The sequence below is a fragment of the Zea mays genome, chromosome 1, assembly GCF_902167145.1.
Source record: "Zea mays cultivar B73 chromosome 1, Zm-B73-REFERENCE-NAM-5.0, whole genome shotgun sequence".
Lineage (NCBI taxonomy): Eukaryota > Viridiplantae > Streptophyta > Magnoliopsida > Poales > Poaceae > Zea > Zea mays.
In genome coordinates this window covers 301,722,590-301,794,466 of record NC_050096.1, presented here as the reverse complement: position 1 = coordinate 301,794,466, position 71,877 = coordinate 301,722,590, and the positions used below count along the sequence as shown (strand labels likewise).

Here is a 71,877-nt window from a genome sequence, read left to right as displayed (position 1 = left end):
TCTCCAAGCATCGTCCTTGCCATGTCTATGAGCGTCCTGTTCTTCCTCTCTACCACCCCGTTTTGCTGTGGTGTGTAGGGAGCGGAGAACTCGTGCTTGATTCCTTCCTGAAAGTCGCCTAGAGGGGGGTGAATAGGGCGAAACTGAAATTTACAAAGTTAATCACAACTACAAGCCGGGTTAGCGTTAGAAATATAATCGAGTCCGTGAGAGAGGGTGGAAAACAGATCGCAAGCAAATAAGAAGTGTGACACACGGATTTGTTTTACCGAGGTTCGGTTCTCGCAAACCTACTCCCCGTTGAGGAGGCCACAAAGGCCGGGTCTCTTTCAACCCTTTCCCTCTCTCAAAACGGTCCCTCGGACCGAGTGAGCTTTTCTTCTCAATCACTTGGAACACAAAGTTCCCACAAGGACCACCACAAGATTGGTGTCTCTTGCCTTAATTACAAGTGAGTTTGATCGCAATGAAGAATCAAAGAAAGCACGATTGCAAAAGCCAAGCGACAAGAGCGATAAATAACACAAGGATCACTTTCTCTCTCAAGTCACCAATCACTAATGATCTCTTTTCTCAATTGTGAAACTTGGAGAGATGGAGGCTTTGAATGTGTCTTGGAATGGATTGCTAGCTCTTGTATTGAATGTTGAAGGTTGGAATGTTTGGGTGAAGTGAATGGAGGTGGTTGGGGTTGTATTTATAGCCATCAACCACTTCCTAGCCGTTACTCCATTCTGCTGAGCGCGGACGGTCCGCCCGCCTGGTCCGGACGGTCCGCCCCTGTAGATCAACGGCTGAAAACGCAACGGTCAGCAGTAACGGCTATATCAACGGCTATATTGCATTTAATGTGTCGTCAGATGTCAGAAAAAGCCAGTCGTGGACGGTCCGGTCGTGCACCCCGGACGGTCCGCGAGGCCGCTATAATTCATTTTTCCGAACCCGTCACCTTCGGGTTTTTTGATTCCTTGCCTACCGGACGGTCCGCGCTTGAGGTCAGACGGTCCGCGCGAGGTTTCAGACGGTCCGCGCTTTTCCTCCGGACGGTCCATAGTGCAGACTCGGATTTTTGCATTGGTTCTGTCCGAGGGTCATCCTGGTGTTGCGGACGATCCGCCGCAAGGGCCTGGACGGTCCGCGCTTGGTCTGTTTTTCCAAAAAGCTTCTCCTGTCCGGAATAATCTACGGTATTCTGGACAGTCAATTTAGTATAGTTGTAGATGAACCTTTGTCACCTATAGAACATATAATCTAGAGCAAACTAGTTAGTCTAATAATTTGTGTTGGGTAATTCAACCACCAAAATTAATTAGGAACTAGGTGTAAGCCTAATTCCCTTTCAATCTCCCCCTTTTTGGTGATTGATGCCAACACAAACCAAAGCAAATATAAAAGTGCATATTTGAACTAGTTTGCATAATTGTAAGTGCAAAGGTTACTTAGAATTGTGCCAATATAAATTCTTGCATGGATTGTTTCTTTATTTTTAACATTTTGGACCACGCATGCACCACTTGTTTTGTTTTTGCAAATTCTTTTGTAAATCCTTTTCAAAGTCCTTTTGCAAATAGTCAAAGGTAAATGAATAAGATTTCGAGAAGCATTTTTCAAGATTTGAAATTCTCCCCCTGTTTCAAATGCTTTTCTTTTGACTAAACAAAACTCCCCCTAAATGAAATCCTCCTCTTAGTGTTCAAGAGGGTTTTGATATATCATTTTTGAAATTTACCAATTGAAAATCCTTAGTTTTAAAATTAGGTGGTGGTGCGGTCCTTTTGCTTTGGGCTCATGCTTTCTCCCCCTTTGGCATGAATCGCCAAAAACGGAGTCATTAGAGCCCTTGAAGTAACTTTCTCCCCTTTGGTAAAGTAAAATATGAGTGAAGATTATACCAAAGTAGGAGAGATGCTCTCTCCCCCAAAGATGGAGAGTTGTGCGGAGCGACGACGAGGGATGAGTTACGGAGTGGAAGCCTTTGTCTTCGCCGAAGACACCAATTTCCTTTCAATACACCTATGACTTGGTTTGAAAATAGACTTGAAAACACATTAGTCATAGCATATGAAAGAGACATGATCAAAGGTATATAAAAGAGTTATGTGTGCAAATCAACAAAAGAAGTTCCTAGAATCAAGAATATTTAGCTCATGCCTAAGTTTGTTAAAGGTTTGTTCATCAAGAGGCTTGGTAAAGATATCAGCTAATTGATCTTTAGTATTAATGTATGAAATCTCGATATCTCCCTTTTGTTGGTGATCCCTAATAAAATGATACTGAATGGCTATGTGTTTAGTGCGGCTATGCTCGATGGGATTATCGGCCATTTTGATTGCACTCTCGTTATCACATAGCAAAGGGACTTTGGTTAATTTGTAACCGTAGTCCCGCAGGGTTTGCCTCATCCAAAGCAATTGCGCGCAACAATGGCCTGCGGCAATATACTCGGCTTCGGCGGTAGAAAGAGCGACCGAATTTTGCTTCTTTGAAGCCCAAGACACCAAGGATCTTCCCAAGAACTGGCAAGTCCCCGATGTGCTCTTTCTATTGATTTTACAACCCGCCCAATCGGCATCCGAATAACCAATCAAATCAAATGTGGATCCCCTAGGATACCAAAGCCCAAACTTAGGAGTATAAACTAAGTATCTCAAGATTCGTTTTACGGCCGTAAGGTGAGCTTCCTTAGGGTCGGCTTGGAATCTTGCACACATGCATACGGAAAGCATAATATCCGGTCAAGATGCACATAAATATAGCAAAGAACCAATCATCGACCGGTATACCTTTTGATCGACAAATTTACCTCCCGTGTCGAGGTCGAGATGCCCATTGGTTCCCATGGGTGTCTTGATGGGTTTGGCGTCCTTCATCCCAAACTTGTTTAGAATGTCTTGAGTATACTTTGTTTGACTGATGAAGGTGCCCTCTTGGAGATGCTTCACTTGAAATCCTAAGAAGTACTTCAACTCCCCCATCATAGACATCTCGAATTTTTGTGTCATGATCCTACTAAACTCTTCACAAGTAGACTCGTTAGTAGACCCAAATATAATATCATCAACATAAATTTGGCATACAAACAAGTCATTTTCAAGAGTTTTAGTGAATAAAGTAGGATCAGCCTTTCCGACTTTAAAGCCATTAGCGATAAGGAAATCTCTAAGGCATTCATACCATGCTCTTGGGGCTTGCTTGAGCCCATAAAGCGCCTTAGAGAGTTTATAAACATGGTTAGGGTACTCACTATCTTCAAAGCCGGGAGGTTCCTCAACATATACCTCTTCCTTGATTGGTCCATTGAGGAAGACACTTTTCACGTCCATTTGATAAAGCTTAAAGCCATGGTAAGTAGCATAGGCTAATAATATACGAATTGACTCAAGCCTAGCTACGGGTGCATAGGTTTCACCGAAATCCAAACCTTCGACTTGGGAGTATCCCTTGGCCACAAGTCGAGCTTTGTTCCTTGTCACCACACCATGCTCATCTTGCTTGTTGCGGAAGACCCATTTGGTTCCTACAACATTTTGATTAGGACGTGGAACTAAATGCCATACCTCATTCCTAGTGAAGTTGTTGAGCTCATCTTGCATTGCCACCACCCAATCCGAATCTTGAAGTGCTTCCTCTATCCTGTGTGGCTCAATAGAGGAAACAAAAGAGTAATGTTCACAAAAATGAGCAACACGAGATCTAGTGGTTACCCCCTTATGAATATCGTCGAGGATGGTGTCGACGGGGTGATCTCGTTGGATTGCTTGGTGGACTCTTGGGTGTGGCTGCCTTGGCTCTTCATCCTCCTTGTCTTGATCATTTGCATCTCCCCCTTGATCATTGTTGTCATATTGAGGTGGCTCATTTGTTTGATCTTCTCCTTCATCAACTTGAGCCTCATCCTCATTTTGAGTTGGTGGAGATGCCTGCGTGGAGGAGGATGGTCGATCTTGTGCATTTGGAGGCTCTTCGGATTCCTTAGGACACACATCCCCAATGGACATGTTCCTTAGCGCGATGCACGGAGCCTCTTCATCCCCTATCTCATCAAGATCAACTTGCTCTACTTGAGAGTCGTTAGTCTCATCAAACACAACGTCACAAGAAACTTCAACAAGTCCTGAGGACTTGTTAAAGACTCTATATGCCCTTGTGTTTGAGTCATATCCTAGTAAAAAGCCTTCTACAGTTTTAGGAGCAAATTTAGATTTTCTACCTCTTTTAACAAGAATAAAGCATTTGCTACCAAAGACTCTAAAATATGAAATATTGGGCTTTTTACCGGTAAGGAGTTCGTATGATGTCTTCTTGAGGATTCGGTGTAGATACAACCGGTTGATGGCGTAGCAGGCGGTGTTGACCGCCTCGGCCCAAAACCGATCCGAAGTCTTGTACTCATCAAGCATGGTTCTTGCCATGTCCAATAGAGTTCTATTCTTCCTCTCCACTACACCATTTTGTTGTGGAGTGTAGGGAGAAGAGAACTCATGCTTGATGCCCTCCTCCTCAAGGAAGCCTTCAATTTGAGAGTTCTTGAACTCCGTCCCGTTGTCGCTTCTAATCTTCTTGATCCTTAAGCCGAACTCATTTTGAGCCCGTCTCAAGAATCCCTTTAAGGTCTCTTGGGTTTGAGATTTTTCCTGTAAAAAGAATACCCAAGTGAAGCGAGAATAATCATCCACAATAACTAGACAGTACTTACTCCCGCCGATGCTTATGTAAGCAATCGGGCCGAATAGGTCCATGTGAAGGAGCTCCAGTGGTCTATCAGTCGTCATGATGTTCTTATGCGGATGATGAACACCAACTTGCTTCCCTGCTTGGCATGCGCTACAAATCCTGTCTTTCTCAAAATGAACATTTGTTAATCCTAAAATGTGCTCTCCCTTTAGAAGCTTATGAAGATTCTTCATCCCAACATGGGCTAGTCGGCGGTGCCAGAGCCAACCTATGTTAGTCTTAGCAATTAAGCAAGTGTCGAGTTCAGCTCTATCAAAATCTACCAAGTATAGCTGACCCTCTAACACTCCCTTAAATGCTATTGAATCATCACTTCTTCTAAAGACAGTGACACCTACATCAGTAAATAGACAGTTGTAGCCCATTTGACATAATTGCGAAACGGAAAGCAAATTGTAATCTAGAGAATCTACAAGAAAAACATTGGAAATGGAATGGTCAGGGGATATAGCAATTTTACCCAAACCTTTGACCAAACCTTGATTTCCATCCCCAAATATGATAGCTCGTTGGGGATCTTGATTTTTCTCATATGAGGAGAACATCTTCTTCTCCCCTGTCATGTGGTTTGTGCACTGTGGGGGACAAATATCCCCTGGGTCCACTAAAAGAGTAAAAGACCTCACGAAAGGCCCAAGGGCCCAATAAATCGTAAGGTCATTCTTTCGTGGGCCTGAGGAGGGACAACCAGCAAAGCAGATCGACATGAGGCCGGATTGGTGCAAACCTGGACGGCCCACAATGTCGAGCGAGCGACCACAACAGAGATCCGACTTTCCCGCGCTGGAGCCCCCATGCAACGGAGCCATGCGAGGATAAGTCGGCAGAACTACAGGGAGATAAACTCAAACAGTTCACTATCTTTTAGCTACACATTGTTATCATATCCACGTGTATTGCCCCACGGTCGAGTATATAAGGCCTAGGGGGCACCCCTTCAGATCGATCGACCCTATTACTTAGCCACCCATTTCAACTCTCTGCATTCTCAATTCAGAGAGCTCTCTTGTAACCTCATTCACTCAGCATACTCACCAGGACGTAGGGTGTTACGCATCTCTAAGCGGCCCGAACCTGTAAACCTTGTCCACTGTCCCTCGTGCAATTGGCACGAACCATTTTGCTACAGTCGTCGACACCGTCCTACTCCTAAAAACACCTTGAGGGGCAACCCCGGGTGTGCGGTCGGACCCAAAACACCGACAGCTGGCGCGCCAGGTAGGGTGTGTGTCGACGATCCAAGCTAGCTCAATGGCCGTCACCTTCCACAGCAAGATCACCCTCCGTCCCGGATCCGTATTCTGCTTCGGAACAATCTCATCCATAGCAGATGAAGAGGGAACTCTACACCGCATTGCGGATTCGCCGGAAAAGAAGTCTCCTCCAACAAACTCCGAAAATGTCGGAGAAGCGCAACCTCCAGCTCTCCGGAAAAAGATCGTCTCCGGAAAGTCAGGGGCCGAGGGTCCGCTGACCCAGAGAACTCCACTGTCTACTTCCCCGACAAAAGAATGGACACAGATCGCGAGGAAGAAGGAAACCAAGGGGAAGCAAGTTGTTCTTTCCGTTCCTCCGCCCTCAAAGGAGAATGGAAAGAAGGTTGCCACGACAGCAGCACCATTCTATCCGGACGTCCTCTTCATCGGGAGAGCGGAGTCGCCCACCGTCTCCGATGACGAGCCGACCGCACCCGGAGAAGAACCACCTCAACGAGAATCCCGCCGACGGAGGAACCGACGCCGGAACGTCCGACGACATCACGCGGCAGGAGAACGGGGTCCGGAGCAACCTGTCTCGCGGGACGAGGTCTCGGAGATAGGAGAAACTCCGGAGGAACGCGTCTTCAGAGAACGAAGGAACTCTCGACGACGTGATCGCCATCGAGCTCAGGAACAAGCCGAGCAAGATGCAAGGCAACGCCGGGAGAATCCATTCTTCGGGCGCAACCTGAACCTCGACTTCGCCCGAGCCATGAACACGCCGAGCGAAGTTGGAGGAGTACTAGCTCGGATAGCTGATGGGCTCCCTCGGACTCCCGACGCCGAGGGCTACCGACGATTGTTCACCCAGGCAGCCAACCATCTTCTACCGCTTGCTCACCCGCCGAACGATCTACGACACGCCATCAACAGTCGCCGAGACGCGCGAAGCTCCATCAATGCTTCGCGTGAACGACGGCATGAGAACGAGATCCGCCGCCGGGAGGAGTACGACAGGGATCATGGCATCCCAGCTCGGAGCCAGGCCACCAGAACTGAGTCGGCAACGGCCTCAACTGGCGGTACCACCCGGGGACGGTCGAGGAACCACAACAACTACTCCCCTCCCCGGTACAGACATCATCCCCGACGACAGGAGGACACATGCAGAGTGTCTGCTCTTACTTCGCGCCTTAGGGCCATCCAATGGCCTCCCAACTTCAAGGTATCCAATGTCGACAAATATGAACCTAAGCAGGATCCAGGGGGTTGGCTAGCCGTCTACACCACCGCTGCTCGGGCTGCCGGGCGTCCGAAGACGTGATGACCGCGTACTTACCCATTGTCCTTGGGCAAGACGCGCTGCAATGGCTGCGACATCTACCCCGACACTGCATCGACAACTGGGGCGACTTCAGTCGACGCTTCACCGCCAATTTCCAGTCCCTCTCCGACAAACCGACGCAACCGTGGGACCTCAAATCCATCAAGCGCCAGGGAGACGAAACTCTCCGGTCGTACCTCAAAAGGTTCCAGACCATGAGAAATCGTATCCCCGAGGTCACGGAGGCGGCCGTGATCGAGGACTTCTACAGAGGATCCAATGACTTGGCTTTCGTCCGAGCCATATTACAGAAGGCGCCGACTACCTCCGAGGAGCTGTTCCGGGAAGCCGACCTCTACATCACCGCCGACGAGCGGGCCCAGGACCTCATCGGAGGAGCAAAGCCCGCACCGGCAGCACCACGACGCGACGCGAACCAGCAACCCGACAAACGTTGGGAGAAGAGGCCTCGCGAAGAAGTGCACGCCACCGGACCACCTGCCTCTCGCGCCCGAGGAGGACCTCGCGGAGGCGAGCGCACGCTGGACGACATCCTCGACGCCCAGTGCCCGTACCACAAGGACATGCGTCACACTCTTCGTAACTGCCGGGACTTCAAGCACTCCGTCGGCCACGACCGACCCTTCCAACCTCTACCTCCTCCTCCGCCGAGGGGAGGACCAGATGAACCACGACAACCCCATCAGCAGGAGGAGGGAGGAGGAGGAGCTTTCCCGCGCGTTGACAGGGAGGTCAACGTCATCTTCGGCGGACATGGGTCGCAGGAGAACAAAAGACAACAAAAGCTCAACGACCGCCAGATACTGGTGGCGACCACCGGTCCTCCCGCCCCATACCGGTGGTCGGAGCACCCGATCACTTTCACTCGGGAGGATCAATGGCTCAACTTCGACCATCCAGGCAAATACCCGCTCCTCGTCGATCCGGTGATCCGAGAGAGCCGGGTGAAGAAGGTGCTAGTGGACGGTGGAGCAGCATCAACATCACCTTCCCCCGTACACTCCAAGGCTTGGGAGTTCACCTCAAAGAGCTCCATGAGTCGGACACTCCTTTCTTCGGCATCGTGCCGACGGAAGGGGAATACCCGCTGGGCCACATCTACATGCCTGTAACCTTCGGAACTCCGGAGAACTACAGAACCGAGTTCCTGAGGTTCGAAGTGGCGAACTTCGACTGCGGGTACAACGCCATCATCGGGAGGCCGGGATTGGCCAAATTCATGGCCATTCCACATTACACGTACATGATACTGAAGATGCCAGGACCGCAAGGAATCATAACTGTGCGCGCCGACCTCCAAGGCGCCGCAGAGTGTTTCCGAGTGGCCATCCAAGCAACCCTCACCACCAAGCCGTCGACGGTTTCTTCAACACAGGCGAACTCTAAGCCTTAGGAGGACCTTGCAGTACCGACAAACGAAGCTCAGGCCGCGACCTCTATGCGGCCGACTGAAGAAACTAAGAGGATCAACCTGGGGTTCGCTGATGAACGCAAGACTGCCATCATCAGCTCCAGCCTGGACGACAAATAGGAAAGCGCGCTCGTCCAGTTTCTGCAAGATAACCGAGATGTATTCGCATGGCAACCTGTGGATATGTCGGGAGTCCCAAGAGAACTGGCCGAGCACAAACTGAAGGTCTATCCCCAGGCAAGGCCGATTCGGCAAAAGCTACGTCGTTTCACGCCCGACAAGAGAGAGACCATTCGCGCCGAGTTAGCTCGCTTGGTCGTGGCTGGATTTATTAGAGAGGTGTTACACCCCGAGTGGTTAGCCAACCCTGTTCTTGTACTCAAAAAGAATAAAGTGGATTGGCGCATGTGCGTCGACTATACTGATCTCAACAAACATTGTCCGAAGGATCCCTTCGGGCTCCCAAGGATAGATCAGGTGGTGGACTCCACCACTGGATGTTCTGTGCTGTCTTTCTTGGATTGCTATTCCGAATACCATCAGATTAGTTTGGCGAAGGAAGATGAGGAAAAACAGCGTTCATCACTTCGTTTGGTGCTTTCTGTTATACCTTCATGTCGTTCGGCCTCAAAAACGCTGGAGCGACTTATCAGAGAGCCATTCAAACGTGCTTAGCCGATCACTGGGGCAAGCGTGTGGAGGCCTACGTAGATGATGTGGTAATCAAAACAGAGAATTCGGAAAACTTCATCGAAGACTTACAGCTGGTTTTCAACAGTCTGAGACGATATAGATGGAAGCTTAATCCCGAAAAATGTGTTTTCGGGGTACCAGCAAGAAAGTTACTCGGGTTTATTGTCAACCACCGGGGAATTGAGGCTAATCCAGATAAGATTGAAGCTATCATGAAGATGGAAGCACCTCGATAGCAAAAGAAGGTTCAGCGACTTACTGGATGTATGGCAGCTCTGAGCAGATTTATATCCAGGCTGGGGGAAAAAGGTTTACCATTTTACAAGCTACTCAAGAAGGTGGATAAGTTTCAGTGGACTTCAGAGGCACAGGAGGCTCTAGATGCACTGAAGAAATTCTTGACAACACCACCAGTACTGAAGCCACCCCGACGAGCTACGTCAACTCAACCAGCTGAAGATCTGCTACTGTATATCTCTTGCACGACTCACGTGGTAAGCACCGCGTTGGTAGTCGAGCGAGCAGAAGAAGGACATGCCTACCCAGTGCAACATCTTGTTTACTTCATTAGTGAAGTTCTAGGCCCCTCAAAGAAAAAGTATCCTCAAGTTCAGAAGCTATTATATGCAGTACTTCTAACTGCCCGCAAGCTACGTCACTACTTTGATGACCACAAAGTCATAGTAGTCACTGGTTATCTGATAGGGGATATTCTTCACAACAAGGAAGCCATTGGCCGAATAGCCAAGTGGGCTTGTGAGCTGGGATCTGATGACATCGAATTCCGACCTCGTACTGCCATCAAAACTCAAGCACTGATTGATTTCGTATCAGAGTGGACTGATTAGCAAGTACCAGATAACCCAGAGACTGCAGAAGTGTGGCGAATGTATTTTGATGGCTCGCTGAAATTGCAGGGAGCAGGAGCAGGAATTCTCTTCACCGCACCTGGAGGCGAGCACCTCAAATATGCCCTCCAGTTGCTATTTCCGGCCTCCAACAATGCAGCCGAGTATGAAGCTCTAATCCATGGATTGACCATCGCCATATCATTGGGCATCAAGAGATTGATGGTGTACAGAGACTCTCTGGTAGTCATTAGCCAGATAAACAAAGAGTGGGATTATTCAAGCGATTCAATGGGAAAATACTGCACTGCCGTCCGAAAGCTGGAAGATAAATTTGAGGGCCTGGAATTTCATCATGTAGAAAGAGATCGGAACACAGTAGTCGATGTGTTGTCCAAGCTAGGATCCAGTCGAACTCAGGTCCCACCTGGAGTCTTTGTGCAAGAAATACTACAACCGAGCATCTCAATGGATCAAACAGAAGAGTGTAATATTATAGATCAACCCGAGTCAGACTCTGATGACTGGAGAAGGCCAATCATCAAGTATATAAAGAATGAAGAGGAACCAGATGACAAGAATTCAGCCGAGTGCATTGCCAGACAGTCGGCTCACTACACGCTCATTGGGGAGACATTGTACAGAAGGGGTGCATCAGGCGTCCTCATGAGGTGCATTCTCCCATCTACTAGGAAGCGACTTCTAAAGGAGGTCCATGCTGGGCAATGCGGAATACATGCAGCGTCCAGAACACTAGTCGGGAAGGTCTTCAGGTCAGGATTCTATTGGCCAACAGCGAAGAGTGATGCAGCCGAGTTAGTTCAGAGGTGCGAAGCTTGCCAATACTTGTCAAAACAACATCTGCCAGCACAGCAACTGCAGACCATACCAGTAACTTGGCCTTTCGCATGCTGGGGACTGGATATGATTGGACCTTTCAAGAAAGCTCAAGGAGGATACACTCATGTATTGGTAGCAATCGACAAATTCACTAAATGGATAGAGTTCAAGTCCATTGCTTCTTTAACCTCAGCTAAGGCCGTGGAATTCATACAAGACATAATATTCAGATTCGGGATACCAAACAGCATCATAACTGACCTAGGATCCAACTTCACAAGTTCAGAGTTCTTCGACTTCTGCGAGCAAAAAAGCATTCAGATCAAGTATGCATCTGTAGCACATCCAAGAGCCAACGGGCAGGTTGAGCGAGCCAACGGGATGATACTGGAGGCACTCAGGAAAAAGGTCTTCGATAAGAATGAAAAATTCGCAGGAAAGTGGATAAGGGAATTGCCCTATGTCGTTTGGAGCCTAAGAACCCAACCTAGCCGAGCTCTGCATGGAAACACTCCTTTCTTCATGGTCTATGGGTCGGAGGCAGTGCTACCCGCCGATCTCAAGTTCGGGGTGCCAAGGTTGATCTTCGAAAACATAGCAGAAGTCGAGGCCACCAGGCTGGAGGACATTGATATACTTGAAGAAGAACGGCTGAATGCGGTAATCCAATCAGCACGGTACCAGCAGACTCTAAGACGCTATCACGACAAGGCTGTGCGACAACGATCCTTCTCAGTAGGAGATCTCGTCCTCCGCCGAATTCTAACGGGGGAGGGACGGCACAAGTTATCACCCTTATGGGAAGGACCCTTCATAGTAGCAGAAGTCACTCGGCCAGGATCATATCGTCTCACTCAGATGGATGGCACAGAAGTCGGGAACTCCTGGAACATAGAACACCTCAGGAAGTTTTATCCCTAGCTGTATTTCAAAAGCTATCGGGACGACGATGTACTCTGTAAAGTGGAAATATGTCATCAATAAAAAAGGGGTTTCAAAGATACTCAGTTTGTTCACGATTGACTTACATTCTTACTTAACTCGGGGTGACCACTATGCCCTGCCAACGGAGCAATCGGCTTAAGTCGGCAACGACTTAAGGCGGTGCAACATGCTCACGCTTACTTAACTCGGGGTGACCACTATGCCCTGCTAACGGAGCAATCGGCTTAAGTCGGCAACGACTTAAGGCGGTGCAACATGCTCGCGCTTACTTAACTTGGGGTGACCACTATGCCCTGCTAACGGAGCAATCGGCTTAAGTCGGCAACGACTTAAGGCGGTGCAACATGCTCACGCTTACTTAACTCGGGGTGACCACTATGCCCTGCTAACGGAGCAATCAGCTTAAGTCGGCAATGACTTAAGGCGGTGCAACACGCTCACGCTTACTTAACTCGGGGTGACCACTATGCCCTGCCAACGGAGCAATCGGCTTAAGTCGGCAACGACTTAAGGCGGTGCAACATGCTCATGCTTACTTAACTCGGGGTGACCACTATGCCCTGCTAACGGAGCAATCGGCTTAAGTCGGCAACGACTTAAGGCGGTGCAACATGCTCGCGCATACTTAACTCGGGGTGACCACTATGCCCTGCTAACGGAGCAATCGGCTTAAGTCGGCAACGACTTAAGGCGGTGCAACATGCTCACGCCTACGCAATTCAGGGTGACCACTACGCCCTATTAACAAAAGCAATCGACTTAAGTCAGCAGCAACTTAAGGAGATCTGACGTGATTACAATTACTCATATAAGGATGACTTCTATATCCCGCAAACAAATTTCAAAACCATCGCACATCATTTTACTACTGCAAATTTACGAACTGATGAATTCGGAAACAATACGAGAATAACAATGTCGTTTAAGTACTGAAATGACGTCCTCTAACAAATGTCTGACCATGCTAACCGCGCGCTCAAAGCACGCAAAATGTTTCTCTATTTTGTGATATTTTTCTCAGGAGCAATCGATGAGGAAGGACGACTCGAAGAATCAGGGGCAGCACTCACATCAGCCCTTATATCTTCGGGAACAACCACGCCGGGTCTCCTCATCAAGATTCGCCCCGCTCGAATAGCCTTGTCCATGGCCCTATCGCGCTGGGCTCTGAGAGTAACAGAAGTTTCTTCGACGACCTTGGCAGCCAGCCGAGCAGTTTCTAACTCTTAGGCGATGGATTTCTTGGAAGCTCGGAGTTCTTTGATAGTAGAGTCCTTCGCTGATATCAACTGTTTGAGCCGGGTCACTTCATCCGTGGATTCCTGCAGCTTACAGCGTTGGTTGTCTAACTCTTCCATGGTGAAGCGATGACTCCTCTCCAGGATGGTCAGCGAGTTGCTAGAATCGCGATACAATCTGTCGAGACTGTCACGAGAAGCAGCAAGGATACATTTTTCTTCCTGCAAACAAAAGTCAACTCCCTCAAACACCAAGCAAGTAATAGGAGCACAACAAGGCAAAACACAGTTCCGTAAATCACCTTTTCAGAATTGAGCTGAGCGTGAAGAGAAGAACTCAGTGCATTGGCGTCATCTAAGGCAGCGGAGACCTGACCCAGTTCAGTCTGGCTCTGAGAGTACTTTTCCTCAAAGTCAGTGCACCGCTGGACCAATTCAGCCTGATCTCGGGAATGTTTTTCCTCAAGAGTGGAAATCTGCCGAGTCATTCCTAGCAGGAGACAATCAAACAAAAAGGGGTCAGAATGTAAAGCAGTTTACAGTGAAGACAAAAAGAAGCAAAAAAACACTAACCAGCGTTGGTCGCCTCCAATTCAGAGACACGACGTTGAAGTGACACTGGATTCCAACATGCAAGAGATGAAGCTACTTCTGGGACAGAAGCACCCTGTAACCTCAGCTGGCTAGCCATCCCATCCACCAAAGCCTGATGAGGAGAACAGATGAGTGTAATGACAGCAGTTCATGCAAATGTAAAAACCAAGCTAAAATACATCACAGTACCTGGAGGTTGGAAAAGAACGAAGGGATCCCCAAATCAGGAGAGATCAATTGATAACCAGGCGTAAGGCCACCACCCGAAGCAGCTTGCGACAAACCAGCAGGAATCAGCTCGGTGCCATCAACAGAGCTCAACACTCGGTCAGCGGGGACGCTGCCCTCTAAAGCGACTCCCTAGTCCAAGGCTTGGGCTACCACCATACAGCCGGAGTGTGGAGGCGATCCCGCATGAACGTCCATGGAAGTACAGGAAGGAGACCCCGCTCGGACACCCTCGGGGGCTGGGTCATAGTTGGCACTGCCCACTTGAGCCGGATCATCCCCGGCAGCACCCTCGGGGGCTGGGCAGTGGCTTACACTTCCCACCCGAACCAAGTCATCCCCAGCGACATCCTCAGGGGCTGGGCATGTGTCAACACCATCCTTGGGGTCTAAGTTCTCTGCGGTAGCCACTTCTAAGGCTGATGGGCCCTCAGTTACTTCCATGGGACCAGGACGATCCAAGTCAGTCTCCCGACCCTCGAGATCGTGCTCCAAGGTCGACGAGGCACGGGATGACGTCAACCCAGCATCAAGCACATCAGCACAAACCTCCATCACACCATCATCCACCAGCTCCGATAACAAATCCTCTAGAACCATATCCTCAAGAGTCTGATCAAAGTTGGCCAGGGACAGTTCTTGCAGACCAATGAGAGCAGACAAAGCAGGAGAAGGAACTCCACTACTTTCACCGCTAGCGATGAACTACCGACTGTTTTTCCGAGTCAAAGGAACTTCATCTTCTTCCTCCTCGTCGTCCACATTAGCAACACAGACAGCACCCCCATTGGGATCAGCAACAGATGGAGCACCCACATTGGGATCAGCAGCGGATTGGGTACACCCATTGGGGTCAGCATCAGTAAATTCAGTCACAGGCACTTCTTCAACAGCAGGAACCGAGGCACCAACGTCCCGATCCAAACTAGATACTCGTCGGAGGCGTCTCTTTTTCTTTTTCTGCTCATCAGCAGAAGGATCAGGTTGATTGGCTCGGCAAGGGCGCCTCGGGCGAGTACTGGCAGGCTTCTGAGTATCCAAGGTTGTATCAGCCTCTGGGAGGGGCGCCACTACCAATGCCCCAGCAAGAGCAGCGTCAGAAGAGTCCTCAGCCAGCAAATCAAGCATAGCGCTTATCTCTGCATCACTAGGGTTCAGGGGCACCTCAAAATGGACCTGCCGTTCATCATCAGGAATCTCCCCGAGCGAGGCAACCAAGGCACTAACTTCTTCAGTAGAGGGTCGCACTCTAAGGTCCAAACTGCCATCAGTGACAGGTGGATTCGACACAAAAGGGTGAAGGCTTTGGGAGGAGGCAGGTTCCAGGCCGAGTATGCCACTGGGGCACCAACATTTGACACTTTGCCTCTAAGGATCATCTCAAGTCGGCTCACCAAGTCTGCAGAGGGAATTCTTCTGTTGGTAACCCGAGTTGAGTCGGCTAGGCCTCGATACAGATAAGCCGGGTACACCCTGTCTTTCAATGGCTGAATATTCTTGAAGACAAAATCAGCAGCAACAGCCTCAGCAGTCAGACCCCTCTCCTTCAGCAATCCAACTTCAGCCAGCAAAGCACCTGCCTCGGCTACCTCCTGATCTGTGGGGGACTCGGTCCAGCTTGGGGTGCGAACATCCGGCTGTCTTCCTGACCAAGGGGGGAGAGAGTTTCCATAATTCTCAACTATGAACCACTCCAAGCGCCATCCCTTGATACTGTCTTTGAGAGGGATTTCGAGATACTCAGTCTTCCTCCCGCGGCGCATCTCCAAGCTAGCACCACCAACCAACTGATGTTGTCCCCCGACCATCCCAGGGCGACAGTGATACAAGTACTTCCACAACCCGAAATGTGGCAGCACGCCAAGAAAGGCTTCGCATAAATGAACGAAAATGGAGATTTGCAGGATAGAATTAGGATTCAGATGGGTCAAGTTAAGATGGTAGAAATCAAGGAGGCCGCGGAAAAAGGGAGAAATGGGAAGACCGAGGCCGCGGAGAAGGAAAGGAGCATAAATCACGGACTCATGGGTATCCTCGGTTGGGACAGTAACCCCATGGCAAATCCGCCAAGAACAGAGTTCCCTCAGAGGAAGAACCCCGATGGACACGAGGTGGAGAAGTTCGGGCTCAGAGATGACAGACATGTGGTTACCTGCGAAAGGCAACTGGCTGTTGGGGTCGATTGGAGGAATCACCACGGCGGACGAACTCGAGGCTTTCCTCATGGGCGCCATCTCGATTCTACCGGCGAGCAGAGTGGGAGGCGAATTGCAGACAGGATTCGGGAGCAAGAAAGCAAGAACTAGGGCACGGAAAGCAGAGGCGGCTAAAAGCGCAGCACTTATGGGATATTCCCGAGCCAGATACCGTTTCAAAAAGCGCCCAGTCAGCACCCGGCGGTTATTTCCAAAACACCGGCGTGCCACGTGATCACCCGGTAGTTATTTCCAGAACACCGGTGCGCCACATCATCACTCGGCTATTATCCTCAAAGTGGCCCACGCAGCCCGCTATCACTCGGCGTTACTTCTAAAACGCTAACGTCGTCCTCAAGTCGCTCGGCGTTACCTCTAAAACGCTGGCGTCGTCTTCAAGTCGCTCGGCGTTACCTCTAAAACGCTGATGTCGCCCTCCAGTCGCTCGGCGTTACCTCTAAAACACTGACGTCGCCCCCCAGTCACTCGGCGTTACCTCTAAAATGCTGACATCGTCTTCAAGTCGCTCGGCGTTACCTCTAAAACGCTGACGTTGCCCTCCAGTCACTCGGTGTTACCTCTAAAACGCTGACGTCGCCCTCCAGCCGCTCGGCGTTACCTCTAAAACGCTGACTTTGCCCTCCAGTCACTCGGTGTCACCTCTAAAACGCTGACATCGTCTTCAAGTCGCTCGGCGTTACCTCTAAAACGCTGACGTTGCCCTCAGGTCACTCGGCAGTTATCTCTAAAATTCCGACATCGTGTTCAGTCGCTCGACAGTTACCTCTAAGGCGCCGACGTCGTCTTCAAGTTACTCGGCAATTATCTGTAAAACTCTGACATCATCTACAATTCGCTCGGCAGCTACTTATAAAAGCATCAGTATGATGCCCGAGTTATTCATTTACTGTTTCAAAGGAATCAACTTCACGAAAAAGGCGGGAAGATAAATGATTCAAGAACTTTTGAGTTATGAATATCGAAGAGCAATCATCACAGACAAACTAACTTCATTTCATCATTAAAGGGAAGATACCATACTTACAAATCAACTCATTATGAGTTGATACTTCCCTATTACTACTACTACATTATATTACATTACTGCTACTACTACTACACTACTAAATACTACTACATTATTCTAACTATACTATACTAACACCTAAAAGACCATTGGCATCTAGCCACTGGCCCTGTTGCTGCCGCCGCCGCTGCCGCCCCTGTTGCTGCCTCTGCCGCTGCCGCCACCGCCGCTGCCGCCCCTGCTGCCGCTGCCGCCGCCCCTGCCGCTGCCGTCACCGTCACCGCCGCCACCGCCTTCGTCGTCGTCGTCGTCGTCGCCGTCCTCGTCCTCGCCACCACCGTCCGAGTCCTCCTCATCCGAGGAGTACTCCGACTCATACGAGCCCTCGAGCCCGGAGCGCTCGACGGCCCGGATGTACGTCCAGACCTCCGCCGCGAGCCCCTGGAGTCGCTTGAGTCGTCAGACGACTCACGCAGGGGGATGGGAGCCGGAGCCCCTCAGACTCAGAGGAGAACTCCTCCTCTGAGTACTCCGAGTCACCAAAATCCTCCGATGGAGGAGTCGGCTCACGCTTGCGCTTGTTGTTCATGCCCATGGTTGAAGCGAAAGGGAGAGAAGAAAGACAAGCAATAGAGAACAGCAAGAGATGTGAAAAAGCCGGAGAGACAACGACATTATTTATAGAAGGAGAAGGCAATCGCTCACCTCCAACTGCGGTCACTGAACAGTCGCAAAGCATTCAATAAGCACTTCAACCCGTCTGAAGACACGTCAGGCGGCTGACGCCGTTTCACGCAACACAACACCCATTGGGACTCCAGTCAACAGCACGGAGGATATGATTACACCCGCCGTCACATCACATTACTACTCAGAAGCGGTCGGCTAAAACACTCAGCGTACCAAGCCGTCCCTTGCCCACACCCATTGGGGGGGACGCCCAAGAATTATCAGTATATTTTTCAAAACGGTCACATCTGTACAGGGCGTGCAGTGAATACCTCAAGACAAAAATGAGATATCAGTAAGGATCAGAGGAAAGACAAATATAGCCAGTGAAGTACAAAATATGGCCGACAAAAGCGACGTGAAGACTAGACAGAGAACGTCCATCAAATGTCCAATCAACCGCAGAGCAAATAAATTACACCACCTAGCAAGATATGGATGGATTGCGAACTCGGCTGCAAAAGACAAAATACATGCTGACCTCTGAAGCACAATATTGATGACATAATGCTGACCTCCAAAGCATAATGCGGATGGCATCATGCCGATTTTTACAAGCAGAAAGGATAATCTTCAGCAAAAAGACACAAAAGGAAGACCTTCGAATGGATTATCCTCAAAAATCCACTCGAAGGTCGGGGGCTACACCCATTGGGTGCACCTTCGGTGCACCCCATGGATCATCATTCCAAGCCAAGATAATACCGACTTCTAAGGCATGGGGCAAGATTAAAGACAAGGCTGGTCCTCAACCAAAACGTAGGAGTAAAAATGGAAATAATTCCTGGTGAAGACCTTCGAGTAGATTATTTTCTAAAAATCTACTCGAAGCTCGGGGGCTACCCCCATTGGGTGGACCTCCGGTGCACCCAATGAAGTTCGAGGTCCTACAAAACGAAATGCCGACCTCTAAGGCACAAGCACGAAACAAAGCTTCGGTTTACGAGTGATCAAAGCAGGAGGAAACAGTAAGAAGTCGTTTTCTTCAAATCGCCTGCAAGCTGGACCTGGGATCTTCGGGCTGATTACCTCTAAATTAACCCAAAGATCGGGGGCTTGTGGGGGACAGATATCCCCTGGGTCCACTAAAAGAGTAAAAGACCTCACGAAAGGCCCAAGGGCCCAATAAATCATAAGGTCATTCTTTCGTGGGCCTGAGGAGGGACAACCAGCAAAGCAGATCGACATGAGGCCGGATTGGTGCAAACCCGGACGGCCCACAACGTCGAGCGAGCGACCACAACAGAGATCCGACTTTCCCGCGCTGGAGCCCCCATGCAACGGAGCCATGCGAGGATAAGTCGGCAGAACTACAGGGAGATAAACTCAAACAGTTCACTATCTTTTAGCTACACATTGTTATCATATCCACGTGTATTGCCCCACGGTCGAGTATATAAGGCCTAGGGGGCACCCCTTCAGATCGATCGACCCTATTACTTAGCCACCCATTTCAACTCTCTGCATTCTCAATTCAGAGAGCTCTCTTGTAACCTCATTCACTCAGCATACTCACCAGGACGTAGGGTGTTACGCATCTCTAAGCGGCCCGAACCTGTAAATCTTGTCCACTGTCCCTCGTGCAATTGGCACAAACCATTTTGCTACAGTCGTCGACACCGTCCTACTCCTAAAAACACCTTGAGGGGCAACCCCGGGTGTGCGGTCGGACCCAAAACACCGACATGCACCCGCTGTTGATTATCCAACTTGAGCCCCCGGATGCATAAACCTACAAAACAAGTTTAGTTCTTGACTTTAGGTACCCAAACGGTTTTGGGTCCTTTGGCATTAGAAACAAGAACTTTGGGAATCCAAACACAAGTTTTGGAGCTCTTGTGTTTGCCCCCAACATACTTGGCAACGACCTTGCCGGATTTGTTAGTCAAAACATATGATGCATCAAAGGTTTTAAATGAAAAGCTATGTTCATTTGATGCACTAGGAGTTTTCTTCTTAGGCAACTTAGCATGGGTTGGTTGCCTAGAGCTAGATGTCTCACCCTTATACATGAAAGCATGATTAGGGCCAGAGTGAGACTTCCTAGAATGAATTCTCCTAATTTTGTACTCGGGATAACCGGCAGGGTATAAAATGTCACCCTCGTTATCTTGAGGCATGGGAGCCTTGCCCTTAACAAAGTTGGACAATTTCTTTGGAGGGGCATTAAGTTTGACATTGCCTCCCTGTTGGAAGCCAATGCCATCCTTGATGCCAGGGCGTCTCCCACTATAGAGCATACTTCTAGCAAATTTAAATTTTTCATTTTCTAAGTTATGCTCGACAATTTTAGCATCTATTTTGCTATATGATCATTTTGTTGTTTAATTAAAGCCATGTGATCATGTATAACATCAATGTTAACATCTCTACATCTAGTACAAATGGTAGTGTGCTCAACGGTAGATGTAGAGGGTTTGCAAGATTTTAATTCTACAACCTTAGCATGTAACATATCATTCTTAGTTCTAAGGTCGGAAATAGTAGTATTGCAAACATCAAAATCTTTAGCCTTAGCAAGCAATTTTTCATTTTCATTTCTAAGGCTAGCAAGTGAAACATTCAATTCTTCAATCCTAGCAAGTAAATCATCATCATTATCTCTAGGATTGGAAGTTGAAACATTACAAACATGAGAATCAACCTTAGCTAACAAATTAGCATTTTCATTTCTAAGGTTGGCAATAGAGTCATGGCATGTGCTTAGCTCACTAGTTAATTTCTCACATTTTTCTACCTCTAGAGCATGAGCATTCTTAACCTTAACATGCTTTTTATTTTCCTTGATTAGGAAGTCTTCTTGGGAGTCCAAGAGATCATCCTTCTCATGGATGACACTAATTACCTCATTTAGTTTTTCTTTTTGTTCCATGTTAAGGTTGGCAAAAAGGGTACGCAAATTATCTTCCTCATCACTAGCATTATCATCACTAGAGGACTCATATCTAGTGGAGGATTTAGATTTAACCTTCTTCCTTTTGCCGTCCTTTGCCATGAGACACTTGTGGCCGACGTTGGGGAAGAGAAGTCCCTTGGTGACGGCGATGTTGGCAGCGTCCTCGTCGGAGGAGGAGTCGCTAGAGCTTTCGTCGGAGTCCCACTCCCGACAAACATGGGCATCGCCGCCCTTCTTCTTGTAGTACCTCTTCTTCTCCTTTCTTCTCCCCTTCTTGTCATCACCCCTGTCACTGTCACTAGAAATTGGACATTTAGCTATAAAGTGACCGGGCTTACCACACTTGTAGCAAACCTTCTTGGAGCGGGGCTTGTAATCCTTCCCCCTTCTTTGCTTGAGGATTTGCCGAAAGCTTTTGATGACAAGCGCCATCTCCTCGTTGTCGAGCTTTGAGGCATCGATTGGTTGTGAAAGGGAATTAGGCTTACACCTAGTCCCTAATTAATTTTGGTGGTTGAATTGCCCAACACAAACAATTGGACTAACTAGTTTGCTCTAGTGTATAAGTTATACAGGTGTCAAAGGTTCACAACAAGCCAATTAAAAAGACCAAAGTTGGGTTCAAATTAAAGAGCCAAAGGCATCCCGAAAGGCTCCCTGGTCTGGCGCACCGGACTGTCCGGTGGCGCACCGGACAGTGTCCGGTGCACCAGGGGACCTCGCGCAGAACTCCTCAGCCTCGGGAATTTCCAGAAGCCGGCGCGCTATAATTCACCGGACTGTCCGGTGTACACCGGACAGTGTCCGGTGCTCCAAAGGAACGCGGCTCTGGAACTCGGCAGCCTCGGGAATTCAGAACGGCTGTTCCGCTATAATTCACCGGACATGTCCGGTGTACACCGGACTGTCCGGTGCAACTCCGGAGCAACGACTACTTCGCGCCAACGGCTACCTGCAGGCGCATTCAATGCGCGCCAGAAGCGCGCAGAAGTCAGGCACGCCCATTCTGGCGCACCGGACATTGAACAGTACATGTCTGGTGTGCACCGGACATCCAGGCGGGCCCAGAAGTCAGAACTCCAACGGTCAAATTCCAACGGCATTGGTGACGTGGCTGGCGCACCGGACATGTCCGGTGTGCACCGGACTGTCCGGTGCACCATACGACAGACAGCCTCCACCAACGGTCATGTTTGGTGGTTGGGGCTATAAATACCCCAACCACCCCACCATTCATTGCATCCAAGTTTTCCAGCTTCCAACCACTATACAAGAGCTAGCATTCATTGCAAGGCACACCAAAAGAGATCAAATCCTCTCCCAACTCCACACAAAGCCTTAGTGACTAGAGAGAGTGATTTGTAGTGTTCATTTGAGCTCTTGCGCTTGGATCGCTTCTTTTCTTTGGCATTCTTTCTTGTGATCAAACACTCACTTGTAATTGAGGCAAGAGACACCAAGTGTGTGGTGGTCCTTGCGGGAAGTTTGATTCCCAAGTGATTTGAGAAGAGAAGCTCACTCGGTCCGAGGGACCGTTTGAGAGAGGGAAGGGTTGAAAGAGACCCGGCCTTTTGAAAGGGAAATGTGCCCTTGGGCCATTTCTAAGTATTTTGGTGATTAAGTGTCAACACAAGTGCTTTAATGTGAATCTATGCCCATGGATGAACAAAGTGCAAATCACAAGTAAAGGTATGTTTCTAAGCCTTAGTACATTGGTTTGTGTACTAATATATTTGTCTAAGTGTTAAAAATAGAGAGAAGAAGAAAAGGAGAATGTTGGTTGTGTACAGCCAACAGGCTGTTTCGGTCTGGGGCACCGGACTGTCCGGTGGTGCACCGGACAGTGTCCGGTGCGCCAGGCTGCCTCGGACGAAGAGGCCGCTCTCGGGAATTTTGCCGACGGCGTACGACTATAATTCACCGGACTGTCCGGTGTGCACCGGACTGTCCGGTGAGCCAACGGTCGGTCGAGCCAACGGTCGGCCACGGAATCTGCGCGCGACACGTGGTCTGGGCAACGGTCGGAAGGAGGCACCGGACTGTCCGGTGTGCACCGGACTGTCCGGTGCGCCAGATCTGCAACGGTTGGCAACGGTCGGCTGCGACTGTTAAGGAAAGAAATCGGGCACCGGACAGTATCCGGTGTGCACCGGACTGTCCGGTGCGCCCGACTACAGAAGGCAAGGATAGCCTTCCAGATTTGTTCTCAACGGCTCCTAGCTGCCTTGGGGCTATAAAAGGGACCCCTAGGCGCAGGGAGGAGAGAACCAAGCATTCCTTGAGCACTCTTGATCACTCACACATCAATCTTGCGCACTTGTTCGACATTCTAGTGATTTGAGCTCCGTTCTAGTGTGCTAGTCTCTTGAGCTCAAGTCTGGGTCTTGTGTGTGCGTATTCGCTGTGATCTTTGTGTCGTGTGTGAGTTGCTAATCCCTCCCTTGCTCTGTGATTCTCTGTGAACATCTTTTGTAAGGGCGAGAGGCTCCAAAGTGTGGAGATTCCTCGCAAACGGGATTGAGAAAAGAAAAGAAGAACACCGTGGTATTCAAGTTGATCATTGGATCACTTGAGAGGAGTTGAGTGCAACTCTCGTCCGTTGGGACGCCACAACGTGGAGTAGGCAAGTTTTGTACTTGGCCGAACCACGGGATAACCACCGTGTCATCTCTGTGATTGATTTCTTGTGGTTATTGTGTTTTGACTCCTCTCTAGCCACTTGGCCATAATTGTGCTAACACTTAACAAGTTTTTGTGGCTTAAGTTTTGAAGTTTTACAGGATCACCTATTCACCCCCCCCTCTAGGTGCTCTCAATTGGTATCAGAGGCGTTCTCTTCAAGAAAGGGACTAACCGCCCGAAGAGATGGATCCTAAGGGGAAGGGAATCGTGATCAACGACAAGGAGAAGGAGTCCTTTGTCAACGAGCCCAAAGATGACAAGCCTACCGACTCCGGCTCGGGCCATAGACGGAAGGAAGGGAAGAAGAAGAAGACAAGGCGCATCAAGGAGATCGTCTACTACGACGACAGCGACGAATCTTCCTCTTCCCAAAAGGACAACGACTACGAGCAAAGGAAACCGGTTAATTCTAACTTTTCTTTTGACTACTCTCGTATTCCGCAAAGTTCAAATTCACATTTGCTTTCCATTCCACTTGGCAAGCCCCCACACTTTGATGGAGAAGACTACGGATTTTGGAGCCACAAAATGCGTAGTCACCTATTCTCTCTCCATCCTAGTATATGGGAGATTGTAGATAGTGGAATGCACTTTAATAGTTCGGATAGTCCTATATTCATTAATGAGCAAATCCATAAGAATGCACAAGCTACTACTGTTCTTCTAGCTTCATTGTGCAGGGATGAATATAACAAAGTGAGTGGCTTGGATAACGCCAAGCAAATCTGGGATACCCTCAAGATCTCTCATGAGGGAAATGACGCTACCTTGCTCACCAAAATGGAGTTGGTGGAGGGCGAGCTTGGACGGTTCGCGATGATAAGGGGCGAGGAGCCAACTCAAACATACAACCGGCTCAAGACCCTTATCAACAAAATAAGGAGCTACGGAAGCACGCGATGGACGGACCACGACGTCGTCCGACTAATGCTAAGGTCCTTTACCGTTCTTGATCCTCATTTGGTGAATAATATTCGTGAGAATCCCAGGTACACCAAAATGTCGCCCGAAGAAGTCTTAGGAAAATTCGTCAGCGGGCGAATGATGATCAAGGAGGCAAGGTACGTGGACGACGCCTTGAATGGACTGATCAACGAACCACAACCTTTTGCTCTCAAAGCAACAAGAAGCAAGGAGGCGCTACCTAGCAAGGTGGCACAAATTGAGGCGGTCGGACTTAATGATGAAGAGATGGCTCTCATCATCAAACGCTTCAAGACGGTGCTAAAGGGTCACAAGGGGCAGCCAAGCAAGACCAAGACGAAGGGGAAGCGCTCATGCTTCAAGTGCGGTAAGATTGGTCATTTTATCGCTAACTGCCCCGATAATGATAGTGACCAGGAAAAGGGAAACAAGAGGGAAAAGAAGAAGCATTACAAGAAGGCAAAGGGGGAGGCGCATCTAGGCAAGGAGTGGGACTCGGATTGCTCCTCTTCCGACTCCGACAATGAAGGACTCGCCGCCACCGCCTTCAACAAATCAATCCTCTTCCCAAACGAGCGTCACACATGCCTTATGGCAAGGGAGAAGAAGGTATGTACTCGCAACTCTACCTATGCTTCTTCAAGTGAGGACGAATCTAGTGATGAGGATGAAGTAGATTATTCATGTTTGTTCAAGGGCTTAGATAGATCTAAGATAGACAAAATTAATGAATTAATTGATGCCTTGAATGAAAAGAATATACTTTTAGAAAAGCAAGAGGATTTGTTGTATGAAGAACATGATAAGTTTGTAGAGGCTCAAAAATCCCTTGCATTAGAAATTAAGAGGAATGAAATGCTTGCTTGTGAAGTGTCAACATGCCATGATTCTATTTCTAAATTAAAGAGCATTAATGATGACTTAAATGCTAAACTAGTAGAAGCACATAAATCCAACTCTTGTGTTGAACATGTTGAAATTTGCACTAGGTGCAAGGATGTTGATATTAATGCCTATAGTGAACACTTAGTTTCCATTTCAAAATTGAATGATGAATTAGCTAGTCTTAATGCCCAACTTAAGACTAGCAAGAGTGAATTTGAAAAACTAAAATTTGCAAGGGATGCCTACACTATTGGTAGACACCCCTCAATTAAGGATGGGCTTGGCTTCAAGAGGGAAGCCAAGAACTTAACAAGCCATAAGACTCCTGTCTCCACCAAGGAGAAAGGGAAGGCTCCTATGGCTAATAGTGTTAAGAAGAATCATGCTTTCATGTACTATGATAGGAGATACTCTAGAAATGCTTTTAGAGGTAATGATGTTTTTGATTCACATGCTTATGACTCTTATGCTATGACTGCTTCTAGTTCTCATGTTATGCATGGTAGAAATGTGTTTAGAAGAAATGTTGTTCACCAAATGCCTAGGAGAAATGTAATTCATAATGCTCCTAAGAAAGTAGTGAATGAACCTTCCAAAATTTATTGTGCTTTAAATGCTTCCTTCGCTATTTGTAGAAAGGATAAGAAAATTGTTGCTAGGAAGTTAGGGGCAAGATGCAAGGGAGACAAAACTTGCATTTGGGTCCCTAAAGATATTTGTGCTAACCTTATAGGACCCAACATGAGTTGGGTACCTAAAACCCAAGCCTAAATTTGCCTTGCAGGTTTATGCATCCGGGGGTTCAAGCTGGATTATCGACAGCGGATGCACAAACCATATGACGGGGGAGAAGAAGATGTTCACCTCCTACGTCAAAAATAAGGATTCCCAAGATTCAATTGTATTCGGTGATGGGAATCAAGGCAAGGTAAAAGGGTTAGGTAAAATTGCAATTTCTAATGAGCACTCTATCTCTAATGTGTTTTTAGTAGAGTCTCTTGGTTATAATTTGCTATCTGTTAGTCAATTATGCAACATGGGGTATAACTGTCTATTTACAAATGTAGATGTGTCTGTCTTTAGAAGAAGTGATGGTTCACTAGCTTTTAAGGGTGTATTAGACGGCAAACTTTATTTAGTTGATTTTGCAAAAGAAGAGGCCGGTCTAGATGCATGCTTAATAGCTAAGACTAGCATGGGCTGGCTGTGGCATCGCCGCTTAGCACATGTGGGGATGAAGAACCTCCACAAGCTTCTAAAGGGAGAACACGTGATAGGTTTGACTAACGTTCAATTCGAAAAAGATAGACCTTGTGCAGCTTGTCAAGCAGGTAAACAAGTGGGAGGAACGCATCACAGCAAGAATGTGATGACCACTTCAAGACCTCTGGAGCTGCTGCATATGGACCTCTTCGGACCCGTCGCCTATCTGAGCATAGGAGGGAGTAAGTATGGTCTAGTTATTGTAGATGATTTTTCCCGCTTCACTTGGGTGTTCTTTTTGCAGGATAAGTCTGAAACCCAAGGGACCCTCAAGCGCTTCCTCAGGAGAGCTCAAAATGAGTTTGAGCTCAAGGTGAAGAAGATAAGGAGTGACAACGGGTCCGAGTTCAAGAACCTTCAAGTGGAGGAGTTCCTTGAAGAGGAAGGGATCAAGCACGAGTTCTCCGCTCCCTACACACCACAACAAAATGGTGTGGTAGAGAGGAAGAACAGGACGCTCATCGACATGGCGAGGACGATGCTAGGAGAGTTCAAGACCCCCGAGTGCTTTTGGACGGAAGCCGTGAACACGGCTTGCCACGCCATCAACAGGGTCTACCTTCATCGCCTCCTCAAGAAGACGTCGTATGAGCTACTAACCGGTAACAAACCCAATGTATCTTATTTTCGTGTATTTGGGAGCAAGTGCTACATTCTAGTGAAGAAGGGTAGAAATTCTAAGTTTGCTCCCAAAGCAGTAGAAGGGTTTTTATTAGGTTATGACTCAAATACAAAGGTGTATAGAGTCTTCAACAAATCATCGGGTTTGGTTGAAGTCTCTAGCGACGTTGTATTTGATGAGACTAATGGCTCTCCAAGAGAGCAAGCTGTTGATCTTGATGATGTAGATGAAGAAGATGTTCCAACGGCCGCTATGCGCACCATGGCGATTGGTGATGTGCGACCACAGGAACACTTGGAGCAAGATCAACCTTCTTCCTCAACCGTGGTGCATCCCCCAACACAAGATGACGAACAGGTACCTCAAGTGGAGGCGTGTGATCAAGGGGGAGCACAAGTTGATAATGTAATGGAGGAAGAAGCGCAACCGGCACCTCCAACCCAAGTTCGAGCGATGATTCAAAGGGATCATCCCGTCGACCAAATTCTAGGTGACATTAGCAAGGGAGTAACTACTCGGTCTCGATTAGTTAATTTTTGTGAGCATTACTCCTTTGTCTCTTCTATTGAGCCTTTCAGGGTAGAGGAGGCCTTACTAGATCCGGACTGGGTGTTGGCCATGCAGGAGGAGCTCAACAACTTCAAGAGGAATGAAGTTTGGACACTGGTGCCTCGTCCTAAGCAAAATGTTGTGGGAACCAAGTGGGTGTTCCGCAACAAACAAGACGAGCACGGAGTGGTGACGAGAAACAAGGCTCGACTTGTGGCAAAAGGATATGCCCAAGTCGCAGGTTTGGATTTCGAGGAGACTTTTGCTCCTGTGGATAGGCTAGAATCAATTCGTATCTTGCTAGCATATGCCGCTCATCACTCTTTCAGGTTGTACCAAATGGATGTGAAGAGCGCTTTCCTTAACGGGCCAATCAAGGAGGAGGTGTACGTAGAGCAACCCCCTGGCTTCGAGGATGAACGGTACCCCGACCATGTGTGTAAGCTCTCTAAGGCGCTCTATGGACTTAAGCAAGCCCCAAGAGCATGGTATGAATGCCTTAGAGACTTTTTAATTGTTAATGCTTTCAAGGTTGGGAAAGCCGATCCAACTCTTTTTACAAAGACATGTGATGGTGATTTGTTTGTGTGCCAAATTTATGTCGATGACATAATATTTGGTTCTACTAACCAAAAGTCTTGTGAAGAGTTTAGCAGGGTGATGACGCATAAATTCGAGATGTCGATGATGGGAGAGTTGAACTACTTCCTTGGGTTCCAAGTGAAGCAACTCAAGGACGGCACCTTCATCTCCCAAACGAAGTACACGCAAGATCTGCTAAAGCGGTTTGGGATGAAGGACGCCAAGCCCGCAAAAACTCCGATGGGAACCGACGGGCACACCGACCTCACCAAAGGAGGTAAGTCCGTTGATCAAAAAGCATACCGGTCAATGATAGGGTCATTACTTTATTTATGTGCTAGTAGACCGGATATTATGCTTAGCGTATGCATGTGTGCTAGATTTCAATCCGATCCTAAGGAGTGTCACTTAGTGGCGGTGAAGCGAATTCTGAGATATTTAGTTGCTACGCCTTGCTTCGGGCTCTGGTATCCAAAGGGGTCTACCTTTGACTTGGTTGGATACTCAGACTCCGACTATGCTGGATGTAAGGTCGATAGGAAGAGCACATCGGGGACGTGCCAATTCTTAGGAAGGTCCCTGGTGTCGTGGAACTCTAAGAAACAAACTTCCGTTGCCCTATCCACCGCTGAGGCCGAGTACGTTGCCGCAGGACAGTGTTGCGCGCAACTACTTTGGATGAGTCAAACCCTCCGGGACTTTGGCTACAATCTGAGCAAAGTCCCACTCCTATGTGACAATGAGAGTGCTATCCGCATGGCGGAAAATCCTGTTGAGCACAGCCGCACAAAGCACATAGACATCCGGCATCACTTTTTGAGAGACCACCAGCAAAAGGGGGATATCGAAGTGTTTCATGTTAGCACCGAGAACCAGCTAGCCGATATCTTTACCAAGCCTCTAGATGAGAAGACCTTTTGCAGGCTGCGTAGTGAGCTAAATGTATTAGATTCGCGGAACTTGGATTGAATTGTAGCATACATGTGTTTATGCCTTTGATCATGTTCATTCTGCATTTTGTTGCTTATTATGGTGCTCAAGTTGTACAAACACTCCCTGGACCTCACAAGTCCGTTGCAAAGTGATGCACATGTTTAGGGGGAGATGTGTTACAACTTGACCCTTTGAGACTAACCATATGCTTGAGATTGCTTGATTTAGTCTCGAAGGAAAATTGAAAGGGAAAAGGTGGACTTGGACCATGAAAGACTTCCACTGCACTCCGATGAGAGGGTAACTTATTCCAAGTCCATCTCATGAACTCTTATTGCCAATTGATCTTAATTGAAGATTTTGGTGAGGCAATGGGGTTAAAGGGCCAAGATTGATCCCGTTTTGGTGCTTGATGCCAAAGGGGGAGAAAATAAAGGCCAAAGCAATAAATGGATCAGCTACCACTTGAGAGATTTGAAAATAGTAGAGTAGAGCTTTTGATTTGTCAAAACTCTTTCATTATCTCTTTCGTCAAAAGTTGGCTTCTTGTGGGGAGAAGTAGTAATTATGGGAAAAAGGGGGAGTTTTTGAAATCTTTGATCAATCTCTTTTGGAATGACTCTCTTTGTGCTTCAACATGTGTGTTTGACTTAGAGATAGAGATTTGAGTTTGATTTGCAAAAACAAACCAAGTGGTGGCAAAGGATGATCCATATATGCCAAAATTGAATAGAACTCAAATTTATTCTATTTGAAGTGATTTCGCACTTGTTCTAGTTGCTTTATGTTGTGTTGGCATAAATCACCAAAAAGGGGGAGATTGAAAGGGAAATGTGCCCTTGGGCCATTTCTAAGTATTTTGGTGATTAAGTGTCAACACAAGTGCTTTAATGTGAATCTATGCCCATGGATGAACAAAGTGCAAATCACAAGTAAAGGTATGTTTCTAAGCCTTAGTACATTGGTTTGTGTACTAATATATTTGTCTAAGTGTTAGAAACAGAGAGAAGAAGAAAAGGAGAATGTTGGCTGTGTACAGCCAACAGGCTGTTTCGGTCTGGGGCACCGGACTGTCCGGTGGTGCACCGGACAGTGTCCGGTGCGCCAGGCTGCCTCGGGCGAAGAGGCCGCTCTCGGGAATTTTGCCGACGGCGTACGGCTATAATTCACCGGACTGTCCGGTGTGCACCGGACTGTCCGGTGAGCCAACGGTCGGCCGAGCCAACGGTCGGCCGCGGAATCTGCGCGCGACACGTGGTCTGGCCAACGGTCGGAAGGAGGCACCGGACTGTCCGGTGCGCCAGATCTGCAACGGTTGGCAACGGTCGGCTGCGACTGTTAAGGAAAGAAATCGGGCACCGGACAGTATCCGGTGTGCACCGGACTGTCCGGTGCGCCCGACTACAGAAGGCAAGGATGGCCTTCCAGATTTGTTCTCAACGGCTCCTAGCTGCCTTGGGGCTATAAAAGGGACCCCTAGGCGCATGGAGGAGAGAACCAAGCATTCCTTGAGCACTCTTGATCACTCACACATCAATTTTGCGCACTTGTTCGACATTCTAGTGATTTGAGCTCCGTTCTAGTGTGCTAGTCTCTTGAGCTCAAGTCTGGGTCTTGTGTGTGCGTATTCGCTGTGATCTTTGTGTCGTGTGTGAGTTGCTAATCCCTCCCTTGCTCTGTGATTCTCTGTGAACATCTTTTGTAAGGGCGAGAGGCTCCAAAGTGTGGAGATTCCTCGCAAACGGGATTGAGAAAAGAAAAGAAGAACACCGTGGTATTCAAGTTGATCATTGGATCACTTGAGAGGAGTTGAGTGCAACTCTCGTCCGTTGGGACGCCACAACGTGGAGTAGGCAAGTTTTGTACTTGGCCGAACCACGGGATAACCACCGTGTCATCTCTGTGATTGATTTCTTGTGGTTATTGTGTTTTGACTCCTCTCTAGCCACTTGGCCATAATTGTGCTAACACTTAACAAGTTTTTGTGGCTTAAGTTTTGAAGTTTTACAGGATCACCTATTCACCCCCCCCCCCCCCTCTAGGTGCTCTCACCTTTGTGGCCTCCTCAACGGGGAGTAGGTTTGCAAGAACCGAACCTCGGTAAAACAAATCCGCGTGTCACACTCTTCATTTGCTTGCGATTTGTTTTCCACCCTCTCTCGCGAACTCGTTTTTATTTCTAACGCTAACCCGGCTTGTAGTTGTGTTTATATTTGTAAATTTCAGTTTCGCCCTATTCACCCCCCTCTAGGCGACTATCAATTGGTATCAAAGCCCGGTGCTTCATTAGAGCCAAACCGCTCGAAGTAATGTCGGGAGATCACGCCAAGAAGGAGATGGAGACCGGCGAAAAGCCCACTACAAGCCACGGGAGCACTTCATCGGAAGAGTCCCGCACCAAGAGGGAGAAGAAGAAAGACTCCTCCAAAGGGAAGGAGAAAAAGAAGGACTCGTCCAAAGGGAAGGAGAAGAAATCTTCTTCACACAAAGAGAAGAAGGAGAAATCCTCTTCTCACAAGCCGCATTGGAGTGGAGACAAGAAAAAGAAGATGAGGAAAGTGGTCTACTACGAGACCGATTCTTCATCGGCATCCATCTCCGGCTCCGACGCGGCGTCCGTCACTTCTAAGCGCCAAGAGCGTAAGAAGTATAGTAAGATTCCCCTACGCTACCCTCGCATATCTAAACATACACCTTTACTTTCCGTCCCATTAGGCAAACCACCAACTCTTGATGGTGAAGATTACGCTAGGTGGAGTGATTTAATGCGATTTCATCTAACCTCACTCCACAAAAGTATATGGGATGTTGTTGAGTTTGGTGCACAGGTACCATCCGTAGGGGATGAAGATTATGATGAGGACGAGGTTGCCCAAATCGAGCACTTCAACTCTCAAGCAACAACAATACTCCTCGCTTCTCTAAGTAGAGAGGAGTATAACAAAGTGCAAGGGTTGAAGAGCGCCAAGGAGGTTTGGGATGTGCTCAAAACCGCACACGAAGGAGATGAGCTCACAAAGATCACCAAGCGGGAGACGATCGAGGGGGAGCTCGGTCGGTTCCGGCTTCGCAAAGGGGAGGAGCCACAAAACATGTACAACCGGCTCAAGACCTTGGTGAATCAAGTGCGCAACCTCGGGAGCAAAAAGTGGGATGACCACGAGGTGGTTAAGGTTATTCTAAGATCTCTTATTTTCCTTAACCCTACTCAAGTTCAATTAATCCGTGGCAACCCAAGATATACACTAATGACCCCCGAGGAAGTAATCGGGAATTTTGTAAGTTTTGAGTGCATGATCGAAGGCTCGAGGAAGATCAACGAGCTTGATGATCCCTCCACATCCGAAGCTCAACCCGTCGCATTCAAGGCGACGGAGGAAAAGAAGGAGGAGTCTACACCAAGTAGACAACCAATCGACGCCTCCAAGCTCGACAATGAGGAAATGGCGCTCGTCATCAAGAGCTTCCGCCAAATCCTCAAGCAAAGGAGAGGGAAAGACTACAAGTCCCGCTCCAAGAAGGTTTGCTACAAGTGTGGTAAGCCCGGTCACTTTATAGCTAAATGCCCATTATCAAGTGATAGTGACAGGGGCGACGACAAAAAGGGGAGAAGAAAGGAGAAGAAGAGGTACTACAAGAAGAAGGGCGGCGATGCCCATGTTTGTCGGGAGTGGGACTCCGACGAAAGCTCTAGCGACTCCTCCTCCGACGAGGACGCCGCCAACATCGCCGTCACCAAGGGACTTCTCTTCCCCAACGTCGGCCACAAGTGCCTCATGGCAAAAGACGGCAAAAAGAAGAAGGTTAAATCTAAATCCTCCACTAGATATGAGTCCTCTAGTGATGATAATGCTAGTGATGAGGAAGATAATTTGCGTACCCTTTTTGCCAACCTTAACATGGAACAAAAAGAAAAATTAAATGAATTAATTAGTGCTATTCATGAAAAGGATGACCTTTTGGATTCCCAAGAGGACTTTCTAATTAAGGAAAATAAGAAACATGTTAAGGTTAAAAATGCTTATGCTCTAGAAATTGAGAAATGTGAAAAATTATCTAGTGAGCTAAGCACTTGCCATGAGACAATAGACAACCTTAGAAATGAAAATGCTAATTTGTTAGCTAAGGTTGATTCTCATGTTTGTAATGTTTCAATTACCAATTCTAGAAATAATGATGATGATTTACTTGCTAGAATTGAAGAATTGAACATTTCTCTTGCTAGCCTTAAGATTGAAAATGAAAAATTGCTTGCTAAGGCTAAAGATTTTGATGTTTGCAATGCTACTATTTCCGACCTTAGAACTAAGAACGACATGTTACAAGCTAAGGTTGTAGAATTAAAATCTTGCAAACCCTCTACATCTTTTGTTGAGCATGTATCTATTTGTACTAGATGTAGAGATGTTGATATTAATGCTATTCATGATCACATGTCTTTAATTAAACAACAAAATGATCATATAGCAAAATTAGATGCTAAAATTGCAGAGCATAACTTAGAAAATGAGAAATTTAAATTTGCTAGAAGTATGCTCTATAGTGGGAGACGCCCTGGCATCAAGGATGGCATTGGCTTCCAAAGGGGAGACAATGTCAAACTTAATGCCCCTCCTAAAAAATTGTCTAATTTTGTAAAGGGCAAGGCTCCCATGCCTCAAGATAACGAGGGTTACATTTTGTACCCTGCCGGTTATCCTGAGAGCAAGATTAGGAGAATTCACTCTAGGAAGTCTCACTCTAGCCCAAATCATGCTTTTATATATAAGGGTGAGACATCTAGTTCTAGGCAACCAACCCATGCTAAGTTGCCTATGAAGAAAACTCCTAGTGCATCAAATGAACATAGTCTTTCATTTAAAACTTTTGATGCATCTTATGTGTTGACTAACAAATCCGGCAAAGTAGTTGCCAAATATGTTGGGGGCAAGCACAAGGGGTCAAAGACTTGTGTTTGGGTACCCAAAGTTCTTGTATCTAATGCCAAAGGACCCAAAACCATTTGGGTACCTAAAGTCAAGAACTAAACTTGTTTTGTAGGTTTATGCATCCGGGGGCTCAAGTTGGATCATCGACAGCGGGTGCACAAACCACATGACAGGGGAGAAGAAGATGTTCTCCTCCTACGAGAAAAACCAAGATCCCCAACGAGCGATCACATTCGGGGATGGAAACCAAGGTTTGGTCAAAGGATTGGGTAAAATTGCTATATCCCCTGACCATTCTATTTCCAATGTTTTTCTTGTAGATTCTTTAGATTACAATTTGCTTTCTGTATCTCAATTATGCAAAATGGGCTACAACTGTCTCTTTACTGATGTAGGTGTCACTGTCTTTAGAAGAAGTGATGATTCAATAGCATTTAAGGGTGTGTTAGAGGGTCAGCTATACTTAGTAGATTTTGATAGAGCTGAACTCGACACATGCTTAATTGCTAAGACTAACATGGGTTGGCTCTGGCACCGCCGACTAGCCCATGTTGGGATGAAGAATCTTCGTAAGCTTCTAAAGGGAGAACACATTTTAGGACTAACAAATGTTCATTTTGAGAAAGACAGGGTTTGTAGCGCATGCCAAGCAGGAAAGCAAGTTGGTGCCCATCATCTAAACAAGAACATCATGACGACCAACAGGCCGCTTGAGCTACTCCACATGGATCTATTCGGCCCGATTGCTTACATAAGCATCGGCGGGAGTAAGTATTGTCTTGTAATAGTGGATGATTATTCTCGCTTCACTTGGGTATTCTTTTTACAGGAAAAATCTCAAACCCAAGAGACCTTAAAGGGAATCTTGAGACGAGCTCAAAACGAGTTCGGCTTAAGGATCAAGAAAATTAGAAGCGACAACGGAACGGAGTTCAAGAACTCTCAAATCGAAGGCTTCCTTGAGGAGGAGGGCATCAAGCATGAGTTCTCTTCTCCCTACACACCACAACAAAATGGTGTAGTGGAGAGGAAGAATCGAACTCTATTGGACATGGCAAGGACCATGCTTGATGAGTACAAGACTTCGGATCGGTTTTGGGCCGAGGCGGTCAACACCGCTTGCTACGCCATCAACCGGTTGTATCTACACCGAATCCTCAAGAAGACATCATACGAACTCCTAACCGGTAAAAACCCCAACATTTCATATTTTAGAGTCTTTGGTAGCAAATGCTTTATTCTTGTTAAAAGAGGTAGAAAATCTAAATTTGCTCCTAAGACAGTAGAAGGCTTTTTACTAGGATATGATTCAAACACAAGGGCATATAGAGTCTTTAACAAGTCCACTGGACAAGTTGAAGTTTCTTGTGACGTTGTGTTTGATGAGACTAATGGCTCTCAAGTAGAGCAAGTTGATCTTGATGAGATAGGTAATGAAGAGGCTCCATGCATCGCGCTAAGGAACATGTCCATTGGGGATGTGTGTCCTAAGGAATCCGAAGAGCCTCCAAGTGCACAAGATCAACCATCCTCCTCCACGCAAGCATCTCCACCGACTCAAAATGAGGAAGAAGCTCAAGTTGACGAAACAGAAGATCAAGCAAATGAGCCACCTCAAGATGACGACAATGATCAAGGGGGAGATGCAAATGATCAAGACAAGGAGGATGAAGAACAAAGACCGCCACACCCAAGAGTCCACCAAGCAATTCAACGAGATCACCCCGTCGACACCATCCTCTGCGACATTCATAAGGGGGTAACCACTAGATCTCGAATTGCACATTTTTGTGAGCATTACTCTTTTGTTTCCTCTATTGAGCCACACAGGGTAGAGGAAGCACTACAAGATTCGGATTGGGTGGTGGCAATGCAAGAGGAGCTCAACAACTTCACTAGGAATGAGGTATGGCATTTAGTTCCACGTCCTAATCAAAATGTTGTAGGAACCAAATGGGTCTTCCGCAACAAGCAAGATGAGCATGGTGTGGTGACAAGGAACAAAGCTCGACTTGTGGCCAAAGGATACTCCCAAGTCGAAGGTTTGGATTTCGGTGAAACCTATGCACCCGTAGCTAGGCTTGAGTCAATTCGAATATTATTGGCCTATGCTACTTACCATGGCTTTAAGCTTTATCAAATGGACGTGAAAAGTGCCTTCCTCAATGGACCAATCAAGGAAGAGGTCTATGTTAAACAACCTCCCGGCTTTGAAGATAGTGAGTACCCTAACCATGTTTATAAACTCTCTAAGGCGCTTTATGGGCTCAAGCAAGCCCCAAGAGCATGGTATGAATGCCTTAGAGATTTCCTTATAGCTAATGGCTTCAAAGTCGGAAAGGCCGATCCTACGCTCTTTACCAAAACACTTGAGAATGATTTGTTTGTATGCCAAATTTATGTTGATGATATTATATTTGGGTCTACTAACGAATCTACATGCGAAGAGTTTAGTAGGATCATGACACAAAAGTTCGAGATGTCTATGATGGGGGAGTTGAAGTACTTCTTGGGATTTCAAGTGAAGCAACTCCAAGAAGGCACCTTCATTAGCCAAACGAAGTATACTCAAGACATTCTAAACAAGTTTGGGATGAAGGATGCCAAGCCCATCAAGACTCCCATGGGAACTAATGGGCATCTCGACCTCGACACGGGAGGTAAGTCCGTGGATCAAAAGGTATACCGGTCGATGATAGGTTCTTTACTCTATTTATGTGCATCTCGACCGGATATTATGCTTTCCGTATGCATGTGTGCAAGATTCCAAGCCGACCCTAAGGAAGCTCACCTTACGGCCGTAAAACGAATCTTGAGATATTTGGCTTATACTCCTAAGTTTGGGCTTTGGTATCCTAGGGGATCCACATTTGATTTGATTGGTTATTCGGATGCCGATTGGGCGGGGTGCAAAATCAATAGGAAGAGCACATCGGGGACTTGCCAGTTCTTGGGAAGATCCTTGGTGTCTTGGGCTTCAAAGAAGCAAAATTCGGTCGCTCTTTCCACCGCCGAAGCCGAGTACATTGTCGCAGGCCATTGTTGCACGCAATTGATTTGGATGAAGCAAACCCTGCGGGACTACGATTACAAATTAACCAAAGTCCCTTTGCTATGTGATAATGAGAGTGCAATCAAGATGGCGGATAATCCCGTCGAACATAGCCGCACTAAACACATAGCCATTCGGTATCATTTTCTTAGGGATCACCAACAAAAGGGAGATATCGAGATTTCATATATTAACACTAAAGATCAATTAGCCGATATCTTTACCAAGCCTCTTGATGAACAAACTTTTAACAAACTCAGGCATGAGCTAAATATTCTTGATTCTAGGAACTTCTTTTGTTAAAATTGCACACATAGCTCATTTATACCTTTGATCATCTCTCTTTCATATGCTATGGCTAATGTGTTTTCAAGTCTATTTCAAACCAAGTCATAGGCGTATTAAAAGGGAATTGGAGTCTTCGGCGAAGACAAAGGCTTCCACTCCGTAACTCACCCTTCGCCATCACTCCGAGCAACTCTCTATTCTAGAGGGAGAAAGCATGAGCAACAAACAAAAGGACTTCATCTTTGGTATAATCTTAACTCATTTATTTATGACCAAAGGGGAAGAAAGTACTTCAAAGGGCTCTAATGATTCTGTTTTTGGTGATTCATGCTAAAGGGGGAGAAAGTATGAGCCCAAAGCAAAAGGACCGCACCACCACCAATTTCAAAAACTTAGTTTTTCAAAGAGTATTTTCAATTGGCATCTTATTGTGTTCAAAAGGGGGAGAAAGTAGTATTTCAAAAAGGATATATCAAAACCCTCTTGAACACTAAGAGGCGGATCCCAATTAAGGGGGAGTTTTGTTTAGTCAAGGAAAAGCATTTGAAACAGGGGGAGAATATTTCAAATCTTGAAAATGCTTTGCAAAATCTTATTCATTACCTTTGACTATTTGCAAAAGAACTTTGAAAAGGATTTACAAAAGATTTTGCAAAAACAAAACATGTGGTGCAAGTGTGGTCCAAAATGTTAAAAACAAAGAAACGATCCATGCATATCTTGTAAGTATTTACATTGGCTCAATTCCAAGCAACCTTTGCACTTACATTATGCAAACTAGTTCAATTATGCACTTCTATATTTGCTTTGGTTTGTGTTGGCATCAATCACCAAAAAGGGGGAGATTGAAAGGGAATTAGGCTTACACCTAGTCCCTAATTAATTTTGGTGGTTGAATTGCCCAACACAAATAATTGGACTAACTAGTTTGCTCTAGTGTATAAGTTATACAGGTGTCAAAGGTTCACAACAAGCCAATTAAAAAGACCAAAGTTGGGTTCAAATTAAAGAGCCAAAGGCATCCCGAAAGGCTCCCTGGTCTGGCGCACCGGACTGTCCGGTGGCGCACCGGACAGTGTCTGGTGCACCAGGGGACCTCGCGCAGAACTCCTCAGCCTCGGGAATTTCCAGAAGCCGGCGCGCTATAATTCACCGGACTGTCCGGTGTACACCGGACAGTGTCCGGTGCTCCAAAGGAACGCGGCTCTGGAACTCGGCAGACTCGGGAATTCAGAACGGTTGTTCCGCTATAATTCACCGGACATGTCTGGTGTACACCGGACTGTCCGGTGCAACTCCGGAGCAACGGCTACCTGCAGGCGCATTCAATGCGCGCCAGAAGCGCGCAGAAGTCAGGCACGCCCATTCTGGCGCACCGGACATTGAACAGTACATGTCTGGTGTGCACCGGACATCCAGGCGGGCCCAGAAGTCAGAACTCCAACGGTCAAATTCCAACGGCATTGGTGACGTGGCTGGCGCACCGGACATGTCCGGTGTGCACCGGACTGTCCGGTGCACCATACGACAGACAGCCTCCACCAACGGTCATGTTTGGTGGTTGGGGCTATAAATACCCCAACCACCCCACCATTCATTGCATCCAAGTTTTCCAGCTTCCAACCACTATACAAGAGCTAGCATTCATTGCAAGGCACACCAAAAGAGATCAAATCCTCTCCCAACTCCACACAAAGCCTTAGTGACTAGAGAGAGTGATTTGTAGTGTTCATTTGAGCTCTTGCGCTTGGATCGCTTCTTTTCTTTGGCATTCTTTCTTGTGATCAAACACTCACTTGTAATTGAGGCAAGAGACACCAAGTGTGTGGTGGTCCTTGCAGGAAGTTTGATTCCCAAGTGATTTGAGAAGAGAAGCTCACTCGGTCCGAGGGACCGTTTGAGAGAGGGAAGGGTTGAAAGAGACCCGGCCTTTGTGGCCTCCTCAACGGGGAGTAGGTTTGCAAGAACCGAACCTCGGTAAAACAAATCCGCGTGTCACACTCTTCATTTGCTTGCGATTTGTTTTCCACCCTCTCTCGCGGACTCGTTTTTATTTCTAACGCTAACCCGGCTTGTAGTTGTGTTTATATTTGTAAATTTCAGTTTCGCCCTATTCACCCCCCCTCTAGGCGACTATCAGGTTGTCTACTCGATGTAGACTCCTCCTTCTTCTCCTCCGTCGCCTTAAATGCGACCAGTTGTGCCGCGGATGTGGAGGGATCATCTAGCTCGTTAATCTTCTTCGAGCCCTTGATCATATACTCAAAGCTCACAAAATTCCCGATTACTTCCTCGGGGGTCATTAGTGTATATCTTGGGTTGCCACGAATTAATTGAACTTGAGTAGGGTTAAGGAAAATAAGAGATCTTAGAATAACCTTAACCACCTCGTGGTCATCCCACTTTTTGCTCCCGAGGTTGCGCACTTGGTTTACCAAGGTTTTGAGCCGGTTGTACATGTCTTGTGGCTCCTCCCCTTGGCGAAGACGGAAGCGGCCGAGCTCCCCCTCGATCGTTTCCCGCTTGGTGATCTTGGTGAGTTCATCACCCTCGTGCGCGGTCTTGAGTAAGTCCCAAATCTCTTTCGCACTCTTCAACCCTTGCACCTTGTTATATTCCTCTCTACTTAGAGAGGCAAGGAGTATGGTTGTGGCTTGGGAGTTGAAGTGCTCGATTTGGGCCACCTCATCCTCATCATAGTCTTCATCCCCTACGGATGGTACCTGTGCACCAAACTCAACAACATCCCATATACTTTTGTGGAGTGAGGTTAGATGAAATAGCATTAAATCACTCCACCTAGCGTAATCTTCACCATCAAATGTTGGTGGTTTGCCTAATGGGATGGAAAGCAAAGGTGTATGTTTAGAAATGCGAGGGTAGCGTAGGGGAATCTTACTATACTTCTTGCGCTCTTGGCGCTTAGAAGTGACGGACGCCGCGTCGGAGCCGGAGGTAGATGTTGATGAAGAATCGGTCTCGTAGTAGACCACTTTCCTCATCCTCTTTTTCTTGTCCCCACTCCGATGCGGCTTGTGGGAAGAGGATTTCTCCTTCTTCTCTTTGTGTGAAGAAGATTTCTTCTCCTTCCCTTTGGAGGAGTCTTTCTTCTCCTTCCTCTTGTTGCGGGACTCTTCCGATGAAGTCTTCCCGTGGCTTGTAGTGGGCTTTTCGCCGGTCTCCATCTCCTTCTTGGCGTGATCTCCCGACATTACTTCGAGCGGTTAGGCTCTAATGAAGTACCGTGTTCTGATACCAATTGAAAGTCGCCTAGAGGGGGGGTGAATAGGGTGAAACTAAAAATTTACAAAGTTAATCACAACTACAAGCCGGGTTAGCGTTAGAAATATAATCGAGTCCATGAGAGAGGGTGGAAAACAGATCGCAAGCAAATAAGAAGTGTGACACACGGATTTGTTTTACCGAGGTTCGGTTCTCGCAAACCTACTCCCCGTTGAGGAGGCCACAAAGGCCGGGTCTCTTTCAACCCTTTCCCTCTCTCAAAACGGTCCCTCGGACCGAGTGAGCTTTTCTTCTCAATCACTTGGAACACAAAGTTCCCACAAGGACCACCACAAGATTGGTGTCTCTTGCCTTAATTACAAGTGAGTTTGATCGCAATGAAGAATCAAAGAAAGCACGATTGCAAAAGCCAAGCGACAAGAGCGACAAATAACACAAGGATCACTTTCTCTCTCAAGTCACCAATCACTAATGATCTCTTTTCTCAATTGTGAAACTTGGAGAGATGGAGGCTTTGAATGTGTCTTGGAATGGATTGCTAGCTCTTGTATTGAATGTTGAAGGTTGGAATGCTTGAGTGAAGTGAATGGAGGTGGTTGGGGTTGTATTTATAGCCACCAACCACTTCCTAGCCGTTGCTCCATTCTGCTGAGCGCGGACGGTCCGCCCGCCTGGTCCGGACGGTCCGCCCCTGTAGATCAACGGCTGAAAACGCAACGGTCAGCAGTAACGGCTATATCAACGGCTATATTGCATTTAATGCGTCGTCAGATGTCAGAAAAAGCCAGTCGCGGACGGTCCGGTCGTGCACCCCGGACGGTCCGCGAGGCCGCTATAATTCATTTTTCCGAACCCGTCACCTTCGGGTTTTTCGATTCCTTGCCTACCGGACGGTCCGCGCTTGAGGCCGGACGGTCCGCGCGAGGTTTCAGACGGTCCGCGCTTTTCCTCCGGACGGTCCATAGTGCAGACTCGTATTTTTGTATTGGTTCTGTCCGAGGGTCATCCTGGTGTTGCGGACGATCCGCCGCAAGGGCCCGGACGGTCCGCGCTTGGTCTGTTTTTCCAAAAAGCTTCTCCTGTCCGGAATAATCTACGGTATTCCGGACAGTCGATTTAGTATAGTTGTAGATGAACCTTTGGCACCTGTAGAACATATAATCTAGAGCAAACTAGTTAGTCCAATAATTTGTATTGGGTAATTCAACCACCAAAATTAATTAGGAACTAGGTGTAAGCCTAATTCCCTTTCACTTCCTCCTCAAGGTACTCCTCCACTTGAAGGTTCTTGAATTCGGACCCGTTGTCGCTTCTTATCTTTTTCACCTTGAGCTCAAATTCATTTTGAGCTCTCCTTAGGAAGCGCTTAAGGGTCCCTTGGGTTTCTGTTTTATCCTGCAAAAAGAATACCCAAGTGAAGCGGGAAAATCATCAACTATAACAAGACCATACTTACTTCCCTCGATGCTGAGGTAGGCGACGGGTCCGAAGAGATCCATATGAAGTAGCTCCAGAGGTCTTGATGTGGTCATCACATTCTTGTTGTGATGAGCACTTCCCACTTGTTTACCTGCTTGACAAGCTGCACAAGGTCTATCTTTTTCGAAAGTTACATTTGTTAGACCTAACATATGTTCTCCCTTTAGAAGTTTGTGAAGGTTCTTCATCCCCACATGTGCTAGACGGCGATGCCACAACCAGCCCATGCTAGTCTTAGCGATTAAGCATGCATCTAGATCGGCCTCCTCCTTCGAAAAATCAACTAATAGAGTTTGTCGTCTAGTACACCCTTAAAAGCTAATGAACCATCACTCCTTCTAAAGACAGACACATCTACATTTGTAAATAAGCAATTGTAACCCATATTACACAATTGACTAACGGACAACAAGTTATACCCAAGCGACTCAACTAAAAACACATTAGATATGGAATGCTCGGATGAAATATCTATCTTTCCTAGTCCTTTAACCTTGCCTTGATTCCCATCACCGAATATGATTGAATCTTGGGGATCTTTGTTCTTGACGTAGGAGGAGAACATATTCTTCTCCCCCGTCATGTGGTTTGTGCATCCGCTGTCGATAATCCAGCTTGAGCCCCCGGATGCATAAATCTGCAAGGTAAATTAGGCTTGGGTTTTAGGTACCCAACTCTTGTTGGGTCCTACAAGGTTAGTTATAATTGTCTTTGGGACCCAAATGCAAGTCTTGTCTCCCTTGCACTTGGCCCCCAACTTCTTGGCAATCACTTTCTTATTCTTACTACAAATTGCAAAGGAAGCATTACAAGCATGGTAAATTGTAGACAGTTCATTACTTACTTTCCTATGCATATGAACAACATTTTTCCTAGGCATATTTCTACCATGCACAGCAGAGGAACTAGAAGCAGACATAGCATGTGAATCATAAACATAGTTCCTATAAGCATTTCTAGAGAATTTTCTATCACTATAAATGAAAGCATGATTCTTTTGACCACTATTAGACATAGGGGCCTTCCCTTTCTCCTTGGTGGAGATGGGAGCCTTATGACTTGTTAAGTTCTTGGCTTCCCTTCGAAAGCCAAGTCCATCCTTAATAGAGGGGTGTCTACCAATAGTCTAGGCATCCCTTGCAAATTTTAGTTTATCAAAGTCATTTTTGCTAGTCTTAAGTTGGGCATTAAGACTAGCCACTTCACCATTTAATTTTGCAATAGAAGTAAGGTGCTCGACACATGCATCAACATTAAAATCCTTACACCTATTACAAATTATTATATGTTCAATGCATGAGCTAGATTTATTTGCTACTTCTAACTTAGGATTTAAGTCACCATTGACACTCTTTAGACTAGAAATAGACTCATGACAAGTAGATAATTCACATGAAAGTATTTCATTTCTTTTAACTTCTAAAGCAAGAGACCTTTGTACACTTACAAATTTATCATGCTCTTCATATAAAAGATCCTCTTGCTTTTCTAGCAATCTATTCTTCTCATTCAACACATCAATTAATTCATTGATCTTATCAATTTTAGTTCTATCTAAGCCTTTGAATAAACTTGCATAGTCTACTTCATCATCACTAGATTCATCATCACTTGAAGAAGCATATGCAATAGTATTTCGAGTGCTTACCTTCTTCTCCTTTGCCATGAGGCAGGTGTGATGCTCGTTGGGGAAGAGAGACGATTTGTTGAAGGCCATGGCGGTGAGTCCTTCGTCGTCGGAGTCGGACGAAGAACAATCCGAGTCCCATTCTTTTCCAAGGTGTGCTTCGCCCTTAGCCTTCTTGTAAACCTTCTTGTTCTCTCTCTTCCCATTCTTTCCTTGTTCCTGGTCACTATCATTATCGGGACAATTAGCAATAAAGTGACCAATCTTACCACACTTGAAGCAGGAGCGCTTTCCCTTCGTCTTGCTCTTGTTGGGATGCTCCTTGCGACCTTTGAGCGCCGTCTTGAAGCGCTTGATGATGAGGGCCATTTCATCTTCATTTAGCTCGGCCGCCTCAACTTGCGCCACCTTGTTAGGTAGCCCCTCCCTGCTGCTTGTTGCTTTGAGAGCAATGGTTTGAGGCTCGTGGATCGGCATTGGGCCATTTAACGCCTCATCAACATATCTTGCCTCCTTGATCATCATTCGCCCGCTTACAAACTTTCCGAGTATTTCCTCGGGCGTCATCTTGGTGTACCTAGGATTTTCACGAATAGAGTTTACAAGATGAGGATCAAGGACAGTGAAGGACCTTAGCATAAGCCGGACGACGTTGTGGTCCGTCCATCTCGTGCTTCCATAGCTCCTGATTTTGTTGACCAGGGTCTTGAGCCTGTTGTACATTTGAGTTGGCTCCTCCCCCCTGATCATTGTGAACCTTCCTAGTTCGCCTTCCACCAACTCCATCTTGGTGATCATGGTGGCGTCGTTCCCCTCATGTGAGATCTTGAGGGTGTCCCAAATTTGCTTGGCATTATCCAAGCTGCCCACCTTATGATACTCTTCCCTGTACAAGGATGCTAAAAGAACAGTGGTAGCTTGTGCTTTTTTGTGAATTTGTTCATTGATAAACATGGGATTGTCCGTACTGTCAAATTGCATTCCATTTTCTACTATCTCCCATATACTTGGATGAAGAGAGAACAAGTGGCTACACATTTTGTGACTCCAAAATCCGTAGTCCTCTCCATCAAAGTGTGGAGGTTTACCAAGAGGAATGGAAAGCAAATGAGCATTGGAATTTTGCGGAATACGAGAATAATCAAAAGAAAAGTTTGAGTTGACCGTTTTCTTTTTCTCGTCGTTGTCGTCTCTTTGGGAAGAAGAGGACTCATCGCTGTCGTAGTAGACTATCTTCTTGATGCGCCTCTTCTTCTTCCCATCCTTCTTCTTGTGACTTGAGCCCGAGTCAGTGGGCTTGTCGTCTTTTGGCTCATTGATGAAGGACTCCTTTTCCTTGTCGTTGATCACCATCCCCTTTCCCTTAGGATCCATCCCTTCGGGCGATTAGTCCCTTTCGTGAAGAGAACGACTCTGATACCAATTGAGAGCACCTAGAGGGGGGGTGAATAGGTGATCCTGTAAAAACTTAAAACTTAAAGCCACAAAACTTGATTAAGTGTTAGTACAATGAAATCAAGTGGCTAAGGACCGAGCTCTTGTGAAACACAATAGTCACAGTGAGAACAAACACAAGAGACACGATGGTGTATCCCGTGGTTCGGCCAAGTACAACACTTGCCTACTCCACGTTGTGGCGTCCCAATGGACGAGGGTTGCACTCAACCCCTTTCAAGTGATCCAAAGATCCACTTGAATACCACGGTGTTTTTCTTTCTTTCACAATATCCCGTTTGCGAGGAATCTCCACAACTTGGAGCCTCTCGCCCTTACAAATGATGATTACAAGCACGAATGTAAGGGAGGGAAAAGCAACACACACAAGTCTCAACAGCACAAACACGCACACTAGTCACAGCTTGAGCTCTAAGTTCACACACGGAGTTCTCAACTCAAGAGGAGCTCAAATTGCTATCACAAAGAATCAAATGCTCTAGAATGAAGTCTTGGTGCTTAGAGATGATCAAAGAATGCTTGTATATTTCTCCTCCATGCGCCTAGGGGTCCCTTTTATAGCCCCAAGGCAGCTAGGAGTCGTTGGAGGATTTCAGGGAAGGCAATTCTTGCCTTCTGTCGGGTGGCGCACCGGACAGTCCGGTGAGCCACCGGACAGGCACTGTTCAGTGTCCGGTGCAGATTGCTTTCCAAAAATGGCGCAGCCGACCGTTGAAGATTTGGAGTCGTTGGCGCACCGGACACTGTCCGGTGGGCACCGGACAGTCCGGTGCCCCATTCAAACCGTTGGCTCACCGGACAGTCCGGTGCACCACCGGACAGTCCGGTGAATTTTAGTCGTATGCCGCCGACGAATTCCCGAGAGCGGCCAATTGACCAGACTTCAGCCTGGCGCACCGGACACTGTCTGGTGCACCCAGACTGCGCAGAGTCTTGGCTGCTCCAGCCAAGTCTTTTTTCCTTTTGTGTTTTCTCTGATTCTAGCACTTAGACAAATATGTTAGTACACAAAAATCAATGTACTAAGTCTAGAATCATACCTTTGTGTTGATTTTCACTTCATCCACCATTTGGCACTTATTAATACTTAAGGCATTTGTGTTGGACACTTAATCACCAAAATCCTTAGAAATGGCCCAAGGGCACATTTCCCTTTCAGCGCTGGGTAGTGACGACAGTCCTTCGGGTGTGCTTGTGAGCTCGATGTGCGACGTGCTTAACGTTGCAGTGGTGGAGCAAGGCGCAGTGGAGTGTGAGGGAAGGGAAAACGTACAAAGGGGTAGGAGTTTCATGCGGCTGGCCCGGTCATGATCATGGTGAGGTGGAGACGAGGCGGTTACCGAGTTCGTCACGGTCCTCATCCTGGCCGAGCAAGGTGATAGTTGCGGGGGAGGGGTGGATTTGACTAGTGGACCTGACGCAACAGCGAGGTCAGCAACGGTCATGCGGGCGCAAACTGATGAGTGGGCCCCACAGCCAGGGTTCCGACGTGGGGCGAAACACGTGGTGACTTGGGCTGGGCCAGATGTCGAGTTGGGGAGAGAAGAGATGTTTTTCTTTTTATTTCCTTGGAAATTGATTTGCCCCTTTGAATTCAAATAAAACACATTGCAATTCAACAAACAACCCTCAAGTTTTATCTTGTTTGTTTTTATTATTTCGAAAATATTTCTCTCCTTTAAGGAAAGAAAAAAGAAACATTGATTTTTGGGTGCTTTTCAAAGAAAAAAAATGATATTTTAAAAAACGAGGGTGTTACAATATTCCTAACAGATAAATCCAAGAGCAAGGGACAACAATAGCCCACAAGGCACAACCGCCTAACCGTGGCGATGATGGTGGCCTAGCAGCAGGTGGTTGGTACATTGTAGTGGGCAATCTGGTCAACTAGCCATTTGAAAGGGAAATGTGCCCTTGGGCCATTTCTAAGTATTTTGCTGATTGAGTGCCAACACAAAGTGCTTAAATGTGAATCTATGCCCATGGATGGACAAGTTGCAAATCCCAAGTAAAGGTATGTTTCTAAGCCTTAGTACATTGGTTTTGTGTACTAACATACTTATCTAAGTGTTAGAAACAGAGAGAAGAAGGAAGAAGAAGAGTTGGCTGTGTACAGCCAAAAGGCTGCTTCGGTCTGGGGCACCGGACTGTCCGGTGGTGCACCGGACAGTGTCCGGTGCGCCAGGCTGCCTCGGGCGAAGAGGCCGCTCTCGGGAATTTTGCCGACGGCGTACGGCTATAATTCACCGGACTGTCCGGTGTGCACCGGACTGTCCGGTGAGCCAACGGTCGGCCGCGGAATCTGCGCGCGACACGTGGTCTGGCCAACGGTCGGAAGGAGGCACCGGACTGTCCGGTGTGCATCGGACTGTCCGGTGCGCCAGATCTGCAACAGTCGGCAACGGTCGGCTGCGCCTGTTAAGGAAAGAAATCGGGCACCGGACAGTGTCCGGTGTGCACCGGACTGTCCGGTGCGCCCGACGACAGAAGGCAAGGATGGCCTTCCAGATTTGTTCTCAACGGCTCCTAGCTGCCTTGGGGCTATAAAAGGGACCCCTAGGCGCATGGAGGAGAGAACCAAGCATTCCTTGAGCACTCTTGATCACTCACACATCAATCTTGCGCACTTGTTCGACATTCTAGTGATTTGAGCTCCGTTCTAGTGTGCTAGTTTCTTGAGCTCAAGTCTGGGTCTTGTGTGTGCGTATTCGCTGTGATCTTTGTGTCGTGTGTGAGTTGCTAATCCCTCCCTTGCTCCGTGATTCTCTGTGAACATCTTTTGTAAGGGCGAGAGGCTCCAAAGTGTGGAGATTCCTCGCAAACGGGATTGAGAAAAGAAAAGAAGAACACCATGGTATTCAAGTTGATCATTGGATCACTTGAGAGGAGTTGAGTGCAACTCTCGTCCGTTGGGACGCCACAACGTGGAGTAGGCAAGTTTTGTACTTGGCCGAACCACGGGATAACCATCGTGTCATCTCTGTGATTGATTTCTTGTGGTTATTGTGTTTTGACTCCTCTCTAGCCACTTGGCCATAACTGTGCTAACACTTAACGAGTTTTTGTGGCTTAAGTTTTGAAGTTTTACAGGATCACCTATTCACCCCCCCCCCCCCTCTAGGTGCTCTCAATTGGTATCAGAGCCGTTCTCTTCAAGAAAGGGACTAACCGCCCAAAGAGATGGATCCTAAGGGGAAGGGAATCGTGATCAACGACAAGGAGAAGGAGTCCTTCGTCAACGAGCCAAAGGATGACAAGTCCAACGACTCGGGCTCAGACCATAGACGAAAAGATGGGAAGAAGAAGAAGACAAGGCGCATCAAGGAGATTGTCTACTACGACAGCGACGAATCTTCCTCTTCCCAAAAGGACAACGACTACGAGCAAAGGAAACCAGTTAATTCTAACTTTTCTTTTGACTACTCTCGCATTCCGCAAAGTTCAAATTCACATTTGCTTTCCATTCCACTTGGCAAGCCCCCACACTTTGATGGAGAAGACTACGGATTTTGGAGCCACAAAATGCGTAGTCACCTATTCTCTCTCCATCCTAGTATATGGGAGATTGTAGATAGTGGAATGCACTTTAATAGTTCGGATAGTCCTATATTCATTAATGAGCAAATCCATAAGAATGCACAAGCTACTACTGTTCTTCTAGCTTCATTGTGCAGGGATGAATATAACAAAGTGAGTGGCTTGGATAACGCCAAGCAAATCTGGGATACCCTCAAGATCTCTCATGAGGGAAATGACGCTACCTTGCTCACCAAAATGGAGTTGGTGGAGGGAGAGCTTGGACGGTTCGCGATGATAAGGGGCGAGGAGCCAACTCAAACATACAACCGGCTCAAGACCCTTATCAACAAAATAAGGAGCTACGGAAGCACGCGATGGACGGACCACGACGTCGTCCGACTAATGCTAAGGTCCTTTACCGTTCTTGATCCTCATTTGGTGAATAATATTCGTGAGAATCCCAGGTACACCAAAATGTCGCCCGAAGAAGTCTTAGGAAAATTCGTCAGCGGGCGAATGATGATCAAGGAAGCAAGGTACGTGGACGACGCCTTGAATGGACCGATCAACGAGCCGCAACCTTTTGCTCTCAAAGCAACAAGAAGCAAGGAGGCGCTACCTAGCAAGGTGGCACAAATTGAGGCGGCCGGACTTAATGATGAGGAGATGGCTCTCATCATTAAACGCTTCAAGACGGTTCTAAAGGGTCACAAGGGGCAGCCAAGCAAGACCAAGACAAAGGGGAAGCGCTCATGCTTCAAGTGCGGTAAGATTGGTCATTTTATCGCTAACTGCCCCGATAATGATAGTGACCAGGAACAGGGAAATAAGAGGGAAAAGAAGAAGAATTACAAGAAGGCAAAGGGCGAGGCGCATCTAGGCAAGGAGTGGGACTCGGATTGCTCCTCTTCCGACTCCGACAATGAAGGACTCGCCGCCACCGCCTTCAACAAATCAACCCTCTTCCCAAACGAGCGTCACACATGCCTTATGGCAAGGGAGAAGAAGGTATGTACTCGCAACTCTACCTATGCTTCTTCAAGTGAGGACGAATCTAGTGATGAGAATGAAGTAGATTATTCATGTTTGTTCAAGGGCTTAGATAGATCTAAGATAGATAAAATTAATGAATTAATTGATGCCTTGAATGAAAAGAATATACTTTTAGAAAAGCAAGAGGATTTGTTGTATGAAGAACATGATAAGTTTGTAGAGGCTCAAAAATCCCTTGCATTAGAAATTAAGAGGAATGAAATGCTTGCTTATGAATTGTCTACATGCCATGATTCTATTTCTAAATTAAAGAGCATTAATGATGACTTAAATGCTAAACTAGTAGAAGCACATAAATCCAACTCTTGTGTTGAACATGTTGAAATTTGCACGAGGTGCAAGGATGTTGATATTAATGCCTGTAGTGAACACTTAGTTTCCATTTCAAAATTGAATGATGAATTAGCTAGTCTTAATGCCCAACTTAAGACTAGCAAGAGTGAATTTGAAAAACTAAAATTTGCAAGGGATGCCTACACTATTGGTAGACACCCCTCAATTAAGGATGGGCTTGGCTTCAAGAGGGAAGCCAAGAACTCAACAAGCCATAAGACTCCTATCTCCACCAAGGAGAAAGGGAAGGCTCCTATGGCCAATAGTGTTAAGAAGAATCATGCTTTCATGTACTATGATAGGAGATACTCTAGAAATGCTTTTAGAGGTAATGATGTTTTTGATTCACATGCTTATGACTCTTATGCTATGACTGCTTCTAGTTCTCATGTTATGCATGATAGAAATGTTAGTAGGAGAAATGTTGTTCACAATATGCCTAGGAGAAATGTTGTTAATGTTCCTAGGAGAGTTAATGAACCTTCTACAATATATCATGCCTTGAATGCTTCCTTCGCTATTTGTAGAAAGGATAAGAAAATTGTTGCTAGGAAGTTAGGGGCAAGATGCAAGGGAGACAAAACTTGCATTTGGGTCCCTAAAGATATTTGTGCTAACCTTGTAGGACCCAACATGAGTTGGGTACCTAAAACCCAAGCCTAAATTTGCCTTGCAGGTTTATGCATCCGGGGGTTCAAGCTGGATTATCGACAGCGGATGCACAAACCATATGACGGGGGAGAAGAAGATGTTCACCTCCTACGTCAAAAATAAGGATTCCCAAGATTCAATTGTATTCGGTGATGGGAATCAAGGCAAGGTAAAAGGGTTAGGTAAAATTGCAATTTCTAATGAGCACTCTATCTCTAATGTGTTTTTAGTAGAGTCTCTTGGTTATAATTTGCTATCTGTTAGTCAATTATGCAACATGGGGTATAACTGTCTATTTACAAATGTAGATGTGTCTGTCTTTAGAAGAAGTGATGGTTCACTAGCTTTTAAGGGTGTATTAGACGGCAAACTTTATTTAGTTGATTTTGCAAAAGAAGAGGCCGGTCTAGATGCATGCTTAATAGCTAAGACTAGCATGGGCTGGCTGTGGCATCGCCGCTTAGCACATGTGGGGATGAAGAACCTTCACAAGCTTCTAAAGGGAGAACATGTGATAGGTTTGACTAACGTGCAATTCGAAAAGGATAGACCTTGTGCAGCTTGTCAAGCAGGTAAACAAGTGGGAGGAGCACAAGTTGATAATGTAATGGAAGAAGAAGCGCAACCGGCACCTCCAACCCAAGTTCGAGCAATGATTCAAAGGGATCATCCCATCGACCAAATTCTGGGTGACATTAGCAAGGGAGTAACTACTCGATCTCGATTAGTTAATTTTTGTGAGCATTACTCCTTTGTCTCTTCTATTGAGCCTTTCAGGGTAGAGGAGGCCTTGCTAGATCCGGACTGGGTGTTGGCCATGCAGGAGGAGCTCAACAACTTCAAGAGGAATGAAGTTTGGACACTGGTGCCTCGTCCGAAGCAAAATGTTGTGGGAACCAAGTGGGTGTTCCGCAACAAACAGGACGAGCACGGGGTGGTGACGAGAAACAAGGCTCGACTTGTGGCAAAAGGTTATGCCCAAGTCGCAGGTTTGGATTTCGAGGAGACTTTTGCTCCTGTGGCTAGGCTAGAATCAATTCGTATCTTGCTAGCATATGCCGCTCATCATTCTTTCAGGCTGTACCAAATGGATGTGAAGAGCGCATTCCTCAACGGGCCAATCAAGGAAGAGGTGTACGTGGAGCAACCCCCTGGCTTCGAGGATGAACAGTACCCCGACCATGTGTGTAAGCTCTCTAAGGCGCTCTATGGACTTAAGCAAGCCCCAAGAGCATGGTATGAATGCCTTAGAGACTTTCTAATTGTTAATGCTTTCAAAGTTGGGAAAGCTGATCCAACTCTTTTTACAAAGACATGTGATGGTGATTTGTTTGTGTGCCAAATTTATGTCGATGACATAATATTTGGTTCTACTAACCAAAAGTCTTGTGAAGAGTTTAGCAGGGTGATGACGCAGAAATTCGAGATGTCGATGATGGGCGAGTTGAACTACTTCCTTGGGTTCCAAGTGAAGCAACTCAAGGACGGTACCTTCATCTCCCAAACAAAGTACACGCAAGATCTGCTAAAGCGGTTTGGGATGAAGGACTCCAAGCCCGCAAAGACTCCGATGGGAACCGACGGACACACCGACCTCAATAAAGGAGGTAAGTCCGTTGATCAAAAAGCATACCGGTCAATGATAGGTTCATTACTTTACTTATGTGCTAGTAGACCGGATATTATGCTTAGCGTATGCATGTGTGCTAGATTTCAATACGATCCTAAGGAGTGTCACTTAGTGGCGGTGAAGCGAATTCTGAGATATTTAGTTGCTACGCCTTGCTTCGGGCTCTGGTATCCAAAGGGGTCTACCTTTGACTTGGTTGGATACTCAGACTCCGACTATGCTGGATGTAAGGTCGATAGGAAGAGCACATCGGGGACGTGCCAATTCTTAGGAAGGTCCCTGGTGTCATGGAACTCTAAGAAACAAACTTCCGTTGCCCTATCCACCGCTGAGGCCGAGTACGTTGTCGCAGGACAGTGTTGCGCGCAACTACTTTGGATGAGGCAAACCCTCCGGGACTTTGGCTACAATCTGAGCAAAGTCCCACTCCTATGTGACAATGAGAGTGCTATCCGTATGGCGGAAAATCCTGTTGAGCACAGCCGCACAAAGCACATAGACATCCGGCATCACTTTTTGAGAGACCACCAGCAAAAGGGGGATATCGAAGTGTTTCATGTTAGCACCGAGAACCAGCTAGCCGATATCTTTACCAAGCCTCTAGATGAGAAGACCTTTTGCAGGCTGCGTAGTGAGCTAAATGTCTTAGATTCGCGGAACTTGGATTGAATTGTAGCATACATGTGTTTATGCCTTTGATCATGTTCATTCTGCATTTTGTTGCTTATTATGGTGCTCAAGTTGTACAAACACTCCCTGGACCTCACAAGTCCGTTGCAAAAGTGATGCACATGTTTAGGGGGAGATGTGTTACAACTTGACCCTTTGAGACTAACCATATGCTTGAGATTGTTTGATTTAGTCTCGAAGGAAAATTGAAAGGGAAAAGGTGGACTTGGACCATGAAAGACTTCCACTGCACTCCGATGAGAGGGTAACTTATTCCAAGTCCATCTCATGAACTCTTATTGCCAATTGATCTTATTGAAGTTTTTGGTGAGGCAATGGGGTTAAAGGGCCAAAGTTGATCCCGTTTTGGTGCTTGATGCCAAAGGGGGAGAAAATAAAGGCAAAAGCAATAAATGGATCAGCTACCACTTCAGAGATTTGAAAATAGTAAAGTAGAGCTTTTGTTTTGTCAAAACTCTCTTGTTGTCTCTTTTGTCAAAAGTTGGCTTCTTGTGGGGAGAAGTATTGATTATGGGAAATAGGGGGAGTTTTTGAAATCTTTGATCAATCTCTTTTTGGAATGACTCTCTTTATGCTTCAACATGTGTGTTTGACTTAGAGATAGAGATGTGAGTTTGATTTACAAAAACAAACCAAGTGGTGGCAAACGATGATCCATATATGCCAAAATTGAATAAAACTCAAATTTGTTTTATTTGAAGTGATTTTGAACTTGTTCTAGTTGCTTTATGTTGTGTTGGCATAAATCACCAAAAAGGGGGAGATTGAAAGGGAAATGTGCCCTTGGGCCATTTCTAAGTATTTTGGTGATTGAGTGCCAACACAAAGTGCTTAAATGTGAATCTATGCCCATGGATGGACAAGTTGCAAATCACAAGTAAAGGTATGTTTCTAAGCCTTAGTACATTGGTTTTGTGTACTAACATACTTATCTAAGTGTTAGAAACAGAGAGAAGAAGGAAGAAGAAGAGTTGGCTGTGTACAGCCAAAAGGCTGCTTCGGTCTGGGGCACCAGACAGTGTCCGGTGCGCCAGGCTGCCTCGGGCGAAGAGGCCGCTCTCGGGAATTTTGCCGACGGCGTACGACTATAATTCACCGGACTGTCCGGTGTGCACCGGACTGTCCGGTGAGCCAACGGTCGGCCGAGCCAACGGTCGGCCGCGGAATCTGCGCGCGACACGTGGTCTGGCCAACGGTCGGAAGGAGGCACCGGACTGTCCGGTGTGCACCGGACTGTCCAGTGCGCCAGATCTGCAACAGTCGGCAACGGTCGGCTGCGCCTGTTAAGGAAAGAAATCGGGCACCGGACAGTGTCCGGTGTGCACCGGACTGTCCGGTGCGCCCGACGACAGAAGGCAAGGATGGCCTTCCAGATTTGTTCTCAACGGCTCCTAGCTGCCTTGGGGCTATAAAAGGGACCCCTAGGCGCATGGAGGAGAGAACCAAGCATTCCTTGAGCACTCTTGATCACTCACACATCAATCTTGCGCACTTGTTCGACATTCTAGTGATTTGAGCTCCGTTCTAGTGTGCTAGTTTCTTGAGCTCAAGTCTGGGTCTTGTGTGTGCGTATTCGCTGTGATCTTTGTGTCGTGTGTGAGTTGCTAATCCCTCCCTTGCTCCGTGATTCTCTGTGAACATCTTTTGTAAGGGCGAGAGGCTCCAAAGTGTGGAGATTCCTCGCAAACGGGATTGAGAAAAGAAAAGAAGAACACCGTGGTATTCAAGTTGATCATTGGATCACTTGAGAGAAGTTGAGTGCAACTCTCGTCCGTTGGGACGCCACAACGTGGAGTAGGCAAGTTTTGTACTTGGCCGAACCACGGGATAACCACCGTGTCATCTCTGTGATTGATTTCTTGTGGTTATTGTGTTTTGACTCCTCTCTAGCCACTTGGCCATAACTGTGCTAACACTTAACGAGTTTTTGTGGCTTAAGTTTTGAAGTTTTACAGGATCACCTATTCACCCCCCCTCTAGGTGCTCTCACCATTGCCACCTATCAGTGTCGTAATGGACATGTATTGGATGTGTATGTAGCTGGTACATGGTAGGTTATAAAGGAGGCATTTGGGCTAGTAAGAAGATCCACTCTGGTACTTTTTTGCTCACGACCGAGATTGTAGCCCTAGCAACCCTCCCTCTCTGTTCGCCCCTGCATGGGACCACCAGATTGTGGCGCTAGAGAGTCTTATAAGGTTAGTATGACCTATGTTGATTTAGCTCAGAGCGACTAGAGTTAAGGTCAACCTGGCCTGAGTGACCACTGACCATGTTGGTTCTCACTTTGGTCGATCTAAGGTTGAGGTTGACCTGGTCAGGGTAACCAAGTCCAGGTTTGTCTAGGATGATTGAGGTTGGGATCAACTTGATCAGGATAAGTAGATCAAAGTTTGCTTGAGATGGCCAGGACAATTAATGATATAAACAAATCGTCAGATATATTTATTTGGTAAAACATCCCTTTATTCTGTCTCTTCTAGCAAAAAATCATAAAAAATTAGACTTATGTGAAATCAAATACTACGAAAATTTAAAAGGTCACCAAATCATTTCCACCTAGGACCCTTAGGGCATGTACGACCTAGAGACTAGTTCAGATTTCCAACTATAAAAGACATCTAAAAGACTATATGACACAATCATAAACTCTTAAATTATAAATAAAGTTAATACACAATATATAGAGAGAGTTTATATGAAGATGGACTCTTCGTGAAGAGTTCACTTAGCCTTCTATAGATTTTTAAAAGACACCTCATTTAATTGGGTTTTACATGGAGGTGGAAGTACTTATCATGACTGATGTTCATACAAAGGCAGGTTCACATGGTGAGGTTGCCGAATGCCGAGGCAGCGCAGCCGGCGCCCGGCAGCCACCGCTAGAGGCGGCCGGCGTCTCTCGCAAATACCCTACAAGGACAACGCCACAACGGCAAGGTTTCAGAAAGGAAAAAAAAGAAAGAGGCAACGGCAAGTCAAATGCAGAGCGGGAGTGCGGGACACCAACCCAGGCGCCTAAAGCTAAAGGCCCTCTCCAAAACCACGCCGCGCCGCCGCATTCCCGCAAGCATCTCGCCGGCGGAGGCGGCGCTCCCGATGCTCGAGTCTGACGTCCAACTCGGTAGCTCCCGTGCGTACCCGGGGGTCCGGGCCCCCGGAGCGTCCAAGGAAGCGCAAGAGGGGCACCGAGGCCCCGTCGCCCAGGCGCGCGACGCGGAGCTCGGCGGCGGCGCAAGTGGACGTGGAAGGCGCGGTGGCGTGGGCACGGCGCGCGGCCGCGGGGGAGCGGTCGGTGGTGTGCGGGCGCAACCGTCGCCTCGACGTCGACTTGGAGTCGCTGGGGACGGTGATCCTGTTGTTGTGGTGTGTGCGCTCCCAGCTCAACCCCGACATGCCTTTCTCCGAGGTGACCGCTCTTTCTGGGCCGAACTGCAGGGTTCTCTCGACGCGTTCGAATTCTTGGGATTTGCTTGCACGAGGATCGCCGTCGCTCTCGTAAAATTTTATTCTAAAATGGACCAAATATTATCGGTGTTTTTAGGCTTGCCGTAGTTCCGATCCGCTCAGGAAAAAGTTTCGTTAGGTGTCTTTCACTCGCCACCATTGAATGCCTCTGTATTCGTTAGGACACGTAATTATCAGCTGTTGTCTCTTCATGCGTCTCGCTTGCTGTAAGCCTGTAACCGTTTCTTCAGAGCGAGATTCTCTGCTGTCTGGATGGCAATTGGTTCGTCTGCATCTTTCATTTCTCGTGTCAGATTCTGTATCCGAATAACATGCCATTTTTAGTTGGAAGGGCCAAGATTGTCTGTATCTTCCATTTCTCGTGCGTTATTAATTCTGGTATTGTTTGATATGACAAATTTTGCCTCTTGAGCATGCTTAAGATGATCAAATGGAGAGTGGTGCTACTAGTTTCCACATTATTGTGGTGGGATTATCTTGGTCATGGTTCCCATGTCAAGATTACGTCACATTGACGGATGGTGGTTTTATTGGATGAAATTATTGGCTGGAGTTGTGTGTTTGTGAAAGAAATCGTTGAACTGTTGCCATCATCGTCAAGTTCTGCTGCTGCCTTGTCATTAATGTTTTTCACTGTTACCTTGTTTCAGATTTCTGATGGTGTAGTTCTTGTTGTTTCATTATTTCCTTGATTGAGATTTTCTGATTGTGTCACACGACACGCCTAGTTAGTATGTATACTGGAATATTGCACTGTTAGTTTTATTACCACTCTCATTGTCGACGTTGCAATTTGTAGAACGTCTACTGTGACTTTGTAGGAAGAATATTTTTTGCTTAATTAAATTATTATTATAGTTAGATTTTCATTGATTTTGTGGGAAAAGGATTCAGGCAAGGCGTTGGTTCTTGATGTTTTATTCTATCACTTATCATGTGTCTTCCGTTGGTTATGTTTGATTATGGAAGAAAGAATACAAGGAGCCATGATCTGCGCTGTCCGATGACAGTCAAATCAGATGATTTAACAAGTGCAAGTGCTTGTGTATAGATGATAGTTCATAATAATTATTTGTGTTCATGCTTCAGGAAATAAGGTATCATAGCTGTAGATATGTGCTCCTGGTCATGCATGAGTGGATTGGTTCTTAGATTTGCTAAATTGTCATATATCAAGGGTCTTTGACTAGTAATGCTATGTAGAAATGTGTGAAAATTGTTTGCCATAAGACTGATTTTTTTGTGCCCATCTCTTCTGTCAATGAAAAACATATATCGCTGATCCCGTTTCCAGTGTCAGTCTTGATAAATATTTGTTGTTATTACTGTTTGGTGCCTCCCAACTTTTCATCTACCATTTTAAAGTTTTGTTCAAATCATTATCTAATTCATTTCTGGATGCTAACAGAAACAAAAAAGAAACCACAAATAAGCACAAAGAAACATATTGGAATAGACCCTGTCAGATGTCAAGCTGCTGTCCCTGAGTGGATTAATGACCCATCTGAGGAATGTAAGGCTAACTACAGAAATGATAATGATACCTTGCAAAGGATGGGCACAGTGGTCAGGCTGCCACCCACTTTGGAGCCACCGAAGGCAAGGAAAGCAGTGAATGACATGTGTAAATGCTATCATCCTGGATCTGAGGCCTACGTAGAAGTTAATGTAAAAGAGGCCTGGAAGAGGGTCAAGTATCAATTGGGTGAGCAGGCTTTCAAAAACTGTGGGTTTGGTGCGATGGGTGAGCGAGTTCTGAAGTTATGGACTGCAGAAGACAAGAAAAAACTTGCTGATTTTGAGAAGTTGATTCCTCAGAGTAAGAGTACTATTGAAGACTTCATGGAGGTTGCCTTGAAGCAGTTTAGCTCAGAGAGAACAACAGACTTGGCTAAGTATTGCTACAACGTTTTTCTTCCTAGAAGATTTGCCAGCCTGAATAGAGCAGGGTCTACAAACTCCATAGATGCGATTTCAGATGATGAAGGCAATAGCCAAGATGATAACAAAGTGCATCTTTCTGAAGAGAATGGTAAAAGCTCTGGATCGTCTTTGAAGAGGTAGCCGTACTTTTAAAATTTGCCCCTAGTTTAGCACCACTGGATCTTTGGTAATTATCGATTATTACCGTCTGGGTGAATCTTCATCTTTCTTTGACAGGTCCCGGGAGTAGGAGAAATGCAGCTGACATTTTGCTGCTTTGGACAGTTGTCCATTCTTTTTTCAAATGGAGCTGGGGTAGCTTTGAAGGTTACATATATCTGGCTATATGGACTGAAGTTAACATATGCTACCAGTGAGGAGAAACTGGACTGAAGTTAACATATGCTGATGAGTTAGTCTAACCTTTTTTTTTCCTCCTCGAGAGAGCGTATATGTTCATGCGCCGTGTCATTTTGTATGGACGCACATAATAGCAAATCGAGAACAAAAGACATGTCCATTTATGAATTGTTACGATATAGCACAGGCGATTTGATGGTTGTTGGAAAATCTCACGTTTTTCTCTCTGCTTATTAAGAGCTTGTTTGGGAGCAAAGACTCCGAAAGAAATTGGAGGGGCTAAAATCTCTTTACTATTCAATTTTGAATATTAAAAGAATTTTAGCTACTCTAACCCCTTTTGGTATTCTTGCTTCCAAACAATCCTTAATGGGCTGTTTTTCTTATAACTTGTGCTGATTGGCAGACTGATATGGTGGCTGTTCGAACCAGAAATGAGCCGGCGGACTGTCCGGCCCTGAGGCCGGACGGTCCGCGGTCCGGACGGTCCGCACCTGTGGGCCGGACTGTCCGCGCGTGCGCAGAACAGATTAGGGTTCCGAGTTTTATGCTACGGTTGTTAGCTATATTCGCGGGATTAGCTCGGAATCAGTTGTGTAAAGGGTCCAGCCCCCCTCCTCTATAAATAGAGAGGTCTACGGCCGATTTGTAATCATCAACAATCGAATCAATACAACTTTTATTCGCATTTTATCCTAGGAGTAGTTCTAGTCTAGTTTAGGTTTAGCCTCTCAATCCCCAAATTCTCCGCCTCTCCTCGACTCTACGTCGATTAGAGGAGTCTAGGTCGGTCTACCCGAGCCTGGACACCACCTAGGATCTCTCCTCCCCGACGGGGTCCCTCCCGGGAGCGAGATCCAGGCGCCGCCGGCGATCCTCCGCCGCCCCTGCGTACGCGCGGACCGTCCGGCCCTAGGGCGCGGACCGTCCGGTCGTCAGGCAGGGAACCCGAGCTCCTGCACCAGGTCGCGGACCGTCCGGCCCCGTGCCACGGACCGTCCGGCCCCGTGCCGCGGACCGTCCGCGCTTGACCAGAGAGCACCGCCGCCTCGCGCCAGGTCGCGGACCGTCCGGCCCCAGGCCGCTGACCGTCCGCGCCTGACCAGAGAGCACCGCCGCCGGTTCTTCTTGAGTATTTGGCGCTCCAAAAGGCGTCAACATACTTTTTGGCGACTCCGCTGGGGAAAACATATCTAAGCTTATCAAATCGGCCCTCAATGGCCGGTTCAAGGGATAGCTCTGATATTTCTCCAAGCAACATCATAGAGCCGACTTGGGAAACCTTGCCGGCGGACGAGCAGCTCCAGTTTGAGGAGCACAAGGAGCGGATGATCCAGGAGGCGAAAGCAAAGTTCTTGGCCAACTTCAAAGTGGACAGGAACAACAAGGTCGTCCGACATCGGGCGACGGATCCGGCTTTGCTCCAACCCACGCCAGATATCCCCAATGTAAGTAATACCAACGATCTGCAATCTCTTAGAAATTATGTAGAAGATCAGCGTGAACAAATGCAGAACATCATAGGGGGTATGCAAAGCGATCTTAAGAGACTAGTACGTGCATTTGATAAATCTAGTACCGCAAATTTTCCTTCGCACGAGGTTGAGTTAGGAGATAACGCGTGTAACACATCGGCTACAAGTTGTCATGACCAGTCACAACCCCTTTATGGGATGCCGATGGACACATACCCTAAGCAACCGCAAATCGGCAGCAAACCAGCCGATCTGCACATGCCCGGACCGTCCGCACGTGAGCGCGGACCGTCCGGGCCAGCAACAGTCGAGCCTATTTTTAATGAGTTACCTAGATATGCGCCCGAGCCACCACACACGGCACAGAACCCAAACTACCCAGTCGGACGGTCCGCATACAACGATGGACGGTCCGCATATAATCACGGACGGTCCGGGTACATAGCCGGACAGTCCGCGCATGAGTCTTTTGAGGAGGATTATCACCTGAATCCTCGCTCGTCCCAGCAACACTTCCCATCACACTATGCAATGCACCAGCCCATTAATTCAGGATCCAGAGCCCAGGAAAGCTTTCCGGCCCCACCTAGAAGGCCGGAAAGAAACGATCAAACCTATGAGCCATATAGGGCAAATGGAAATGCACCACGTAGCTCAAACCAATGGGGGGAACGACAACATACTAACATGCAACCAACCCCACCTATGTTTGACCAGAGAGCCGGTGGTCTTGCACCGGCTGCCATTGATATAGTAAGGGAAGAAATAGCCGGGGCGTTCCGAGATAAGCTCGGAGTAAGCATGATCCTTGGGGGGCAATCATATCGGAAACCTTATGACAGCCGATTTGATCACCACCCGTACCCATAGGGAACTAGAATACCCGAATTCGCAAAATTTTCGGGTGATCAAGGGAAAAACACGCGTGAACATATAGGCCAGTTCTTAGCACAATTGGGAGAATTGGCCGACACAGAGGCATTTCGCGTACGCTTATTTTCATTATCTCTAACAGGAACCGCGTTTGCCTGGTATGCCACTTTACCTCCTAATTCCATTTTATCGTGGGGGGATCTAGAACAAAAATTTCATGATCATTTTTTCTCCGGTGACTATGAGTTGGATTTGGTAGATTTAGTGTCATTACGACAAACAAAGGACGAATCGGTTAATGATTACATCCGAAGATTCCGCGATACAAGAAACCGATGCTTTTAAATTCATTTAGCAGAAAAACAGCTAGTAGGATTAGCCTTTAATGGTCTGCGATATTATTTAAAAGAAAGATTAGAAGGCATCCAATTTTTTACACTAGCACAGTTACACCAGAGGGCTTTGGCTTGCGAAAGCCGGAGCAAAGAAACTACTAAAACAATGCGTCACAACGTACACATAGTAGAATGCGACCAAAGTAGCTCGGATGACGAATCAGCGGAAGTGTACGCTGCTGAAATGGTTTGGCCAAAACAGGCCAAATCTTCGGTTTGTTCCTCCTTACAGCCGGTTCAAAAGAAACGGCAAGAGGAGGTTAAGTTTACGTTTAATGTTGGCAAGTGTGATAAAATATTTGATGAATTACTAAAAAATGGCAACATTAAAATAAATCACACTGTTCCATCTGCCGACGAGCTAAAACGTCGCGCATACTGCAAGTGGCATAATTCATTTTCTCATGCCACTAATGATTGTAATGTATTTAGGCGACAGATTCAATCGGCCATTAACGAGGGACGATTGAAATTTCAGGAAATTCAGGTGGATACAGAGCCCTTTCCTATGAACATGATTGATTTCGAGGGCAAGAAAGTCCTAGTTCGGCCAAACACAGCCGATAAAGGCAAAGGCAAGGAAACAATCATCGGCAATGCTAAAAAGGTCGATGGGGATTGTAAAGCTTCTTGCAGGAAAGTGGTGGCCGAGAAGACTCCCGATGGAGGGGAGACCCTGAAGGTGACTATCACAGCCTCTAGCACTGGGGGGCAAGCGCAGACGGGAAGACAGTTGCGGGAACCCGTGCTGCGTATCACGGACAGTCCGTCGTCCAGACGCGGACGGTCCGACGCTTCGCCGGACGGTCCGGAGGACTCTGGCGGACGGTCCGGCCGTGCTCAGGACCCGCAGCGACCGCGTACCTTCAAACCACGACGACCTGAGATAGGTACGTGGAAAACAAATACATTTAAAGCAGCTGGTCGGTTGATCAAGCCTGGCCCGACTTTCGATCAATTGTTGTCTAAATACGTGAAAAAGAAGGCCGGCCCTAGTGACCGGCCACCAAAGCGACCTCGCTCACCCATTCATGAGCAACGTCAGGTCAGGCCGATTGGACCACCTCACCAATCGGATGAAATGAAAGGTCCTATTGTACAATTGAGACCTAACATGCCGACATGGACACCTCCACCCTCTTATCCATCTATGCCATATCCATACACATACTTACCTCCACCATATGTCCCAAATCAAATGTGGGGCATGCCACCATATCCATTTGGGATGCCACAGTACCCCGCCTGGGGGGCACCCCAAACATCTGTTTTTGACAGGTTGACGCCACCAGTTCAAGACCGATTGAGCACTGCTCAATCCGGTCACCAGGCACAAACCCAACAGGATTGCCGGACTACTCGGCCTTCCAGGCCGACCAATCTGGCAGGGGGGCATATGCCTGCAGCAACTCAAAAAACAACAAAAAAGGACATCATCAAAATAGGCACCGCAGATGTTGTCATACAGGGAGACAATAAAAGGCCGATGATTTTCGGCGAATCGGCCAACACAACCGAAAAGGATACGGCTACCATCAAAACAGCCGATCCAAAATACTCCATGCCTCGATGGTGCCCAGCGGGATTGACACGATCCCAAAAGAGAAAATTACAGCGCCTAAGGGCAAAGGAGAGCCAGAAGAAGGAGGCGGAAAAGACATTTAATGACACACATCCACTATACCCGCCACCGCAAAAGAAATGGAGACCGAAGGCCGTTGAGAAAAAACAAACGGACACAGAAATAGAAAGTCAATCTGCACCAGGCGCGGACCGTCCGGCCCCTACGCGCGGACCGTCCGCCGTTCACCAGGAAGTCTCTGGACAACCTGCACCAGGTGCGGACCGTCCGGCCACCGCACGCGGACCGTCCGCCGTTCACCAGGAAGCCACCAACGACACGACAACCTCAATGGAAGAGGACGACCTGCTGGGAGAAGACCTGGTCGACTACGAGGCTTCTCCAGAACACCCAGGTATGGATGTAAATATTATTATATTTTCTGCCGATTGTACTATTATCGGCGACGATGAACCTGTTGTTGCCCAGTTTGATTTTGGTCCTAAAGAAGCCGCCTTTACTAAACCAAAAGAATCGGTAAATCATTTAAAGCCGCTCTTCGTGCGCGGCCACAATGATGGGATACCGATTGCTAAGATGTTGGTAGATGGAGGGGCGGCTGTAAATCTAATGTCTTATTCATTATACAGAAAATTAGGTAAACAAGATGACGAACTTGTCAAGACCAACATGACCCTTAGCGGTGTTGGAACTGATAGTTCGATCAAAGCCAGGGGAGTCACGTCCGTTGAATTAACCATCGGGACTAAGACCCTTGCTGCTGCATTCTTCGTCGCTGATGTAGAAGGAAATTACAGTTTAATCCTAGGCAGAGATTGGATTCACGTCAATCAATGTATACCTTCTACATTACATCAAATGTTGATACAATGGGTAGGCGATGACATAGAACAAGTACATGCTGATGTATCGGCCTGCATCGCTGTGGCCGATGCCCCTGTACTCTGGACTTATGAGACTGCTACATGTCTCACAGGAGTAGACTTTTCTGATTATCAATTCATAAGTATAGATAAGAAAGGTTTCATTCCTGTAATGCTAGAGCCGATGGAGAATTGGCTAAATCCTAAATAAAGTTAAATGATGAATACACACAAAGTTCATGAGTCTTTGGTCACGGACAGTTCGGCCGCCAAGGCCGGATGGTCTGGTCTCTCACAAAAGAGTTCGGACTTTAAAACCGAACATCTACCACAGCGAGAAGACAGTATTACGGATGATCCGGTCCCCGAGACCGGAAAGTCCGCCATCACACAAAGATCATCTGATTCCTCTGTGGGGGACATGATAGAGGAATTCAGAGATCTTGATAAACTAGGACAGGGGTTTACATCGGCCGATCCTTGGGAGGAGATTGACATAGGAGATGGTAAAACTCCAAGGCCGACTTTTGTAAACAAGACCCTGGAGACCGATTCTAGAAATGAGATGATCGGTCTATTGAAGGAATATTCAGATTGTTTTGCTTGGAATTACACTGAAATGCCTGGACTAAGCCGAGAAATTATCGAACATCGGCTGCCTATTAAGCCTGGTTTCAGACCTTTCAAGCAGAAAGCTAGAACATTTCGTCCAGATCTTCTCCCATGAATCAAGGACGAAATCCACCGGCTGCTAGAAGCTAATTTTATTAGACCTTGCAGATACGCAGAGTGGGTCTCCAATATTGTGCCGGTGGAGAATAAGGAGTCAGGTAAGCTTAGAGTATGCATTGATTTTCGTAATTTAAATAAAGCAACTCCTAAAGATGAATATCCCATGCCCATAGCCGACACATTAATCAATAATGCATCAGGGAATAGAATTATTAGCTTCCTTGATGGTAATGCCGGATATAATCAGATTTTCATGGCCGAAGAAGATGCGTCTAAAACAGCCTTTATATGTCCAGGCTTCATTGGTTTATTTGAATGGGTTGTCATGACATTCGGTCTTAAAAATGCTGGTGCTACTTATCAGAGGGCTATGAATCTGATCTTCCATGAGTTGTTAGGAAACACTGTGGAAGTCTACATTGATGATATTGTAGTCAAATCGGCTGAGTTTAGTTCTCATATAGCTGATTTGCGCAAAGCCTTTGATAAAATGCGTCGGTATGGTTTAAAAATGAACCCACGTAAATGTGCTTTTGGAGTGTCAGCTGGTAAGTTTTTAGGATTTGTCATCCATGAACATGGTATAGAAATAGACCCTGACCGAATCAAGTCTATTCGGAATGTGGGGCCTCCGACGTGTAAGGTCGAAGTGCAGAGGTTTCTCGGCAAGGTGAATTATTTACGAAGGTTTATTTCTAACTTAGCCGGGAAGATTGATGCCTTCACCCCTATCCTTCGGCTTAAGAATGATGCTAAATTCACTTGGGGGGCAGAGCAGTAGGAAGCATTTGATCTCATTAAAAAATACTTGTCTTCGGCTCCCGTGTTAAAAGCACCACAAGTAGGAGCACCATTCAGATTATACATTGCAGCTGAAGACAAGGTTATTGGGGCTGTTCTGACACAAGAAACTGAGGGGAAGGAGCATGTGGTGACATATCTAAGCCGAAGGTTGGTGGATGCTGAAACAAGGTACACTTTTATTGAAAAGTTATGCTTATGCTTGTTTTATGCATGCACCAAATGTAGATGTTATTTACTGTCTAGTCATTGCACTGTTTCTGGTCAAGCCGATGTAATCAAGTACATGTTGCATAACCCAATTATGAGTGGTAGAATTGGTAAGTCGGCTTATGCACTCATAGAATATGACTTGGCTTATGAACCATTGAAATCTATGAAAGGCCAAGTTGTAGCGGATTTTATTGTAGAACATCGGGTTAATGATATTCATGAACTAGACATATCATACCTCACTATTACTCCTTGGACTTTATATTTTGATGGATCGGTTTGCAATGAAGGGCAAGGAATTGGCATTGTGCTTGTTTCACCAAGTAATGTCTCCTTTGACTTCTCTAGCCGATTGAAAACTTATTGCACTAATAATCAAGCTGAATATGAGGCCCTCCTATTCGGTTTAGAACTTTTAAATGGTATGGAAGTAAAACATGTGAAGGTATTTGGTGATTCTCAGCTGGTTGTCCAACAAGTGTTAGAAGAATATCAATGTCTTGATGGTACTCTAAATAGTTATCTTGAGAAATGTTGGAGCATAATCCATTCTTTTGACGAATTCAGTATTCGGCATATCTCTAGAGTTGAGAATCATAGAGCTAACAATTTGGCACAAGATGCATCAGGTTATCGGATAAAGAGAGGGAAATTTCACAAAACTGAAAATCTGATAATCAGTGCAGAGCCAAATTCACAGGTCGCGGACCGTCCGCGTGATGACGCCGGACCGTCCGAGGTTACCAGAAATGTTCTCTTAATCGATTCGGCTGACAATGAAGCCGAGGCAAGTGATTGGAGGACACCTATACTTAATTATTTGCAAAATCCCAATATCAGGACAGATAAGAACATTCGGCGAACAGCTTTCAAGTATGTTTTGATGAGTGATGAACTTTACCGCCGAACGGTTAATGATGTCCTCCTTAAGTGCTTGGGCCCAGATGATGCTATATTAGCCATGGCCGAAGTACATGAAGGAATTTGTGGTACCCATCAATCAGCTCCAAAGATGAAGTGGTTGTTGCGAAGGTCTGGTTTTTATTGGCCTAGTATGACAGCTGATTGTTTCAAATACTACAAGGGGTGCCAAGTGTGTCAAAAATTCGGTGACCTACAGTTGGTCCCTGCAGCCGAATTACATCCTATCATCAAGCCTTGGCCATTCAGAGGATGGGGATTAGACTTTATTGGAGAAATTCATCCTTCATCATCAAAGGGGCATCGGTTTGTGTTAGTTGCCACTGACTATTTCACCAAATGGATTGAAGCCGTTGCTCTAAAGAACATGACGCACAAGGAGGTAATTGAGTTCATAACTGAGCATATTATTCATAGATTCGGCATTCCCCAGACCTTGACTACAGATCAAGGTACTTCTTTTATGTCAAAGGAGGTACGTGAATTTGCTGAATTATACAGAATTAAGCTGCTTAATTCGTCTCTATATTATGCTCAGGCCAATGGACAGGCCGAGTCTAGTAATAGGACGTTGATTAATTTAATAAAGAAGAAGGTATCTGACAATCCTAAACATTGGCATAAGATTTTGTCTGGAGCTTTATGGGCTCATAGAGTATCTAAACATAGTGCTACTAAAGTATCTCCTTTTGAGCTTGTCTATGGGCAGGAAGCAGTGTTACCTGTGGAAATAAGTTTGAATGCTGTCAGGTTTGCCAGACAAAATGATCTAACTGCTACTGATTATTATAATTCAATGATGGATAATATTGATGAGGTGACCGACAAAAGAATGATAGCTTTGGGAGCAATAGAAAAGGACAAGATCATGGTAGCCAGGGCCTACAACAAGAAGGTCAAAGCAAAATCATTCCAAGTAGGAGACTTGGTGTGGAAGACCATTCTACCTCTAAGGAATAAAGACCGAAAGTTCGGGAAATGGTCGCCAAGCTGGGAGGGTCCTTATAAAGTGAAACAGGTGATGTCTGGTAACACTTATTTACTACAAACATTACAAGGCAAGGATTTACCTAAGGCTTTGAATGGGAGTTTCCTCAAACAGTATCATCCTAGTATGTGGCAAGATGCCTAAGAAAACCGATGTGATCACATCGAGTTAGATTGCTTTTGGTTCGCCCAGCTCCACCAAAAGGCAGGGGGGCATATGTTCGAACCAGAAATGAGCCGGCGGACTGTCCGGCCCTGAGGCCGGACGGTCCGCGGTCCGGACGGTCCGCGCCTGTGGGCCGGACTGTCCGCGCGTGCGCAGAACAGATTAGGGTTCCGAGTTTTGTGCTACGGTTGTTAGCTATATTCGCGGGATTAGCTCGGAATCAGTTGTGTAAAGGGTCCAGCCCCCCTCCTCTATAAATAGAGAGGTCTACGACCGATTTGTAATCATCAACAATCGAATCAATACAACTTTTATTCGCATTTTATCCTAGGAGTAGTTCTAGTCTAGTTTAGGTTTAGCCTCTCAATCCCCAAATTCTCCGCCTCTCCTCGACTCTACGTCGATTAGAGGAGTCTAGGTCGGTCTACCCGAGCCTGGACACCACCTAGGATCTCTCCTCCCCGACGGGGTCCCTCCCGGGAGCGAGATCCAGGCGCCGCCGGCGATCCTCCACCGCCCCTGCGTACGCGCGGACCGTTCGGCCCTAGAGCGCGGACCGTCCGCTCGTCAGGCAGAGAACCCGAGCTCCTGCACCAGGTCGCGGACCGTCCGGCCCCTTGCCGCGGACCGTCCGCGCTTGACCAGAGAGCACCGCCGCCTCGCGCCAGGTCGCGAACCGTCCGGCCCCAGGCCGCGGACCGTCCGCGCCTGACCAGAGAGCACCGCCGCCGGCTTGAGTATTTGGCGCTCCAAAAGGCGTCAACAGTGGCAAAGAAATATCATTATGGAAAACTCAATCATGCCAGCGTATGGGCATCCTGGACAACTTCAAGAAAATTTTACTTTTAATTAGCTAGACAAACTGTCCACTTCATTCAAAACAATGTCAGACCTCATGGCGAAGACCATGCCGGAGGTGGTGTCAATTAATATCATGTAAACCATGCCGGAGGTGGTGTCCACAGTGGCCTTACATGTCTGCCTCATGCTCCAGTATAAACCATCTGTTTACACTCTCAGGATTCTTTCCTTTTCCTTTTCTTTGCTTAGATTCGTGTCTTAAACCATCTCTCCAATCCTGATTCTAGAGTTTTTGACCCACACATTACATGATCTCATGTAATTTGATACTTTTGGCAGTTCTGACTGGACCTGGTCCTACACCTCTTGTAAATTATAGAAGCATCCACCAACACTCACTGCATTTCTTCTCCTCTTTGACTCTGGACTCATACACAGGCTTTGCAAATCTGTCAAGTGTGTTGACAAGAAGATTGGACACATCAGCCTCACCAGTGAAAGTGAAACGATCTTCCTTGCTAGCCTCCTGATGTGCAACCGGTGCCTTGTCTGAAGCATCTGCTGTATTGGGCTTGGACACGATGCCAAGGATTGGTGAGTCCTCCAGTTTTGGCAAGGAAGCAAACTGCCGAACGTTGTTAATTTGCTCTCGTTCTTCTGTGGTTTATGGCAAAGATGCATTAAAGTTAAAGATGTGCAATTAGTTGACAGAAAGGTTCACTAAAGCACATAGTTCAGGAAATCAGAAAGTTGGGAGATAGAGAGAGAGAGACAGAGACAAAGTGCAAACTATCACCGCCTGACCAGTGAGGCATCTCACCTTCATTGTGCTTTGTTGTCCCTTCCTCTATCACCTCAACCACTTGCTCTTCCTTAGGATCATCACTTACTGTAGACCCGTTGACTGCATCAGAAGTATCAGCCGCACATTCTGAAACTATCACCATCAGTGACTGCACGATATATACAATTCGAATAGCAGCAACCAAAGGAATAAAAAAGGATACACGAGTTAAACAGGAGAAGCGAAAATTCGAACTCACCTTTCTGAGCCTTCCGTGCTGCCGCCCCCACCTTGGATCTTGTTGACCTCCTCCTCCTTCTCTTTGTCGTGGCCACTTCTTCTGCCGTAGCTTCGGGTGCCGCTGTCACCTGGCCTGTCTGCACCTCCTCGTGTGCCTTGTAAATATAAGCTGTAGCCCTCTTAGTGACATTCTTGCCTTCCTGTGGTTTTGTGGCCTCCTCCACCTTGGGAACAACTTCATCATATTTAGGATCAATTTCAGGTCCAACGGTTGTGTCAGAAGAATCAGCTGCACATTCAGAAATTAGCAGATATAGTTCACGAACAATATCAAGTCTACAATTTCAAATTATACTAATAATTCAGCATCAAAATCAGAACTAACAATCCGAGTTAAACAGGGGAGGTGAGAACTTGTGGACCTCACCTTTCTGCCCCTTCTGTGCTGCCGCTGCTACCTTGGATCTTGTGGACCTTCTCGTCCTTTTCTTTGCCATGGACAACTCTTCCGCCGTCCTCTGATCCGGCTGCAAATCCTCATGTGTCTTATATGGCGCGGCTCTCCTCGTCACGTTTTGACCTTCCTGTGGCTTTCTGACCTCTTCTTCCTCCACCACACCTACTACTATTGCATGCTCTTCTGAATCCTCGCAGCTCTTATCTGAAACTACCGCAAACCCAATGGCCGCATCGGAATAATCAGTTGCATGTTCAGAAATTAGCGTAAGGGACTGGTGGCCAACATTAGACAAATTAAACTTTCAAATAATGTTGAATGCAGGACTCTTACAGGCAAATTACAGGAAATCAACCAATCAATGCAAGCTATTACACAGGTGAAGCGTGAACTTGTTGTTACCTTTCTGCTCCTTCCGGGCTGCCGCCGCTTGTACGTCCTCCTCTTTCTGATCCAGCGCGACCTTCACCTTGGATCTCGCTGACCTTCTCGTCCTAATTCCTACGGCCGCCTCTTCCGCATCATCCACAGGTGCCGCAGCAGCCTCCCGTGCCACCGTCATCTTGGGTCCCGGCAAGGTCTGTGGGCCCGGCACCATCACCTCCTCCTCATCCCCCTCCGTCTTACTCTTCCGTGCCCCGGCCTTCCTTCTCTTCCCCCGTGCACGGCCGCCGCGAGGGAGCGGGCACCCGTGCTCCTGCTCCCCTCCGACCGCCTCTTCCGCATCCGGCGTCTGTTCCTTCATCGCCGATACCGGCGGTGGCGCCGTGCTCCCGATCTCGTCGATCCTGTCCACCTAATCAACACAGCAAACAACATCAAATCAACCTCCCCAGTTGCCACCCCCGGCCCAAATGCAGAGATTCAATTCACCCTCAGGAGGAAAGGAAGGGGATCGATCGAGGATAGGCTCACCGCGGGGAGGCACCTAAGCGCTTCCGCCATGGCCGCGTTGGACATGTTGGCACGGATGCCGTTGCTCTTGCAGAGCGCCTGAAGTTCTCGCCGGGAGAGGGAGTGGAAATCCATGGCCGCCGCCGCCGTCTGCCTCTTCTCTCGCGTTTCCGTAGTGCACTAGTGGTCTAGTGCCTCATCCAGCCTCCGTCCCCTCTGTCCATCCGCTCCTCGTTTGAATATTTGAACGTTAGAAGAGAAAGAGACGCGACGCTGCTAGTGTGGGCCCTCCCCATGCTGGCGCAGTGGCGCTTCCAGGATAGCTGCATGTGGGGGTCTCTATGACGTCAGCGGGGCCCGGGCAAATGGACGGCCCCGATGAGAGGACAAGTGCACGTGGCAGTGGCACACATCCACCGCCGTGATCGACGCAGATCTTCCTTCCATCTCCATCGGACGGCCTAGATTGCTCGTGTATTAGTATTGCACATCCACCTAAGACATGTTTGGTTTCTTGATCTTAAGAAACTGTGACTAAATTTTAGTCTCTACCATGTTTTATTTCAGAGATTAAAAATGATCGGCAACATTAAAGCATATGAAAAAGACCATATTGTCCTTTGACCAACCTC

At 47.0% G+C, this 71,877-nt stretch overlaps 2 protein-coding genes across 4 annotated transcripts; one reads left to right on the top strand and one right to left on the bottom strand.

Annotated features, from left to right (window-relative positions):
- Nucleotides 1–55,957: 55,957 nt before the first annotated feature.
- Nucleotides 55,958–59,271, top strand: LOC100278591 (uncharacterized). The gene is made up of 3 exons (XM_020549724.3): nt 55,958–56,719; nt 58,187–58,838; nt 58,939–59,271. Exons 1-3 carry the CDS (start codon nt 56,293–56,295, stop codon nt 58,949–58,951), a joined length of 1,092 nt encoding a protein of 363 aa, XP_020405313.1. The 5' UTR covers nt 55,958–56,292; the 3' UTR covers nt 58,952–59,271.
- A 9,625-nt stretch (nt 59,272–68,896) lies between these two features.
- LOC100277817 (uncharacterized) lies at nt 68,897–71,538 on the bottom strand. Of its 3 annotated transcripts, none has more exons than XM_008673441.3 (6): nt 71,267–71,538; nt 70,754–71,147; nt 70,322–70,561; nt 69,914–70,183; nt 69,691–69,801; nt 68,897–69,527 (listed from the first exon to the last, which is right to left on the bottom strand). In XM_008673441.3, the coding sequence occupies exons 1-6, from the start codon at nt 71,378–71,380 to the stop codon at nt 69,244–69,246; spliced, it is 1,413 nt and encodes a 470-aa protein (XP_008671663.1). In that variant the 5' UTR covers nt 71,381–71,538; the 3' UTR covers nt 68,897–69,243. The 3 variants fall into 3 exon arrangements, with proteins under 3 accessions (XP_008671663.1, XP_008671669.1, NP_001169243.1); XM_008673447.3 differs by having other exon boundaries at nt 68,897–69,524; NM_001175772.1 differs by having other exon boundaries at nt 68,957–69,527; nt 70,322–70,555; nt 71,267–71,460.
- Nucleotides 71,539–71,877: the final 339 nt, after the last annotated feature.

Bases quoted from the DNA above. Each gene is read 5' to 3' on its own strand.
- LOC100278591 (XM_020549724.3), top strand. From the start codon at position 56,293: ATGCAGAGCGGGAGTGCGGGACACCAACCCAGGCGCCTAAAGCTAAAG. The intron at 56,720-58,186 runs GTGACCGCTCTT...GGATGCTAACAG, and splicing joins CCGACATGCCTTTCTCCGAG to AAACAAAAAAGAAACCACAA.
- LOC100277817 (XM_008673441.3), bottom strand. From the start codon at position 71,380: ATGGATTTCCACTCCCTCTCCCGGCGAGAACTTCAGGCGCTCTGCAAG. The intron at 71,148-71,266 runs GTGAGCCTATCC...TGTGTTGATTAG, and splicing joins CGCTTAGGTGCCTCCCCGCG to GTGGACAGGATCGACGAGAT. The intron at 69,528-69,690 runs GTGAGATGCCTC...CATAAACCACAG, and splicing joins GACAACAAAGCACAATGAAG to AAGAACGAGAGCAAATTAAC.